The sequence below is a fragment of the Xenopus laevis genome, chromosome 6S, assembly GCF_017654675.1.
Source record: "Xenopus laevis strain J_2021 chromosome 6S, Xenopus_laevis_v10.1, whole genome shotgun sequence".
Lineage (NCBI taxonomy): Eukaryota > Metazoa > Chordata > Amphibia > Anura > Pipidae > Xenopus > Xenopus laevis.
The window spans coordinates 32146201-32218289 of NC_054382.1; the positions used below are offsets into that span (position 1 = coordinate 32146201).

The 72089-nt window shown below is 41.2% G+C and overlaps 1 protein-coding gene across 1 annotated transcript; it reads right to left on the reverse strand.

Annotated features, from left to right (window-relative positions):
* Positions 1-17011: 17011 nt before the first annotated feature.
* cdca7l.S (cell division cycle associated 7 like S homeolog) lies at positions 17012-53189 on the reverse strand (the record flags this gene model as incomplete). The annotated part of the gene is given in 8 exon segments (NM_001096963.1): positions 17012-18546; positions 18802-18938; positions 19943-20092; positions 20626-20760; positions 28015-28200; positions 28289-28363; positions 31475-31822; positions 53125-53189. Coding segments are annotated over 8 exon segments (1086 nt in total). The 3' UTR covers positions 17012-18515.
* Positions 53190-72089: the final 18900 nt, after the last annotated feature.

A 72089-nucleotide genomic window follows, 5' to 3' on the forward strand; every position in this document is an offset into this window, starting at 1 on the left:
CTACTTGTTTAGTGCCCCAAAAAAAGTTGTTTGCAGTGACGCTGGTTGGTTTAGGTTTCTGGCCCCCGATTTCATTCCAATAGCTGTTGGTTTTAGTGCTTTGGGTGATTTTATTCCAGACTGTTCCTTTGCCCTGTTTGCTTGTTTAGTGCCCCCAAAAGGTTCTTTTCGATTTTGGGCACGTGCAGTGTCTTGTCTGTAATCTATTCTGTAGATTTCTGGAAGGAGTTCAAGTTCTAGTTTTTTTTCTTATATTTTGTTGTTTTATTCTGCTTTGCCCTTTGCTGCTTGTTTAGTGCCCCCAAAAAAGTTTGCCTTTGCAGTGACGCTGGTTGGTCTAGGTTTCTGGCCCCTGATTTCATTCCAATAGCTGTTGGTTTTTATTGCTTTAGCTGATTTTTATTACATTTTGTTGTTTTATTCTGTTTTTCATTTGCATTGCCCTTTGCTACTTGTTTAGTGCCCCAAAAAAAGTTGTGTTTGCAGTGACGCTGGTTGATTTAGGTTTCTGGCCCCCGATTTCATTCCAATAGCTGTTGGTTTTAGTGCTTTGGGTGATTTTATTCCAGACTGTTCCTTTGCCCTGTTTGCTTGTTTAGTGCCCCCAAAAGGTTCTTTTCGATTTTGGGCACGTGCAGTGTCTTGTCTGTAATCTATTCTGTAGATTTCTGGAAGGAGTTCAAGTTCTAGTTTTTTTTTTCTTCTTCTGATTGTTTGTATTAGCAGGGGTTAACTGTTGGTCAAATCTTGCTGCCTTCTTTTTTTCTTCTTCTTGGTGTTTGTATTAGCAGGGGTTAACTGTTGGTCAGATCTTGCTGCCTTCTTTTTTTTTTTTATTCTTGTTGTTTATTTTAGCAGGGGTTAACTGTTGGTCAGATCTTGCTGCCTTCTTTTTTTTCTTTTTCTTCTGGTTGTTTGTTTTAGCAGTGGTTAACTGTTGGTCAGATCTTGCTGCCTTCTTTTTTTTCCTTTTTCTTCTGGTTTGTTTTAGCAGTGGTTAACTGTTGGTCAGATCTTGCTGCCTTCTTTTTTTCCTTTTTCTTCTGGTTTGTTTTAGCAGTGGTTAACTGTTGGTCAGATCTTGCTGCCTTCTTTTTTTTCCTTTTTCTTCTGGTTGTTTGTTTAGCAGTGGTTAACTGTTGGTCAGATCTTGCTGCCTTCTTTTTTTTCCTTTTTCTTCTGGTTGTTTGTTTAGCAGTGGTTAACTGTTGGTCAGATCTTGCTGCCTTCTTTTTTTTCCTTTTTCTTCTGGTTGTTTGTTTTAGCAGTGGTTAACTGTTGGTCAGATCTTGCTGCCTTCTTTTTTTTTCTTTTTCTTCTGGTTGTTTGTTTTAGCAGTGGTTAACTGTTGGTCAGATCTTGCTGCCTTTTTTTTTTCCCTCTGGTTGTTTGTATTAGCAGTTGGTCAAATCTTGCTGGATTGGATTTAGGAGCTTCTTGCTTTGCAGTTGTTACTAGTTTTGCAGTGGTCTGTATTTTTCTGGCACAATGGCCAAACGGTTTTATACCGCTGCAGAAGCAGCTAGGTATTGTGAGGACTCCAGCTCAGAGGAATTTAGCAATTCTGATTCGGAGTATGTCCCATCTGATGACTCTACTGATGAATCAGAGGTTGGTGATAGCAGCACTATTAGCGCAGAGGCTAGTAGTGGCGGCACACTTACTGCTGAAGAAGTAGAAGAAGAGGGAGAGGCTGGTGGCAGTGTGCCAGATGCACCCATGGAGGTAGAAGAGGGTGAGGGTAGTGGTGATGCAGCAGTTGGAGCGCCTATGTGGGGGCCTCCCTGTAATTATGCCCCTGAAATTCCCCCATTCACTGCAGTCACGGGCGTCAAGGTGGACACCACTAACTTTGAAATCCTAGATTTCTTCAATCTTTTTATCACAGAGGCCATCCTACAGGACATGGTCCATTACACAAATTTATACGCTGAGCAGTATCTTGCCAGCCACCCTATACCAGGGTATTCAAGAGCCCAGGCGTGGTATCCCACTACTGTAAATGAAATCAAAAGATTCCTGGCGCTCACATTGGCAATGGGACTCGTAGAACGCAACACCTTAGCTTCATACTGGGATACCACTACAGTCCTTTCCATCCCTCTTTTTTCAGCCGTTATGCCAAGAAACCGTTATCAAATTTTACTGCGGTTTCTTCATTTTAACGACAATGCAGCGGCTGTTCCCCCTAATGAGCCCGGTTACGACAGGCTTTACAAATTGAGGCCCCTTATAGATAGCCTGTCTCAGCGCTTCACAGAGGTCTACTCCCCCTCCCAAAATATATGTGTGGACGAGTCCCTTTTGCTCTTCAAAGGGCGCCTAAAATTTCGCCAATACATCCCTAGTAAGCGTGCTCGATATGGGATGAAATTTTACAAACTCTGTGAAAGCAGCTCGGGCTATACTAGTTTTTTCATGATCTACGAGGGAAAGGACACTAATTTGGACCCCCCCGGCTGTCCCCTTGACTTGACTGTCAGTGGTAAAATTGTCTGGGAGCTCATTACTCCACTGTTGGGCCAAGGTTACCACTTATACGTGGATAACTTTTACACAAGCATCCCCTTATTCAGAACCCTTTACTGGTTGGACACCCCAGCTTGTGGCACTGTTAGGCGTAACCGCAGAGGACTGCCCAAGGAACTGGTGGATAAGAAATTGAAACGTGGAGAAGTACATGCTCTAAGAAGCGATGAGCTCCTGGCATTAAAATTTGCAGACACCAAAAATGTTTTTATGCTTACTACTATCCACAATGAGAGTGTAGTTGTCCAACACAGAAGTGGTGATAGGCCCGCAAAATCAAAGCCACTCTGTTGTAAAGAATATAGTAAGCATATGGGTGGCGTCGATAAAACCGACCAAATCCAAACTTATTACGACGCCACCAGAAAAACCAGGGCCTGGTACAAAAAAGCCGCAATTTATATGATCCAAATGGCCCTTTATAATTCTTATGTCGTTTACAAAACGGCAGTACCAGGCCCAAAATTGAGTTTTTACAATTATCTGCTGCAGCTGCTCCCTGCCCTTTTGTTTGGTGATGTACAGGAGGTTCCAGAAATGCCTGGCAATGACAATGTTGCCCGAATGGTGGGTAAGCATTTCATTGCCCAAATTCCACCAACTCCTAATAAAAGATATGCCCAGAGAGCTTGTAAGGTTTGCCGTTCCAGGGGTGTTAGAAAAGATGTGCGGTATTTTTGTCCCAAGTGTCCTAGCAAGCCTGCTTTGTGTTTCCAACCCTGTTTTGAGGTGTACCACACTGTGGTACACTACGAGAGGGCTTGAATTCTGTGTTGTGTTGGTAGGTTAGGGCTCTCTGGGTTTGTTGGTGGTAAAAGGATTTAGTAAATCTGTATAGTAAACTTGGCATGCTCTAGGTTTTTATGCACATGCTAGCAGTAGCTGTTTAGGTGTGCTGGCAGAGTGATACTTTTCTTTTTTTTTTTTTTTTTTTGTGGAGTGGTTTTTCAGATTCAAGCCCCCCTATTGAGATCTAACATTTTGGCAGGTCCCTACTTCGCTTATAACTAGGTATAGATGTTGTTAATAAAAAAAAAAAGTTTGACAAGGCAAACAATGACAGTTTTTTTTCTGTATAGTAGTGATCTTTGATTTTTTTATATAGGATTTGGCACTGGGTGAGCAGTGCAATGTAGCAGTAAAAACTTGTATGTAGGTTTGTTCTTAGTCTAAATCAAAAAACCACACTAGCACACGAGACTTGTATCTGCAGGGCAAGCCCTTGCAAAGGTTTTTACTGCCGTGGTGCCACCGCAGTAAAAACCTTTGCTAGGGCTTGCCCTGCAGATACAAGACGTTACTAGGAGGCCACCGTATCCTCCATTCACTGTGCACCGAGCAAAGCTATATACCTGCACAACGGGTGTGCGAGTGTCTACTCCAATTGTTCTTAGTCTAGGCATTCAGCTTTTGTGTTGAGCAATGGTGTTTTAGACCAGTTGTGTTATGGATAGCACTTCTATTGCGCTGGTGGTAAATAGCAAAATGAGGTGCTGGTTGGCGAGAGGGCACACGATAGAACTTGTGGTGCGTGATGAATACGTGGGATGATGTGCATCTCTAATGCTGATGCTACAAGTCTTTTATTTTACTGGCACCTCAAAAGCTCGTCTATCAGCGCAGTTATCTATAGTTTTGTCTGTATTTCTGAGCAACATTTGCATTTGTTTTTGTAGATTTAGGTATCTCTGGATTTGTGAGTATTTCAGCTGCTAATGCCCCAATCCTCATTGTTGCCACCTAAATTCCTAAACTTCTTAGGACACTTGCATAATTTATGGGCCAAATTTACTATGGTTTCTGTTGGAAAATGTATTTGTAAATGTGGTACAGATTTTGTCATTGGCGAAATAGTGTAGGAAGAAGCAAAGGAATTCGTATCGTAACACCACAGGACAGATGGAACTCAAAGACACTCCACTACAATATATCCGAATAGGTGAGTGAAATATATTTTGGGGTAGTAGCACCCAGATGCAGATCCATAAAGTGGTCCCAAAATTCCCTGGGAGATAAATCTTAACTTTGTATACTATCTTTTCCTTTATTTCAGACCAAAGCAGAGTTCTACAATGCAGAATGTGGCCAAAATTCTCCAAGCAGTAAAGCATGAATGGCATCTCTGAATAGTTGAAGGTGTTTATTTTCAAGAAATCTTAGTTTTTGGGGGTTATTTCATCAGTAAGGGACAGTTTCAGATGATATATGGATACATGCACCTAAATTCACAGCACCAATATTACGCATTGTCCCTGTTTTGGGATGTTTGGTGGCTGTGTCTCTATGTTTATGCATACATATGGGGTATCATTTTATTCAGGGGGACTTGCAGATTGTTATTGAGCAGGTTTTTGTTAGTTACCATGGAAACTTAGGGGGAAATCTAAGTTTGTATATCTTTTTTTCCTTTATTTCAGACCAAGTCTCGGATTTCTACGAAGGACTGCGGCCACAATTCTCCGTGTAGAAAAGTAAGAATGGCATCTTTGAATATCTAATGAAGTGTACTTTTCAAAAATATATGGTTTGTGGGGGTTATTTAACAGAAAAGGTGCAGTTTAGGATTAGAAAAGTTGAGAACCTCGTATAAATTCGCAGCCCCAATATTATGCATTGTCCCTGTTTTGGAGTGTTTGGTGGCTGTGTCTCTATGTGTATCCATACATAGGGGGTATCATTTCATTCAGGGGGACTTGCAGATTGTTATTGAGCAGGTTTTTGGTAGTTACCATGGATACTTAGGGAGAAATCTAGCTTTGTATATCTTTTTTCCTTTATTTCAGACCAAGTCTCGGACTTCTACGAAGGACTGCGGCCACAATTCTCCGTGTAGAAAAGTAAGAATGGCATCTTTGAATATCTAATGAAGTGTACTTTTCAAAAATATATGGTTTGTGGGGGTTTAACAGAAAAGGTGCAGTTTAGGATGAGAAAAGTTGAGAACCTCATATAAATTCGCAGCCCCAATATTATGCATTGTCCCTGTTTTGGGGTGTTTGGTGGCTGTGTCTCTATGTGTATCCATACATAGGGGGTATCATTTCATTCAGGGGGACTTGTAGATTGTTATTGAGCAAGTTTTTGGTAGTTACCATGGATAGTTAGGGAGAAATCTAGCTTTGTATATCTTTTTTCCTTTATTTCAGACCAAGTCTCGGACTTCTGCGAAGGACTGCGGCCACAATTCTCCGTGTAGAAAAGCAAGAATGGCGTCTTTCAATAGCTGAAGAAGTGTACTTTACGGTAATATATGGTTTGTGGGGGTTATTTCAGAGTTTAGGGGTGTTTAGACTGAAAAACCACAAGTAGTACACATAGAGCGCAGCCCCCAGATTTTCAACTGCAATTGCCCTTCTGCATTGCTCCTGTTTTGGGGTGTTTGGTGGCTGCGTCTCTATGTGTATCCATACATAGGGGGTATCGTTTCATTCAGGGGGACTTGCAGATTGTTATTGAGCAGGTTTTAGGTAGTTACCATGGATAGTTAGGGAGAAATCTAGCTTTGTATATCTTTTTTCCTTTATTTCAGACCAAGTCTCGGACTTCTGCGAAGGACTGCGGCCACAATTCTCCGTGTAGAAAAGCAAGAATGGCGTCTTTGAATAGCTGAAGAAGTGTACTTTACGGTAATATATGGTTTGTGGGGGTTATTTCAGAGTTTAGGGGTGTTTAGACTGAAAAACCACAAGTAGTACACATAGAGCGCAGCCCCCAGATTTTCAACTGCAATTGCCCTTCTGCATTGCTCCTGTTTTGGGGTGTTTGGTGGCTGCGTCTCTATGTGTATCCATACATAGGGGGTATCGTTTCATTCAGGGGGACTTGCAGATTGTTATTGAGCAGGTTTTAGGTAGTTACCATGGATAGTTAGGGAGAAATCTAGCTTTGTATATCTTTTTTCCTTTATTTCAGACCAAGTCTCGGACTTCTGCGAAGGACTGCGGCCACAATTCTCCGTGTAGAAAAGCAAGAATGGCGTCTTTGAATAGCTGAAGAAGTGTACTTTACGGTAATATATGGTTTGTGGGGGTTATTTCAGAGTTTAGGGGTGTTTAGACTGAAAAACCACAAGTAGTAAACATAGAGCGCAGCCCCCAGATTTTCAACTGCAATTGCCCTTCTGCATTGCTCCTGTTTTGGGGTGTTTGGTGGCTGCGTCTCTATGTGTATCCATACATAGGGGGTATCGTTTCATTCAGGGGGACTTGCAGATTGTTATTGAGCAGGTTTTAGGTAGTTACCATGGATAGTTAGGGAGAAATCTAGCTTTGTATATCTTTTTTCCTTTATTTCAGACCAAGTCTCGGACTTCTACGAAGGACTGCGGCCACAATTCTCCGTGTAGAAAAGCAAGAATGGCGTCTTTGAATAGCTGAAGAAGTGTACTTTACGGTAATATATAGTTTGTCGGGGTTATTTCAGAGTTTGGGGGTGTTTAGACTGAAAAACCACAAGTAGTACACATAGAGCGCAGCCCCCAGATTTTCAACTGCAATTGCCCTTCTGCATTGCTCCTGTTTTGGGGTGTTTGGTGGCTGCGTCTCTATGTGTATCCATACATAGGGGGTATCATTTCATTCAGGGGGACTTGCAGATTGTTATTGAGCAGGTTTTTGGTAGTTACCATGGATAGTTAGGGAGAAATCTAGCTTTGTATATCTGTTTTCCTTTATTTCAGACCAAGTCTCGGACTTCTACGAAGGACTGCGGCCACAATTCTCCGTGTAAAAAAGCAAGAATGGCGTCTTTGAATAGCTGAAGAAGTGCACTTTACGGTAATATATAGTTTGTGGGGGTTATTTCAGAGTTTGGGGGTGTTTAGACTGAAAAACCACTAGTAGTACACATAGAGCGCAGCCCCCAGATTTTCAACTGCAATTGTCCTTCTGCATTGCTCCTGTTTTGGGGTGTTTGGTGGCTGCGTCTCTATGTGTATCCATACATAGGGGGTATCATTTCATTCAGGGGGACTTGCAGATTGTTATTGAGCAGGTTTTTGGTAGTTACCATGGATAGTTAGGGAGAAATCTAGCTTTGTATATCTTTTTTCCTTTATTTCAGACCAAGTCTCGGACTTCTACGAAGGACTGCGGCCACAATTCTCCGTGTAGAAAAGCAAGAATGGCGTCTTTGAATAGCTGAAGAAGTGTACTTTACGGTAATATATGGTTTGTGGGGGTTATTTCAGAGTTTAGGGGTGTTTAGACTGAAAAACCACAAGTAGTAAACATAGAGCGCAGCCCCCAGATTTTCAACTGCAATTGCCCTTCTGCATTGCTCCTGTTTTGGGGTGTTTGGTGGCTGCGTCTCTATGTGTATCCATACATAGGGGGTATCGTTTCATTCAGGGGGACTTGCAGATTGTTATTGAGCAGGTTTTAGGTAGTTACCATGGATAGTTAGGGAGAAATCTAGCTTTGTATATCTTTTTTCCTTTATTTCAGACCAAGTCTCGGACTTCTGCGAAGGACTGCGGCCACAATTCTCCATGTAGAAAAGCAAGAATGGCGTCTTTGAATAGCTGAAGAAGTGCACTTTACGGCAATATATAGTTTGTGGGGGTTATTTCAGAGTTTGGGGGTGTTTAGACTGAAAAACCACAAGTAGTACACATAGAGCGCAGCCCCCAGATTTTCAACTGCAATTGCCCTTCTGCATTGCTCCTGTTTTGGGGTGTTTGGTGGCTGCGTCTCTATGTGTATCCATACATAGGGGGTATCATTTCATTCAGGGGGACTTGCAGATTGTTATTGAGCAGGTTTTTGGTAGTTACCATGGATAGTTAGGGAGAAATCTAGCTTTGTATATCTGTTTTCCTTTATTTCAGACCAAGTCTCGGACTTCTACGAAGGACTGCGGCCACAATTCTCCGTGTAGAAAAGCAAGAATGGCGTCTTTGAATAGCTGAAGAAGTGCACTTTACGGTAATATATAGTTTGTGGGGGTTATTTCAGAGTTTGGGGGTGTTTAGACTGAAAAACCACAAGTAGTACACATAGAGCGCAGCCCCCAGATTTTCAACTGCAATTGTCCTTCTGCATTGCTCCTGTTTTGGGGTGTTTGGTGGCTGCGTCTCTATGTGTATCCATACATAGGGGGTATCATTTCATTCAGGGGGACTTGCAGATTGTTATTGAGCAGGTTTTTGGTAGTTACCATGGATAGTTAGGGAGAAATCTAGCTTTGTATATCTTTTTTCCTTTATTTCAGACCAAGTCTCGGACTTCTACGAAGGACTGCGGCCACAATTCTCCGTGTAGAAAAGCAAGAATGGCGTCTTTGAATAGCTGAAGAAGTGCACTTTACGATAATATATGGTTTGTGGGGGTTATTTCAGAGTTTGGGGGTGTTTAGACTGAAAAACCGCAAGTAGTACACATAGAGCGCAGCCCCCAGATTTTCAACTGCAATTGCCCTTCTGCATTGCTCCTGTTTTGGGGTGTTTGGTGGCTGCGTCTCTATGTGTATCCATACATAGGGGGTATCATTTCATTCAGGGGGACTTGCAGATTGTTATTGAGCAGGTTTTTGGTAGTTACCATGGATAGTTAGGGAGAAATCTAGCTTTGTATATCTTTTTTCCTTTATTTCAGGCCAAGTCTCGGACTTCTACGAAGGACTGCGGCCACAATTCTCCGTGTAGAAAAGCGAGAATGGCATCTTTGAATAGCTGAAGAAGTGTACTTTTCGGTAATGTATGGTTTGTGGGGGTTATTTCACATTTTGGGGGTGTTTAGATGGAAAAACTGCAAGTAGTACACATAGAGCGCAGTCCCCAGATTTTCAACTGCAATTGCCCTTATGCATTGCTCCTGTTTTGGGGTGTTTGGTGGCTGCGTCTCTATGTGTATCCATACATATGGGGTATTGTTTTATTCATGAGAAGTTTGTCTTTCAAATTGTCTGTGGTTTCAACATTTATAACCGTGTTGTTTTGTCAGATTTACATTTGATCCTGCGTCTAAGTTTACATTTTAGAAAAAAACTAAAAATGCAACAAAAAAGCTCTAAATTTCATGATGCGCTGGTAAAATGTATTTCAATTTTGAGTAAAAAATACAGCACCCCTACAAACCTGAAGGTCTGTTGTTTCTAAAAATACCAAACTTGAAGGGATAATTTAAATTTACATATAAGTTATGCTGCATCAACTGTTACATGTGCTTATCTACTTTGTTCTGGTGTAAAATTCTAGAAAATGCTGATTTAGTTTGGGGGTTACTCCTGGACAAAAAAAGTGGGTTACTGATACATATTTGGTATCGTTGGACTTGGCAGGATCACGGCTTTTACAAACACAAAAAAAATGCTCGTAAAATCAACTTTTCTGTGGAAAAAAAACTCAAGATATACTCAATTTTTTAATAATTTTATTTTTTTTTTACATATTTCACCCAAAATACACACTAAATCTCCAGAAAAGTTGCAAAATTACACTTGCATGTCAAAGTCCAATTTATAACGAAAAAAACAATATATAATTTTCCTAGTTTCATGGAGGTTTTCCTACAGAAAAACCTTGTTAAACTGAACAAGTACCAAATGCTTAAAAAACGTCTGGCATTTCGCGTACCAGAAATGTGAAATTCTGCTGGCACTTAAAGGGTTAAATATCTACCAGGGAGCTGTTATGTTGTATCAGGGAGCTGTTATTTGATTTCTAGCCAGATAATCTAGTATGGAAGGGGGCAGGGGGCCCGGCTGCACGTCCCGCGCCAGGGCCTGCCCCCTCCAGTTACGTTACTGGTTCTACTCGTAAAAAAATCCAGAATGGGGGATAAAAATTGTGGACACCCGGTTCCATACTACATTGAGCTGTATTTGATCCATTTTGCATTCCTTTGTATAAAGGCCTCAGTAATAGTATAGAGCATTATTAATTGCACACTACATGGATCAGATGATTAGAAATTGGGCACTATGGCAATACATGAAAAATGGATAATTAAAGGGAAAGTTGTACTCATCACTACAAATGTGATTTTTTTTCCCTTTACTCATCCATCCCAATATATGAAATAACATTAGTGAGACTAATGTAATAATGATTGATAAACTTGAGCTGTTTATGAGGGAAAAGAAGTATTCTGCAGCATTAGCACAAGCAGTGGTTTGTGTGTACATGTATTGCTTATTCATTAGGCAGGTAATGAAGCATTTGTACAAATGTAATTACGTACAGCAGATCTGACAGCGCTAAACATTGCATTAATAATCACCACAATTAGTTTTGATGATGGAAGCAATTTGTGGCACGTCACATACATAAATAATGCCCCGTTTCTGGCGCATGTCATTATTATGTATTATGGATGCCACCTTGTTGTGACATTCTCAGCCATATTCCACCTGATGTGAAATTAAGGGGACTTGATTTCTGTATGAAGGATGCAAAAAACTTTGTAAAATATGTTGAAATGAGCTTTACTGGATTGTCTTTGAAGAATAATATTTACACAGGCTTAGTAAAAAAGGGAATAAGAGCAGGGAACAGAGGGTCTATTTCCAGAGACTCTGCACATCCACCCTTTGTAGGAGGAATGCTTTGTGGTGTTACTTTTTTTGGTGTTACTGTTCTTTTATGGCTATGGCTACACTGGGCTGATTCTCATTCTGCGGAGGCCAAAAATCAGCCCCTGCACTTGAATTACTGCTCTTCTGTATCTGCACCTGGAGCCACTACATCGAGCTTCGTGCAGGCACATGGAGCAGCTTTCATCGCATACCCACATGCTTTAGTGCCAAAATCGCTCCATGTGTCTTCACCTGGGCCAATGCAGTGGTTCTCGATGAAGGCACAGGAGAGTGCTGATTCAGTTGTAGGGGCTGGTTCTTAGCCTGCGAAAATCCACTCGATTTGTCTACACCCAGGCCAACACAGTGGTTCCAGGTGCAGGCACTGAAGAGCAATGAAAATAGGAGCTATTTCGTCAGCCTGTGTTTATCTGCAGCTAGATTTTGGCACCAAAAATACACTGTGTACCTGCACCCTGGCCGATGCAGTGGCTCCAGGTGCAGACACAGAAGAGCTCTGAATCAAGTGTAGGGGCTGATTTTCAGTCTAAGAATCAGCCCAGTGTGGCTGTAGCCTAAAGGTACATTAAAAGGATAAAAAAGTGTAGTGAGGCCCAGCTGCAAGTCTGCAGCGATTATATACACTTTGTTGTATTTTTACTCTTCAGCATTTTAGCTACAGATAATGTGATATGTTTCCATCTTCAATGTACATTGTAATGGCAATAAAAATAAAGGTGACCTATTTTTCTATATTTTTCAGGATACTCAGGAAACAGGAGTTCAAATGCATCCTTTTGCAGGCTTATTAAATCCGATGTTTCAGTTCCGTACAGGTTTTTCCCTGAAGAAAGTTCCTGTACGGAACTGAAACGTCGGATTTAATAAACCTGCTTTATTTGACACCTTATCTTGTTGCAAAATCCTTGGAGTGCTGCCACCCTGCATTTGTATATAGATATATATATATATATATATATTTATTAACCATTTATAAATGGGTAATCTTCGATGGTAAAAGTAAATATTAAGTGGTAGCCCTTAGAGGTATGGTATAGAGTAGGGGTAATTGTAGGAGTTGACCTAAATATTTGGTTAATAAGGGAGATCAATTTATAACTGGAGTCGTTACCATATTCTCAGTAGTAAGGGGAAAAGGCATGGATGATTATTATTTTTATATATTTATTTAAATGACTTAGAATCAAGTTGCAGTATCCTGGAAGGGATTATGATTTGGTACATAATAGTGGCGCTATATACAGTAAATCTCTATAAAAAGACCCATTATGATAACATGTGGTGTAGTGAACTCTGGTGATAATAGATCCTTTTAAAATAATGGGGGTTTAAAATTATTAACGTGTGGATTTGAAGTATATACAGTATACATATCACATGGTTATGACTGAATATATTGCACATGTGTAATGAGTGAGTTAAAGTGGACCTGTCACCCAGACACAAAAATCTGTATAATAAAAGTCCTTTTCAAATTAAACATGAAATCCAATTTCTATTTTTTATTAAACCATTCATAGCTGCTGTAAGCTCATTTAAAAATCTCCGCTGTCAATCAAATATTGTCTGCCCCTCCTCTATGCCACTGGCATAGAGGCGGGGCAGACAATTACTTTCACTTTCTATTCAGCACCTCCTAGATGTCACTGCTCTCCACACATCCCCCCGTTCTCTTAACCATTTTATTGTGTATCCAGGGCATTGAAATGGACATTGGGTCCCGAATTCTGGTGCACAAACAAGATTCTGAGATGATGCAAGGCTTGCCTTAAAGGGATACTGTCATGGGAAAAAAAAAATTTTTCAAAATGAATCAGTTAATAGTGCTGCTCCAGCAGAATTCTGCACTGAAATCCATTTCTCAAAAGAGCAAACAGATTTTTTTATATTCAATTTTGAAATCTGACATGGGGCTAGACATATTGTCAATTTCCCAGCTGCCCCAAGTCATGTGACTTGTGCTCTGATAAACTTCAATCACTCTTTACTGCTGTACTGCAAGTTGGAGTGATATCACCCCCTCCCTTTTCCCCCCCAGCAGCCAAACAAAAGAACAATGGGAAGGTAACCAGATAGCAGCTCCCTAACACAAGATAACAGCTGCCTGGTAGATCTAAGAACAACACTCAATAGTAAAAACCCATGTCCCACTGAGACACATTCAGTTACATTGAGAAGGAAAAACAGCAGCCTGCCACAAAGCATTTCTCTCCTAACGTGCAGGCACAAGTCACATGACCAGGGGCAGCTGGGAAATTGACAAAATGTCTAGCCCCATGTCAGATTTCAAAATTGAATATAAAAAAATCAGTTTGCTCTTTTGAGAAATGGATTTCAGTGCAGAATTCTGCTGGAGCAACACTATTAACTGATTCATTTTGAAAAAAAATTTTTTTCCCATGACAGTATCCCTTTAATAACAGTGTGCACAAAATGGCTCCTGCCTGCTTGTTATAATTTTGAAATCCCAGACTGAAGGAAACAAGATTCAAATAATTTATATAGTGTAATTAAAGTTCATTTTGCTTGACTAATGTGATAAAATAGGATTTTGAATAATTTCTTTGGGTGACGGGTCCCCTTTAATGGTAACATCATCATTTGTGTAAGAATGGATGCATTGCAGGATTGGTGGTTAAGGGGATAAGCCACTAATTCGGATAACGGTCCCTTGTCGATCGAAACACGTAGATGTAGTTGAGGAATAGATTTTTGCCTTTTTTATGAACATTTGTGCCAAGAGTGCTTTCTGGTACTGGAATACTGTTTGTGTATATATATATATATATATTTAATTATCTGCCTCTCATACAAATAGAAAGATCTTATTGTGGTTTGTTCTGCTTGGCGGAGACATTTCAGTGCTGTTTCAGTCGTTCCACAGTTGTGATTAGGGGCTTTAAAAAGGCTCCATTAAAAAGGATTGCTGCTTGGGTCGGCTTATAGCACAATGCAGCTATTAGACCTGTAGGCAGCGGGAGCATTGGCTGCTAGAATCATGCAGTTCAATTTCCGGCAAATTTTGTACAAACAGAAATTTAGCAACAATCTGAATTTGTACCAGGGAGAATAAGAAAGCGGTTAAACACAGAGTGCCAAGCAGACATTCCAGCATGTGCAATTTCAAAACAAATGTGCCAATCAGCTGTTTCAGACTGCAATGTTCTTATCAAAAATAAGTGCCAAAATGCTGACAGACTAAAGCACCGTTGTGCCATAATAATACACGCAGTGGTATTCTATGTAACCTTTCTAAAGGCCATACTGCCCTTTCTATTCAACACTAAAAAATCTCACGCTTAGCCGGGCACTGACATCAATATTAATTTTAGTTATACTCTTGGAGTCATTTATAAACACGGGGCAAATTTGCCCCTAATGCCCTCGTGCCCAGTAGCATTGGTACAACAGCTCTTATTGGTGATTCAGCCGAACCGAATCCTAATTTGCATATGAAAATTAGGGGTGGGCAGTGAAATTGTGTGACTTTTTGTCAAAACAACAAGGAAGTAAAAAAATGTTTTCCTCTTCCCACCCCTCGGATTCAGTTCAGTATTCGGCCGAATCTTTCGCAAAGGATTTGGGGGTTCGGCTGAATCCAAAATAGTGGATTCGGTGCATCCCTACATATAATAGGTCTTATTGCTTATCCAATTATATAGCATTACTCCTTTTTAAAGTTTGTAAACATTTATGTTGTGAAGGGATAACATGAATTACACCCTCTACTAAATTCCTTGGGAGGACTTGCGCTACCTCTTTGGTGAGATTATGTCCGGAGGACACATAACAGATGACTGGCACTGCAAACTTTGTCGGACCTATTTAGAAGAGTTTATGAACCCAGCAGTGGTAAATATACATATTAAATGTGGTGAGTTTATGGTTCAAATGCACTTCATGAATAAAAATTAGTGTTTAAAGTAGGGATGCACCGAATCCAGGATTCAGTTCGGGGTTCGGCCAGAATTCGGGCTTTTCAGCAGGATTCGGCCGAATCCTTCTGCCCAGCCGAACCAAATCCCAATCCTAATTTGCATATGCAAATTAGGAGCGGGGAGGGAAATCACGTTACTTTTTGTCAGAAAACAAGGAAGTAAAAAATGGTTTTCCTTTCCCACCCCTAATTTGCATATGCAAATTAGGGTTCGGATTCGGTTTGGCTGAATCTTTAGCAAAGGATTCTGGGGTTCGGCCAAATAGTGGATTCGGTGCATCCCTAGTTTAAAAGTACCCTGGAGAGTGCTGTATTTGTGTGTTTGAGTTACATTTCTACTATGATACAATTTTGCATTGTTTATTTGGTCAAGAGACATACATATTTCTGTTGCTTTTTATAGGAAGTTAACACTGATGAGAATTCCATCCGTTTCCCCAAAATATTCTGCACTTGCTTTACTCTACATTTATTTTTAAAACCTGTAAATATGCAAATAAAAACTCAAAATAAGGGCTATGCATGTGGTGCACAATGTGGCTTTATGGAATGGAACTTACTACAGGTGGCAGCTGGGGGTCATGTCGGCAGGAAGGCTCCAGTGGCACAGGCTAAAACCCACTTGAAACAATCTACTGTAGTTTGCCATTTTCCGAATGACAGTCACCATGGAAACACTCAACTGCGGCACTTGCAAGTGAAAGAATGTCAGCAGCAAGAGTGGGCAAAGCATTTTTGCTGTCTCTGTTCTAAAATAATGAAAAGGGCCAATATACTAAAAAAATATACCTCTCCATAATGAAAGAATACATTTTTACTATAGTTATTTGTATTGAGCATTATTCCGAAAAAAGCCTGCACACCAGGGAAGATTTATTACAGCTCAGACTGGGGAATGCAGGAGAAAGTCTCTTTATAGGTCCTTGGTAAGGCCTCATCTGGAGTATGCAGTTCAGTTTTGGACTCCAGTCCTTAAGAGGGATATAAATGAGCTGGAGAGAGTGCAGAGACTAAGTGCAACTACCGGTAAATTGGTTAGAGGGACGGAAGACTTAAATTATGAGGGTAGACTGTCAAGGTTGGGGTTGTTTTCTTTTGAAAAAAAGATGCTTGAGAAGGGACATGATTACACTTTACAAGTACATTAGAGGACATTATAGACAAATAATATGGGACCTTTATACACAAAGTGGATCACCATCCCTTCAGACTCAAAGCAAAGAATTTTTATTTGAAGCAACGTAGGGGGTTCTTCACAGTCAGGACAGTGAGGTTGTGGAATGCACTGCCGGGTGATGTTGTGATGCTGATTCAGTTAATGCCTTTAAGAGTGGCTTGGATGATTTATTAGTCAAGCATAATATCCAAGGCTAGTAAAATACTATAATTTATAATTAATATAGCTAATGGTGTATAAAGTTTCAGTGGATGTGTGTAGGTATGTGTGCTGCGTTTCATTTGGAGGGGTTCAACCCAACTTAACTATGTGTAAATGACAACAGTCTGACTTATTTTACAATGTCTACAAGCTTCTGGGTTATGGGGAGTTTCTATCAAACCTAAGCAGATACCTGTGTCAACTTTTCAGAATGCATCTGACTGATTTAATTAATGGGCTGGTACAGGTGTGGGCGGTTATCCAAAATTTGGATCTTCATATCATAAGTCTACTAGAAAATCATGTAAAATTTAAATAAACCATATAAGCTGATTTTGCTTCCAATAAGGATTAATTATATCTTAGTTGGGATCAAGTACAAGGTACTGTACTACAGAAATATTTAAAAAAACAACCTTTGTTGATAGTGGGTTACCGGATAACTTATACCATACCTGTAGTTCTCCACACTGCTGTGAACACTACCAGCCTTCCAGAATTTGGGGAGAGATTACCGGTATGCAGTTTTTCTTGCAATGAAATAACTGTTGTAGCATGGAAAAATAATAATGTGGTGCGCCATTAAAAGATCCTGTTCAAAAGCATGTTTGACAAAAGATCAAAACACTGTATTTACTATGTTAGACATACAGCCAGATTTAATCATATGGAAAGTGAAACCATTTGCATTAGAAACTCTAGCAATGTACCAAAATTATACAGAAGCTTTTTACACATATTGCAAATACAGATTTAAACCCTATGGTATAAATGTCCACATTTCTATTCCTTTCTATTATAGTCAAACCAAGGCATGTGTCACCTTGATAATCATTCACATTGACAATAGCGATCTCCAAGTCATGCCTACATTTTAAAACAGGTCTTCTCTGCTCTGCCATCAAACGTCTTTACTAGATTCACACTTGCCTGTGTTATTCAGAGCATAAATACAACATGAAGCGTATTGCAGCTTTAGAATGTGGGGTGTATTTTTGCACTCACATAAAAACGGCGTGTGTTAAAGTCACTTAAAACAGTAATTTAAAAAAGAATCATCATTTAAACAGACAGTTTTTACTACTTTGCCCTTTTCTGTCAATTAAGCAGGTCTGAGAACTGTGAATAAGCAAAATAATAAGTACAGTATATATACGATTACACGATATGGTTCCCTCAAGAAACATTGAGATTGTAAATTGCAATGGACAATGATTTTCATCCCTACTGAGCATGAAGCATGTTGAGAGAAGTTTGATCTAACAGAGCATTAATGAGCCACAGAAAAGTATACTGTAAGCATTGCAGTGCAGCAGTTGATTTGCATAGGTCAGTTTAACAGTTATAACTGAAATTATATCATAGACATATGGCAGTTTTGCACTTGTGAATTACAGGGACTTTAATACCAGCAGCCATGCATATGATTCATCCAGCTAACAAAGAGATTCAGCTCCAAATAGAGAAATAATGCTTCCCTTATACTGCTTCATAAACAAAAACATAAGGATAAAAGTTATGCACTACAAATGCACCAGTGTTAAAATACAGCAGCAATCCCAGTCCATACTGTAAACAGGGGGACAGGGAATACAGTTATCAAAGCTTGTCATGTCACACATTAGAAGAATTAAAAAGGCTGCATGTTCTTAGTTTGGACAGAATAATGGGTAAGGGATTTTGTCAGTGATTCCCCTTGGTCCTCATAAAAGGTGACCAGCAGCCAAAAAAAAGCCTAAATTACCAGATCAGGTCAATTTAGCATCATTACACATAGTCAAATTGCAAATTAACTGTATGGATCAACATAATTAGCTCCTATGCGACTAGTTTTAAACCTTTCCATGATTACAGTATACAAGAAATCTTCAGCTTTTAACTGAAACTTTAAAAAATAATATATACACGAATATAAATTTCTGGATTCCTACTAAAAAAATATGTACAAAACCGTACATTTTGGAAATTACATTTCTTTTTAAAAGAAGCAAATGTGCCAATGAGGCGCTTTTTTGTGTTTCTTACTTAAAAGTATATTGCTAAAATGTTGGCCTGTGCATGTATGGATACATAGGGGTTATTAGCCATAAGTAGAAACGTCCATTGGGATTAGTTCTAGTATCAGTTTGCAGCTGGTCAGTCTTCATCCTCCATTTGTTTCTTCAGACTGAAATAGGAGAAAAGGTAAAGTGAACGATTGCAGAATAAGACTGCATCGTGGAGTGTCACTGCTTATTCATATGCTGCTTCCCAAAATAGGGACAAAAAAGGATCTGCTCAAGTTGTTCATTAAACTATTTCTATGTGCTAAACAAATAACATACCCATTGCTTCTGTTTTAAATCGTTAATTATTAGAATTATTCTTTGAAAACAATCCAAAGAGTAAAATAGCAAAGAATCATTAAGTTGGAAGTATTTACCTCTCCAGGTATTCTTTCACATTATCATAACCAGAGAACTTTGCCAAATGAATAAGCATGCCAGTTGCACAACGGCCATCACGTTTGCGACAATAACTGCAGTTACAAATGTCCCGGCAAGGTGGACATATCCATTCCTGGAATTAAGGAACGACAAATGCAGCTTTTATACAGTGAACCACACATCACATTACAGCAGGGGGGGGGGGAGTAAACTGAGCATGCTCAAGGCCCTAGCCCTGAGGTTTATGCTGAAAACAGGGAGTCTGATACAGAAGCCCATGTATACACAATAGAAGGAAAGAAATGCTGTGTTTCTTTTGACAGAGGACTCAGAACAGCATTACTTTGAGCGTTTACTGGTGTTATTTATATAGACCTTTCTGATAAGGCTACTTAGTTTTAGCCTTTCCTTCTCCTTTAAACTTTCCATTGAGAGCTTTCAAGGTTAAAGGAACTAGTCAGGGTGAAAAGGCAACAAAAACAATTTAAAGGAATTGTTCAGTGTAAAAATAAAAACTGGGTAAATAGATAGGCTATGCAAAATAAAAACATCTTTCTAATATAGTTGGTTAGCCAAACATGTAATGTATAAAGGCTGTAATGTCTGATGTATAACATGTCAGTCAGAACACTACTTCCTGCTTTTCAGCTCTCTTGGTTTACACTGACTGGTTACCCTGGTTACCAGGCAGTAACCAATCAGTGTCTTGAGGGGGGGCCACATGGGTCATATCTGTTGCTTTTGAATCTGAGCTGCACACTGAGGATCAATTGCAAATTCACTGAACAGATATTTGCCATGTGGCCCCCCTTCAAGTCGCTGACTGTTATAGAGCTGAAAAGCAGGAAGTTGTGTTCTGGCTATTATGTTAGACATCCAGTCACTCCAGCGTTTATACATTACATTTTTGGCTAAATAACTATATAAGAAACATTTTTTATTTTGCACAGCCTGTTTATCCAGTTTTAATTTTTCCACTGAACTGTTCCTTTAACAGTTCCCTTTCTGAAGCATAAGACACACTGTCAGAAAGAAATACAATTTGAAACAAGCAGCAAAAGTCATAGCTGGCATTGCTATTAAACTGCGGCCTATGGGAGTTTTTAAATGGCTTTGGACTAATGCTTGGTTACTCACAGGGTCTAGAAGTGTTTCTCTGACATCTTCTCCATATCGGTTTCGCAAGCAGGGCCCACAAAATTGCCCCCTGACACCACCACATCCAGGATTACGGCACAGTGTCTTAGTGTCAATTGTTTTCTGCCGACACTGATGACAAGTACTACCCTAAAGTCAAAAAAAAAAAAAAAGAATCAACATTATCAGTTTACTGTCTTAAATTAATAATCTTGCAAACAACAATTTTTTTGTGCCAGTTTAATAGATTTGCAGAATAAACAAAACTACACAAAAATATATAGCACCGCTGGGATCTTAGCTTCAATCCCAGCCAAGACATCTGCAAGGAGTTACTAGATTCTACACTAAGGGGCAGATTTACCACAGAAAAACTCACCCATGTCCTATTCATTCCTATGGGATTTTTATAATCGTATTTATCGAAGGCGTTCACCATAATAAATAATATCACAAGGAGGGGGACAGGGAAGAAGACTAACAAAAATAGCAAAAGGCTGTGCAACCAGGTTTATGCACTTCTCCACACAATACTCAAGGACTGCTCAGCCTAGAGGGCACACAAGAAACACTATTGTCCATTCTTACATCCTTTGTTTATATTGATCAAGATCATGAATGGCCATTTTTATGCCCCTATACAAATACATTGATATGAAAAGTTAAAGTAGCTGGATATTTACCAAAACTTTGTCATAAATTTTATCTTTAACTGAATCAGCAACATTTTGCAGCTCCTCCTCTGTAATATCTTCTACAGCACGGACAACAGTATTCTTGGAAGATCGCCTCCTCTTCTGATATTGTTCTCTCTCATCCTATATAAAAGATCAAATTTATTTTAGGGGAAAAGAGAGATTTTTGTACTTACCGTTAAATCTTTTTCTCTTGTCCTATATTGGGGGACACAGGCACCATGGGGATGAAGATCCTGCAGCTGGAGATGGACACTATGTTGCAAAAACTGACTCCTCCTCCTCCTGCTCTGGGCTTCATCCCCTGCCTCCTCCTATTACCCTCAGTTTCTACCGAAGAAGGAGCAGAATAGCCCAAAAAGACAGAAGCAAAATACAGCAACAACAACACCCGAGAATAATCGGAAAAAAGTTTGAACAAAACAATCAACAGTTAGCCAAAAAAAACCAATCACATAAACAAAATGTGAAAACAGTGTCAGTATCGGGAGGGAAGGCCTGTGTCCCCCAATATAGGACAAGAGAAAAAGATTTAACGGTAAGTACAAAAATCTCTCTCTCTTGCCTAAATTGGGGGACACAGGCACCATGGGGATGTCCCAAAGCACCCCTCAAGGGCGGGATACTGAAAAAGAGGTGTCTAGCTAACAACCGCGCTTAACACCTTCCTCCCAAAAACAGCGTCGGCCGAAGCTTGTGTGTGGAGCCTGTAGAAGCGAGTGAAGGTATGAAGAGAGGTCCACGTGGCCGCTTTACAGATTTGATCCGCAGAAGCATTGTGTCGGAAAGCCCATGAAGTGCTGACAGAACGTGTAGAGTGCGCTTTAACACGGAGTGGAGGCTCTTTCCCTTTGACAGTGTAAGCTCTGGAAATGATGGCTCGAATCCATTTGGACAAGGTGGATTTGGCAGCCTTGGTACCGCGTTTGGGGCCGGCAGGGATGATGAAAAGGGCATCCGATCTTCTGATGCCCTCAGTGGCTTTGAGATAACAGGAAATGGCCCTGACGACGTCCAGCGTGTGGAGTTTGGTTTCAATGGGACCCCTAGGGTTCGGACATAACGAAGGAACCACAATGTCCTGGTTGAGGTGGAAGTCCGAGACCACCTTGGGCAAAAAATCAGGGGTGGGTCTGAGAACGACTTTGTCCATGTGCAGTACAGTGAATGGCGATCTGCATGACAGTGCTGCGAGGTCGGAAACCCTCCTAGCCGAGGTGATGGCTAAAAGGAAGACAACCTTTTCCGTAAGTGTAGACAGAGGGACTTGTTCCAGAGGTTCAAAGGGGTCCTCCTGGAGGGCGGAAAGCACCAGATTGAGGTCCCAAGGAGGAATCGGGCAACGGTATGGTGGTATGATACGGGTTGCACCTTGCATAAAGGTTTGAATGTTAGGGTGCAAGGCTAGTTTTTTCCTAAGTAGAATGGAGAGTGCCGACACCTGCACCTTCAGGGAGCTCAGCGCCAAGCCCTTGGCAAGTCCATCTTGCAAAAAGGAAAGCGTTTCCCGGTCTCCCGCCTTCTGGGGGTTAAGATCTCTCTGCTCGCACCACGAGATGAATGTCTTCCATACCCTGTGGTATATTTTAGCCGAGACGGGCTTACGTGCGCGAAGCATGGTGGGAATCGCCTCCACCGGAGCCCCGGAGTTCCGTAGAATCAAGGCTTCAAGAGCCACGCCGTTAAAGCCCAAAGACGAGAATTCGGGTGGACAAGAGGACCCTGGGAGAGAAGGTCTGTCCGCTGCGGAAGATGGAAGGGTTCGTCTGCCGCCATGTTCACGATGTCCGCGAACCATGCCCTTCTGGGCCAGAATGGAGCCACCAGAATGGTCGGAGTCCCTTCCCGCTTTATTTTCTTGACTACCTTTGGTAGGAGAGCGAGAGGGGGGAAGATGTACACCCTGGGGAAGCGCCATGGAATCACGAGGGCGTCTACTGCGTGGGCCAGGGGATCCAGGCTTCTTGAGACGAACCGCTGGACCTGTCTGTTGGTTCTGGACGCCATGAGGTCGATCTCGGGCAGTCCCCACTTTTCCACTATTAGGCGGAACACATCGTGGTGGAGGCCCCATTCCCCGTGATCGATGGTTTCCCTGCTCAGATAGTCGGCTATCCAATTGTCCACTCCGGGAATGTGGACCGCGGATAACGCTGGAACATTGTTCTCTGCCCACTGAAGGATCACCTGAGCTTCCTTGAGAGCGTTGAGACTTCTGGTTCCGCCCTGATGGTTTATGTAGGCTACGGCTGTCACATTGTCGGACTGTATCCGCACAGGTAGGCCCCGTAGCAGCGGAGCCGTGTGTTCGAGGGAGTAGCGTATCGCTCTGAGCTCCAGGAGGTTGATGGGTAGTCTCTTTTCTTCCGGAGTCCAGAGGCCCTGTACAGTCGTTTGGCCTACGACTCCGCCCCACCCACGTAGACTGGCATCTGTGGTTAGGATCGTCCAGTGGTGGGGTGGGAATAGTTTTCCCTGAGACGTCCGGTGCGGGTGGAGCCACCAGCGAAGAGAGAGCTGCACTTGTCTCGGAATGGGAATCCGGCGATCGAGGTCGGTTCGATCTCTGCGTTGGTGTAGAAGGATGGTGTGTTGGAGAGATCTGGTGTGGGCTTGTGCATACGGAATCGCCGGGAAGGACGCAACCATCGTGCCCAGAGTCTGCATGGCCGCTCGAAGGGGAATGCATTTGGGCCCCATGAGAGAGCGAATGCGGTCCTGAAGGATTTTGGCCTTGTCTCGTGGTAGGAAGGCTTTCCCCTGTCTGGAGTCCAGGATGAGACCCAGGTACTCTATTGATTGAGTTGGGTGAAGTTTCGACTTGTTGAAGTTGATCGTCCAGCCTAGAGTGGTCAGGCTCTGCAGGACACGGGATGTGTGAAGAAGGGTTATAGGTGCGGATGGACCCTTGACCAGGAGATCGTCCAAATAGGGGATAACTGAGATTCCCATGAGTCTGAGTTCCTCCAACGCTGCCGCCATGACTTTCGTAAACGTGCGTGGAGCTGAAGACAGGCCGAATGGAAGAGCTACAAACTGCCAGTGCTGGCCATTGACGTAGAATCTGAGGAAGCCGTGATGGGCTGGGTGAATCGGTACATGAAGGTATGCGTCCTTGATGTCGATGACTGTCATGAACTCGTTCTCTTCCATGGATGCTAGCACCGTTTGGATTGATTCCATCTTGAAATGGCATTTCCTGACGAAGGGATTGAGATCCTTGAGGTCTAAGACGGGTCTGAGGGAACCGTCTTTTTTGGGAACCATGAAGAGGTTGGAATAGTATCCTCTTCTTCTGGCCTGTGGAGGAACAGGTTGTATGGTTCCCGCTAAGGCGAGATCTTGTATGACTGAGAGGAAGTTGTTTTTGTCGGAATCTTTGGCCGGTAGTCTGGATATAAAAAATCTGTGGGGTGGTGTCTGAGTGAAGTCGATTAGGAGTCCCTGTGACACCACCCGGAGGACCCACTGGTCTTGAATCTTGTTGTGCCATACCTCTCGAAAGGATTTGAGTCGGCCTCCTAAGGGTATCCCTTCGGGAGGGAGCGCACCTTCATGCAGTGTGAGATTTGTCTTGAGAGGGTTTGGAGGTAGACTTGGAAGTAGACCAAGGTTGTCTGTGCTTGCCCTGGAAGCGGGCGCGAAAGTTAGAGGTGGGTTTGTCAGGCTGTGTCTTGGACCTTTGTCCTTGCCTGAAGGGACGAAAAAATGGTCTCCTTTTGAACGGTGGTCTCTTGTGTCGAGTTTGGGGTAGAAGGGTGCTCTTACCCCCGGTCGCTTGAGAAATAATTTTATCAAGTTCAGCCCCGAAGAGCAGTTTACCTTGGAAGGGTATGCTGACTAGTGACCGTTTGGACGTTAGATCAGCGGACCAAGTCTTTAACCACAGGAACCTGCGAGCGGCTACGGACTGAGCGGAAGCTTGAGCAACCATCCGCGCAGCGTCAAGAGCTGCGTCTCCAATGTATGTAGTGGCGTCTGCTATTTGGGAAAGCAAATTGTCTGTTGTAGGTTCTTCCGATCCTATGAGTTGTGCCGCTTGTTCCACCCAGACCTCCATGGCCTTCGCCACCCAGGCGATGGCGAAAATAGGACGAAAAGCAGAGCCTGAAGCTGTGAAGGTGGATTTGCAGAAACCTTCGAGACGCTTGTCAATGGGGTCTTTAAATGCGGCCGCATCGGCAACCGGAATGGTGGTGTTTCTGGATAGTCTGGAAACCGGAGGATCCACTGCGGGAGGCGAGGACCAGAGGTCGACGCATTCACGTGGAAATGGATAAGTCTGTGTGAAGCGTTTAGAAAGTTGCACTCTGTGATCAGGAGTTTTCCATTGGGACTTGATAATTTCATCAAGTTGTTCGTATGCTGGGAACACACAAGCACTCTTCTTGTGTCTCTTAAAAATGTTTTTCGCTGGTTCGACTGTAGCAGTCGAATCTTCAATATTAAGTGTGTTTAATACGGCTTGAATGAGGCCCTCCACCTCCCCCTGGGTTCTGGGAGTGTCAACATCTATATCAGGGTGGTCCTGATCAGAGTCCTCCTCGGATATGACCTGACCTTCCTCATCGGAGGGGCTGAGGAGTTCCCCCGGAGAGTCTGGAGGGGAGAGAGCGTGACGCTTTGAGGCCCCTGGGCGGGCGACAGAATGGGAGGGTTGAGATAAACGCTCGAGAACTTTATCTAAGGTCTCGGGTATGCGGGCCAGGTGTTGGATGCCTGCAAGTGAGAGTGATAAAGCCCTAAGGAGTTCAGAGTCTGAATTTGATGCCTGTGTAAGAGGCAGTGAGTCAGGATTTCTGCAGGCCCCACACAAAGAATCAGCCGAGGCTGAGGTAAATCTTGCTTTACAATTAGAGCAGGCTAAAAAAGTGACCTGTGGGTGTGTCTGAGCTGAGGACTTGGTGGTCCTGGGCTCTTCTGCTTTATTAGCCATTTCGCTCCTTCTCGGTGAGAGAATGGGAGGGTTAGCTAGAATCCCTAATGGGATTTAAAAATTGAAGAATCCCTTTTTTTTTTTTTTTTTTTTTTTTGAGGCAGGGGATAGGCACAAGACAGAGAGTTGGTGCTGTAGAAATGGCCTGCAGAAAAAAGGAGAGATAAGAAGGGTGACCCCTCAGTCCCACGTTCCCTATGGCAACAGAATGTATACAGCCTTAATGTGCATAATAAAACACTGAGACAGGGAGAGCACATGGAGCGTATAACTTGCCTGATAAAAAAGCCGAACGGATCTGATGTGACACCAGAGTAGTAAGGACGGTAGAGGGTAGCGCAAGGGAGCTACATGCGGTCGCGCTCCAGGATCCCTGTGTAGAGGAGATAAGGGTATGAGAAGGGAGAGAGGCAGAGTTCCATCTGCCTATTAGCGACGCTCCGTAATAGAACTAACCTGCTCCGCAGAGGAAGCCGACAGGTTCCGCCGTGCAGTGGTGAGAGTGGAGGGCGGAAGAGAAGGGAGGCGCCGGATGCGAAAGGGCGTGTGCGCTGCAATGGAACGCATTGCGTGTCAGGGGAAGAAAAAAGGCGCGAATACAGGCGCCGGGAGAAAGCGCGCCATAAGGAGGGGGGCGGGGGGAAGGGATGGAACGCAGAATGTGCGTGTCACGAACGCAAGGCCTAGAATGGCGCCAAGGAGACGGAGCGAAAGCAAAAAGTGCAGGAGGTGAAGAAGTAAAGTAAGGAAAAGTGATAAAATAAAAAATAAATAAAGTACTCACCAGAGAAAAAATGCCAGCTGAAGAGTGCCCTGTGTAGAATGACCCCTGAGAAGAAAGGACACACAGATAAATATATAAATACACAGATGTGAAATATATATGTATATGTATGTTATTATACACTCAGGAGAGTGTATATCACTGTTGCAGACCTCCGTAGAGCGGGAAAACAGTGCAGGGGTGAGGAGCAAGCCTGCAGACCTCCGTAGAGCGGGAAGGCTGAAGGGCAGATAGTATGAAGCTGGAGAGGCTCTTGAATAAGTTCAGTGGCCCCTAATCGTGGCGAGATCTTAGACCTGAGGCCCTGATCCGTGCTCCAGCCACATAGAAATTCGTGTCTTCTCCTTCTGAGGACACTAAAAGAAACTGAGGGTAATAGGAGGAGGCAGGGGATGAAGCCCAGAGCAGGAGGAGGAGGAGTCAGTTTTTGCAACATAGTGTCCATCTCCAGCTGCAGGATCTTCATCCCCATGGTGCCTGTGTCCCCCAATTTAGGCAAGAGAAACAACAGATTAGAATAGTGTGTTTTTTCCTCTCTATATTTGGCAGTCTTCAGAGAATGCCTCAAGGAAGATGTGTAACATGCATTTGTTACATGGAGCAATTTATAGCGTCAAGAATGAGTTTGTCATTTCATCCATATACGTTTGTACAGTACACAGTGAAACGAAACATCATTCCTCTAGGACCATGGTGCTACACAAAACATAGATGATGGACAACAGACAAAAAGTGCAAAAATATGCAACTCCTGCAAGACAGGACAGCATAGTGCAGGGACAGGACAATACAGTGCACATCCATCCTGTTTTTTTTAAAGTTTGAGGAAACCATGCCAAATTGCCCTCAGCAACCTCTTGAAAGCACGTCTTGCACAAATGCATTCAGCCAATAGGGAATTTTTTACTTTACAAGCTCCGCAGCATCAGAAATCATCCCGTATGAGTACTGGCCTTAGCAATACTGAAAATCCTATTCACTGATAGGAACATGTCAGTAACAGATGTCAAAATTAAAGAGGGGGGTGGTGGAATTCAAGCAGTCCTTAAACAGTTAAATCCAGGAAATTGTTTGAATGCAAAACTTTAAGAGTTAATGAGATTACTTAAAATTTGATCATGTGCAAAATCATCAAACATATGGATCTCTGCCAGATTTGGCCACTGACATTCTCAAATGACAAAGTGGCTTATCTAATCATTTTGCCCCTGGGCCAATGATCAGACCATAATGGGTGTGTCAGGCCCATCAGGAGAGCATAAGTTACTACTGGTGCATGAAGACCCACAGGTCACCCATGGTGACTTGTGCCCCGTAGCCTGTGTGGTACAGGCCTTTAAAAAAATTAAATAAATGGAATGTTTGGTCTGGCCTAGTTAAAATGTTATCAAAACCCGAATAAGCGGAAAGGAAATCATACCTGCACTTGCTTGCACCTCCTACTGAATGTGGGAGCTGCAGGAGGCAGAAGGTGAGGTTCTCAAAGAATCCACACTGTTTGAGATTAGCATTCTCACTTACACAATCATAGCAAAAATGCATAGGGTCTTTGTAGGCACATATATAGTAAATCCAAAGTGATCCAGATAAATGGTAAATAAATCTTACCTATGTCATATGAGACACAGAGAGTGTATATAAATAAGCTGTTGTGTACCTCACTCAAAGTCCGCTTTAGGAAAGCTTTCTTGCCATATTTTTGAACGTGCTCAGCAAACTTAATAGCCGACAAGGTGAAATTTTCCAAACCGAAGTTCTCAGGTGGCCGAGCACTTCTGCTTGGGTTAGTACGACGTTCAATATGACCTTCAGAAAATGTCCTCCGAGGAGTCTTTTTCTGTTTCTAGGGAAAAAAAAACACTCGTTATTTTAGCATATATACTGCATAAAGTAATTCATGCAATTCTAATAACCTCTGACAGGGTACTCACTGTGGGTGTTGTGGAAGGTGTACTTATTGGGAAGAGTTCAGGCATGGAATTCAGTTCTGACAAAAGTTGAGCAAGCTGAAATGTATTTTAAAAAGAAAAAAAATTGAAAGCATATATTAAACACAAATCTGATTCAGAATAAAGAACATGAAAGAAATACATACATATTATATAAACCAAAAAAGAAAAAACTCAAAGACCTGTAAAAGCAGCACATGGAGCATAGGTTTAATGCCCTTTCCCTTTAACATACAAAATGTTGTAAAGGTTCACATGTTCCTCTTGCAGTAATTAACTCATCCCACTTCATTAAAAAACTAGTCAAAAAAACAAAGTTATATATATAGGATAGAAAACTGGGTGATGGCTTTGTGTGGGGACTTTAAAAAAAAATAAATCAAGAAGTATGAACAAATCCCTTTTTCTAAATGTATTGCTTGGCAGCACAGGTCCCGGAAGCAAATAAGGCGAGAAAAGAACATTGATAAACTAGCATGGAGAAAGATCAAGAAAAGAGAAATGAATGCAAATATGGAATCCCCAAGAATGCTATTACACTATCTACAAGACATTTTCTTCATTGAAAAAAGCAGCTTGTGAATTTACTTGTAAAGCGTTAAAGTTTTTCAAATGTGTGCAATGAAATAGAAGCATAACTTGCAGAGTTTCTTTCTATAGCTCCCATTAATTTCAATGAGAAACACACAGGGGGTCATTTATCAACATGGGCAAATTTGCCCATGGGCAATAACCCATGGCAACCTATCAGATTGTTGCATTCATTGTTCAACTTGCAGCTGGCTTTAAACAGCTAATCACTGATTGGTTGCTATGGGTAACTGCCCATGGGCAAATTTGTGTTGATAAATGAGCCCCCCAGTGTATATGTCTGCATGCTGCTGACTGAGCACCCAGCTTACGGTTGCAGTATACCACTACTGGATTGGATTCTGGTGGGCTTGGCGGAAAAAGATTTTCCAATAGAACAGAGCATGAGAATTGCCTGTGACTAGTGAATCAGTGAAAGTTATTCATAAATAATCCAAACTCCTGGACTATTTAGAACCCACCCTAATTCATTGTATTATATCTACAATTGATTGTAGTGAATACCTTTCACTGATCTAACAGAATATATGCTGTGCCTTTCTAGCTTTCATTTGTATTTTGCCTGACGAAGGGGCCTTAGTGCTCCAAAAACTTGCAATGTATTTTTATTGTTAGCCAATACAGGTATCACTTCTTGTTTTTTTTATTTGTTATTTTTGCTATTGGCTAACACGGTGATATATTAGGGGTATAAAGGGCAGGTACTTAAGTCCATAGGTACCGGCCCCTATAATAGAACCCACATGCAAACCAGTTCAGGCAATGTCTCCAAGTGTTATGTGGTATAACACAATAAAGGACTACATTAAAACTTCACCTTTAATATTAAATGTTAAATTCACTGCAAGTCACTGGGCCGAGCCCACACCAAAAACAACACGCTCACAAAACCAAACTCACTGTGGCGCACAGAGTGTGAACAGTGCAGGATATTAGCCTTAAAAACAATTAAAGATAAAAACGAATAGCAAAGTGGACGATGAGAATGGAAAATAGTCACTAAAAAAGTAAGTTATTTCCAATGGAGAAAGTCTCCTTCAATGGGTAGCGTAAGTGTGTAGCTATACCCCCCTCCCTTTCCAATTCCGTTCCCTTAGGCCCAATTCCGCCTGTCTATGTGGGGAGCGGATGGGAGCTAGATCTCCCACCGTCCACCTATGCTGCCCTACGCGTTTCGCCGTGAACACGGCTTCCTCAGGGGCATAGGTCACCTATGCCCCTGAGGGGGAGGGGGGTATAGCTACACCACCGAGATACATATTTAAACACTGGGTAAATGCAAAAAATGAATGTAGGTTGAAAAAAGGCACACGTCCATCAAGGTTGAACTTCTAACAAACTTACTACATTACATAGTATACTAGTAAAAACTACAGCCCTCAATAGTGCATGGTAGCAATGCGCAGCATTGTACAACTTATCCCCTTTCAGGCAAAACAGAGTACTTCAGAAATAAAGTTTTTAATTCCAGTGGATAAACCAAAATCTATGTACAGAGTGAAGTAAAAGGTAATCTATGTAAGAAACGGTGATGTGAAGTATGAATAGAAATATGGCTAGGTGTATAAAGTGTGAATAGCAGTTGTAGTTTTTTTTAAAAACTTCAGTAATACAGTATTCCATAATCTGACTGATACTTATTTTACCCAAATGGGGTATTAATGCACACCAACTTGAGATATTGTGCACTGATATCCCGCATTTCTGTACAATGTTACTACAAACCAGAGTATTAACATAGTAGCTTATAGAATGTTGTTAAATTAATTCTTGCTATATTCTTTACACAAGGCTGTAATGAACATAAAAAACACAGCAGCCTTCTCACAACAGATCCTGCTGGCCCTCATATATCGGTCATCTCTGAAGAAGGACCATTCATTCAGCTAGGTCTTCTTCATGAATGTCAATCATTTAGAAACATTTTATTTTAGCTTATCACTTTTTATTTTAAATGCATAAGACTTGCATCTTCATGCAACAATTTGAGACCAAATGCATTTCTGGAATCAGTTTTACTTATCTTTAGTTAATAAAGGCTCCTTGGGTATTAATAAAGTGCCTTTAAAATTGAGAGAGAAGATAGCAGATGCCAATGAAATGAGCTGTAATGTTAGTGTAAATCAACTTTGGCTCCCGCACACCCTCTGGTAAATAACAAACGATACCTGGTGCACAAGGGTAGAGGATTGGCCCCCTCACAAATAGTATAGCAGAAAGAATCCCAAGGCACACAGGGTCAATGCAAGCAAGCTGCCTTGCGTGTTTAGTGCGAAGTGCAACGTTTCGGGGTCACGCCCCTTTCTCAAGCATGAGAAAGGGGTGTGACCCCGAAACGTTGCACTTCGCAATAAACACGCAAGGCAGCTTGCTTGCATTGACCCTGTGTGCCTTGGGATTCTTTCTGCTGTAATGTTAGTGTGGTATAGCAGCATGAAAACTCCTAAGCTAATGCACAAAGGCCTTTGTGGGCTATCGGATGAAAAAAAGCATTATAAACAGGATTGTATAAACATACAATTAGACAATTAAAAATCTATGAACATGTGCAAAGTCAGAAGTTATGCTGCTACGTACCATTGCTTTGTTTTCCTTAATGTTCATTGCCCTTTTCAGCAAAGCACTTGAATTTTCCTGGTTAGAAGCAGGATTCTCATCTTCTGAATCAGATCCAGGAACAGTTACTTTCTTACTGGATCGTTGTTCATTCTTCACTCTAGCGGGTGGTTTCTTACTATCCTTTTTGCCTGGCTTTACAAGTGAGGACTCGAGGTTCTTTTCCTTAGTCTTGTTGGCACACTTTCTGTTAGTGAATGGGAGAGCAACGCGTAACCCCAAATTTCTCTTTTTAGGTAAGGGAGATTCATCCTCACTGTCCGACAGTAAAACGCCGACAGAATAACCTTCATCCATATCAGATCCTGCCTGAGGAAAGAACAAGATAAAGCGCATTATACGTTACTCAGTCACATATATGACCTCATATTGCAACTCTGAAGTCCCAGAGCAGCTTTCACATTGGTTGCACTTGTTCTGCTACACTGCTCTCCACTAGCCTGGATACAAAAAAAAAAAAGCTTAAAGGAGAAGGAAATTCCCTGGGCGCAAAAACCCTCCCCCCTTCCCTGTGTTGCCCCCCCTCCCTCCTGGCCTACCAGTCCCACCGGGCAAATGCCCCTAACTTGTTACTCCCCCCTCTGCACAGGTACAGTCCACGGAGTTCACAGACGCCATCTTCTCCCGTTTTTGGTGTATGCGCAGTAGGAGCGTTTTCCGACTTCGTGACTTTTGGCGCATGTGCAGTAGATCCGTACCGGTAAAATGCTCCTACTGCAAATGTGCCAAAAACGCCGGTCAAAGCAGGAAGAAGACGGCTTGGGAGAAGATTGCGCCTGTGAACTCTGTGGACTGGACCTGCGCAGAGGGGTGAGTAACAAGTTAGGAGCATTTGCCCGGTTGGACAGGTAGGCCAGGGTGGAGGAGGGAGGGCAACACAGGGGAGGGATTTTTGCGCCCAGGGGGTTTCCTTCTCCTTTAATGCAGAGAAATTTTACTACATCTCCATGAGGTTAAATTGAAGGCACTAGAAAATGTACCATTTTAATGACAACGGACGAATATTTGTTAGGTACTGTGAGCCGTTATTACTAAGAATGAAAAATGACTTTCAAGAGCTACGGTATTAGCTCCCTTGCCTTTGTGCTGCACAGCCCTGCTGAGATTGCTATGTGTAAACCCATTTCTTCTGTCTTCCAGATCTACACCCAAGGAACCAGCTTTAGGAAGAGCAATTACAGATTAGGAACTAAGAAATCACATGCTTCCTCTGGTGTATAACTGGGAACTGATGACCTTTAATTAAAGAATCTCTTGAAAAAGGGGAAAAAGAAGCACATCTTACTTCGGCTTCTGCCTTCAAACCATTTTATTGCAGCAGAGATGTGGCACAAGCTTTTGGGGACAACCCCTTCCGCAGGTGTGTATCCCCCCCCCCACCCCGCCAGAGGTGGGGGTTAACAGAGCCCTACGTCGTTGCTTTACTATGTTTACCAAGCTGAATACACATTAATACTTATGAATACTCTCAGGTTTTAAATCCAGCTTAGACACAAAATTCCCATCGTCCAAATGTAAATCTTATTTCTTAACTATGTTCCTACATGGTTTGGTGCTCCGTTCAACAGTCCAAGCGAAATGCAGAAGGTTGGCAGATAAGAGTTAATAGAGTTAATGTTTCTCTTATATGGTTCCCTTATCCAGAAAGCTCCGTATTACAGGAAGGCCATGTCCCATTTTAAGAAAATATTTCTAATCGGCAAAAATGCTTTCATTTTTTCCTGTTATAACGCAAGAAAGAAGCTTGTATTTGATGGTGACCAAGCTACAAGAAGCCATATTGGTGGCAAAACAATCCTATCGGGTTTCGTTTTTCAATGATGTTTTAGCAGACTTAAGGGGTGGTAGTTTAAATAACATAGTGTGGCACTTACACCAGGCTCAAGCACATTATTGTACTGGAGTCAAGCTATCAGACTGTTTCTGAACAGCAGTCAAGCTATCAGACCATTTATTTCAATGCACACAGTCAAGCTATCAGACTATGCTTTTAGCAACAGCAAATCACATTTTCCGTGCATTCCACCACTAATGCCATGAAATACAACACCACCTTACCCAGCCCACTTAGTTTGGTGAAATTTCACTGTCGAAATTTATCGCAATGCTTCGCCAAATATTGCAATTCGCACTAATTTCTAATCCTCATATGCAAAGTTCTGTTACCCATAGCAACAGCAAATCACATTTTCCGTGCATTCCACCACTAGTGCCATGAAGTACAACACCACCTTACTCAGTCCACTTAGTTTGGTGAAATTTCACTGTCGAAATTTATCGCAATGCTTCACCAAATATTGCAATTCGCACTAATTTCTAATCCTCATTTGCAAAGTTCTGTTATCCATAGAAACAGCAAATCACATTTTCCGTGCATTCCAGCACTACTGCCACAAAGTACAACACCACCTTACTCAGTCCACTTAGTTTCGTGAAATTTTACTGTCGGAATTTACCGCAACGCTTCGCCAAATATTGAAAATCGCACTAATTTCTAATCCTCATATGCAATGTTCTGTTATCCATAGCAACAGCAAATCACATTTTTCGTGCATTCCGCCACTAGTGCCACAAAGTACAACAACACCTTACTCAGTCCACTTAGTTTGGTGAAATTTCACTGTCAAAATTTATCGCAATGCTTCGCCAAATATTGCATTTCGCACTAATTTCTAATCCTCATATGCAATGTTCTGTTATCCATAGCAACAGCAAATCACATTTTCCGTGCATTCCACCACTAGTGCCATGAAATACAACACCACCTTACTCAGTCCACTTAGTTTGGTGAAATTTCACTGTCGAAATTTATCGCAATGCTTCACCAATTATTGCATTTCGCACTAATTTCTAATCCTCATATGCAAAGTTCTGTTATCCATAGCAACAGCAAATCACATTTTCCGTGCATTCCACCACTACTGCCGCAAAGTACAACACCACCTTACTCAGTCCACTTAGTTTTGTGAAATTTTACTGTCGGAATTTACCGCAACGCTTCGCCAAATATTGAAAATCGCACTAATTTCTAATCCTCATATGCAATGTTCTGTTATCCATAGCAACAGCAAATCACATTTTTCGTGCATTCCACCACTAGTGCCACAAAGTACAACAATACCTTACTCAGTCCACTTAGTTTGGTGAAATTTCACTGTCGAAATTTATCGCAATGTTTCGCCAAATATTGCATTTCGCACTAATTTCTAATCCTCATATGCAAAGTTCTGTTATCCATAGCAACAGCAAATCACATTTTCCGTGCATTCCACCACTAGTGCCATGAAGTACAACACCACCTTACTCAGTCCACTTAGTTTGGTGAAATTTCACTGTCGAAATTTTTCGCAACACCGCCAAATATTGCAATTCACACTAAATTCTAGTCCTCATGTGCCGATTTCTGTTACCCATAGCAACAGCAAATCACATTTTCCGTGCATTCCACCACTAGTGCCACAAAGTACAACACCAGCTTACTCAGTCCACTTAGTTTGGAGAAATTTCTCTGTCGAAATTTATCGCAATGCTTCGCCAAATATTGCAATTCGCACTAATTTCTAATCCTCATATGCAAAGTTCTGTTATCCATAGCAACAGCAAATCACATTTTCTGTGCATTCCACCACTACTGCCGCAAAGTACAACACCACCTTACTCAGTCCACTTAGTTTTGTGAAGTTTTACTGTCGGAATTTACCGCAACGCTTCGCCAAATATTGAAAATCGCACTAATTTCTAATCCTCATATGCAATGTTCTGTTATCCATAGCAACAGCAAATCACATTTTTCGTGCATTCCACCACTAGTGCCACAAAGTACAACAATACCTTACTCAGTCCACTTAGTTTGGTGAAATTTCACTGTCGAAATTTATCGCAATGCTTCGCCAAATATTGCATTTCGCACTAATTTCTAATCCTCATATGCAAAGTTCTGTTATCCATAGCAACAGCAAATCACATTTTCCGTGCATTCCGCCACTAGTGCCATGAAGTACAACACCACCTTACTCAGTCCACTTAGTTTGGAGAAATTTCACTGTCGAAATTTTTCGCAATGCTTCGCCAAATATTGCAATTCGCACTAATTTCTAATCCTCATATGCAAAGTTCTGTTATCCATAGCAACAGCAAATCACATTTTCTGTGCATTCCACCACTACTGCCGCAAAGTACAACACCACCTTACTCAGTCCACTTAGTTTTGTGAAGTTTTACTGTCGGAATTTACCGCAACGCTTCGCCAAATATTGAAAATCGCACTAATTTCTAATCCTCATATGCAATGTTCTGTTATCCATAGCAACAGCAAATCACATTTTTCGTGCATTCCACCACTAGTGCCACAAAGTACAACAATACCTTACTCAGTCCACTTAGTTTGGTGAAATTTCACTGTCGAAATTTATCGCAATGCTTCGCCAAATATTGCATTTCGCACTAATTTCTAATCCTCATATGCAAAGTTCTGTTATCCATAGCAACAGCAAATCACATTTTCCGTGCATTCCGCCACTAGTGCCATGAAGTACAACACCACCTTACTCAGTCCACTTAGTTTGGAGAAATTTCACTGTCGAAATTTTTCGCAATGCTTCGCCAAATATTGCAATTCGCACTAATTTCTAATCCTCATATGCAAAGTTCTGTTATCCATAGCAACAGCAAATCACATTTTCTGTGCATTCCACCACTACTGCCGCAAAGTACAACACCACCTTACTCAGTCCACTTAGTTTTGTGAAGTTTTACTGTCGGAATTTACCGCAACGCTTCGCCAAATATTGAAAATCGCACTAATTTCTAATCCTCATATGCAATGTTCTGTTATCCATAGCAACAGCAAATCACGCTTTTCGTGCATTCCACCACTAGTGCCATGAAATACAACAACACCTTACTCAGTCCACTTAGTTTGGTGAAATTTCACTGTCGAAATTTTCCGCAATGATGCGCCAAATATTGCAAGTGACACTAATTTCTCCTCAAATGCAAGGTTTTGTTACCCATAGCAACAGCAAAACATATTTCCCATGCATTCCACCACTTGTGCTATGAAGTACATCATCACCTTACTCACTCCACTTAGATCGGTGAAAATTCTGGCATCTGTGCAAGAGATCAATGTGGGACATTTTAATAAGAATCTGGGACTGTGGGCTTAGCTGTCAAAATCCGGACTGACCCACAAAAAATGGGACAGTTGAGAGGCATGACATATGGTATGGCCAGCTTCTTATTGTTCTGCTCAATGATGCAAAATGCATCAGAATAACAAGGTGAAAAGAGAAGTTTAGACTCCATAGTGCATGGAAATCAGTCAGAAACTGCGGCCCACCATTCTTGCACAGATGAGCCTATGGAGCCTAAACATGATTACATAATATAAAGGACGGACCCCTTTCTCTCCAGTGGAGAGAAGTGGGACATCCAGTATGCAAGATGGTGTGCCCTTGTCCTAAACACAGTAAGCTCAAAATACCCATACGTTGCTGAACAAGTTATGTAGTAAACAATAACTACAAAGACTACTTGGTAAAATTCAAAAATGTCTTGTCAGTTGGTCGACAAAAGTAGATAATAAAGGAGGCAAATGGGGGCAACACCAAGTTAACTTTAATAAATTAAATATTTTAACTATAATCCTTTATTTTATAATAGTACATTTTAATAAAATGCTTCATAGAAAGTGTAGATAAATATTTTGTAACTTAGAAATACAAAAAAATATCATTTACTGTAAATGCAAATCTAGAAATAGTTTAATAAAGTATTCAGTATTTCTCTAGCGGCCCACCTGTCAGTGAAGATGTCAGGGGTTTGTCTTCATTCACCTTTGGATTGATTATCTCAGCTGGCTCCACCTTTTCCTCTCAGTTCTTTGTCCTGCCTCTGAGGTGAATGAAGGACAGATAGCAATTCTTCTTTTTGTTTATTTATAATTTTCTTTTATTTCTTACATACTCTAATCCAACTCTACAGGCATATGCTAAAACACAGCGGCACAAAAGGGACACACAGAGCTGTCCTTAGGTGCAATTGCACCACAAGGGAATCCTTGACTACGTCTCCTGAAAGACACACCGAGCTGTACGTCATATTTCCCAGACAACACACAGAGCTGTTGCTTTAGGGTCAGAAATGATGGGGCTCTAACTGAACACAGAGCTGTTCTGAGCTTAAGTGAGCATGGGGCATGCAGAGCTGCTTCACACTTAGCTAGCCACTGACTTATATCACAACCTTAGCCAGCCATTCTGTTTTCAAGCAGAGGAGTCACAGTCTGGGGTAACTATTGACTGTGGACTATGGTAATTGGTAACCATCAGGTGCAGCTATAGCTTACAAAGACTGAACTTCCACTTTGCACCCAAAAGAACCATCCGTTTGCTAGGTGACGATTCGCGCCGTATCTCCACGCCTATTCCTAACTCTTGGTGTGCCAAAGTCATTAGCGGTCGCCTCCACAGTCCGCTCTTGAGCTGACAAGGCTGTAACTGCGCACTTTGCCGGAGCTTCAAGACGGGACACACTTTCCCAGGCATGACTGCGCAGTTACTGGGACCAGTGTCAGTATAGGTGACATCACTACAGTCCGTGAGTGTGTCATTGTTACCACAATACACGCATTTGACTCAAGGGCGCTTTGAATGCAATCCTGTTAACCTATGTATACCACACTAATTGCATACCCTATACCCTACTAGGTTTTACCATACCTAACTTCACCATGAAAAAAACTGACTCCCTTGAGGAACTCAGAGATGATTTACAATCAACTAAAAAGAGAAAAAGAATTGAAAAATTACCTAAATGTAAAAAATTTAAACATTTTCTCTGGAAATCAGAGAGAAACTACTGTTCCGATTGCAAACACCACACAAACATTGAGAAGATGCTGGAGGCACCTGTACTATTACCACAACCCACCCAGCCTCAGATATCAGAGGGACCTGGCTCAATTTCCACTACACCCCCAATAGCCATTCCAAATACTCCTATTTCGCATACTCCTCCACAGAGCATAGTAGATAACCCCATTCCCTTACCTTGGGGTCAGAACTCAGCTGTAGCCTCAGGTTCTGCACCAGTACCTAACCAAGTGAGGGAATGTTTTTAATGTATAATGAATACGGTTCAACTCAAACAAACACGCAATACAACAAAAAGTGAAAAGCACCAATTCCACAGCCTGCCTTCTCTGAGTCAGAAGAAGGATTAGCTTCAGACTCTAATTGTCGGATACTGACTCAGAGAATGATAACTCTTCCTCAGCAAATCCTGAGGTAGCCAAAAAAATACTCAGAGAAATGCTAAAACTCTAGAGATAAGATATGAAACAGTAGCTTTATCAAAAGCGGATATTACCCAAACAATTGAAACTGAATGGTCTCAGCCTGATTTCAGGCTTCATTGCCCTCACTTTTTCAAAACCTACCCGGTGCCAGAGGACCATCAAAAAAAATGGGATAAAGCACTCAGGGCGGACTCTGTAGTTGCCCGGCTATCCAGACAGACTGCATTGCCTGCAGAGGAAGCAGTATTCAAAGACCCATTGGACTGACACATGGAGTCAACTTTGAAGAGGTCTTATATTCAAGCAGCAGCAATACTTTGCCCAGCAGCGGCATCAGCAGGTTTAGCCGGAACGGCAAAAACCTGGGCACAAGAACTGGCATGCCAGCCGCCATCATCTCGACAACAATTCCACACAGAAGTACAAAGGCTAACCACCACATTAATTTTCTTAGCTGACGCAGCTATCGAAGTGTTCAAACTAGCAGCTAAAACAGCAGCCAACACCGCGGTAGCGAGGTGCTCCCTTTGCCTCCAACACTGGTCGGGTGATGCAGTCTCAAAGTTGAGACTGCTTTTAATTTACCGGGGATTCCTTATTCGGACACAGAGCCGAATGCAGATAATTGTAAGAAACAAACTGCAGTGCTCGCACCTCAAAACAATGCTGGCACAGCTTAGAGTGGATATAACGGACTCCAAAACTACCGTACGTGAGTTAAAGGCAAACATACAGGCCTTAGCAACATGCACTGACCACATAGAGAACAATAGACCAAGTAGATGCACAAGACTCCCTTATCTCAGCATTGCAATTCAAAATAGGGGATCTGGAGGATTGCTCCAGAAGGAATAATATCAGTCTGAGAGGAGTACCAGAGGACATTACACAGCTACTGCTCTGCCAATACGCACAAAACTTCATACTGTCAGCACTGCTAGAAAGACTTGCAGATCACCTCCTTATTGACAGGATCCATAGACTCCCTAAGCCAAAAACCGCACCAAATATGTCATACTGAGAATTCACTTCTACCACACTAAAGAAGAATTGCTGCAATTCATGAGGAAACAGAAATCTCTCCCCCAACCTTATGAGAAAATACAAATCTTTGCAGACCTCTCTCCAACCACGCTTGCAAAGCAGCGTGAACTCAATAACACAAGCCCTGCAAGCCCATGGAGTACCATATAAATGGGGCTACCCAATGAATCTAATAATACAATGGCAAGAAACACAAAATCATCACAACACATCACAAGGACCAGATACTGTAACTGTGAAAAATAAACATGATTGCAGCAGCTATAGCCTCTAACAAGAATAGAGGTATAACAATACTGGCAAAACCTAACTTGAATATACAAAGTACAATGCAACTGGCATATCCCAAAGATAGATGCCTTGCAATAATATGTACCATAAACCAACAACAATATACGCTGGTAAACCTCTATGCTCCCAACAACAGCCAAACCTAATTCTTTAGACAATTACTAGAAAAACTATCACCCATACAGCAAGGTACACTAGTAATTGGAGGAGATTTCAACACTATACTAGACCCTGAAATGGACAGGACCCCCCAGGCTTCCAACCTACCCAAAGTGTACAGATGCAAAGTTATCAAAGAGGCTAGGAACAAGATTACTGACTCAGCACAATCTATATGATGTCTGGAGAGTCCAAAACCATATTATAAAGGACTATACTTATTACTCTCCACACCATAAATAACACACAAGAATAGACTTATCCTTAGTACAACCTCAGACATTAAACCAAATAACACACAGCTCCATCAAATCTGCAACCTGGACACATCACTCAGCAGTAAATTTCACTCTAGAAGAAAAACATCAATTTTCCAACAGGACAACTTGCAGATTAAACAACTCACTCCTAAATGACCCCACACTAACTGACCAAATCCCCAAAGAAATTGACCACTACTTGATAAAAAAACACACCCAAGGAATAAGCAATTTCTCCCTGAGTTGTGCATATAAGGTGACTGTCAAAGGGCAACTCATAAGCATAGCTACAACTAAGCTAAGGCCAAGCAGAAACAACTACTACTCCACATCAATGAACTAGAACAAGAAACCTACAGTTCTCCTTCTCCCACCACGCAACAAAATTATCTAAACTTAAAGAGGAATTCAACATCCTAGTCCTCCAGAGATGTCAGAACCAGCTACTCAAATTTCAAAGCCATACCTAAGCTATGGACAATACAGCACATGCAGCCCTAAAGAAGCAACTGATCAGGCAGGCCGCCCAAAATAATATAGCCAAAATACAAGCAACAAAGCAACAAATCAGGAAATTAAAATAGTTAATACCTTTGCCCAATTTTATTCTCACCTATACAACCTGAAAGACCTAGCACTACCCTTTACCAGAGATATTCGGTCATTCCTAGATACATTGCAACTCCCTGCTATCCGACAGGAAGCAACAGCTTTAATCCTACAAACGGAAATCCTAGCCACCATCTTTCAGGACTTACCTGTTCTCAAACCCTGGTCTGATTGATGAACCGTATCTGCATTAACCTACTCAGTCACTGGGGGTTTTCAGTGTGGATGTGGGTTAACTATCCTGTTGGTCATGGGTCTCTCTCTGCCTGCTGGTCTCTCCCTCCGCCCAACTCATTTTCATCATGTGTTACCAATTATTCAATTAAGGGACTTTATAAGCCCATTGGAAGCAACCCTGGTTGCTTGATTATTGAAGCCCTTTCGCCAGTTCTAGCGGTGGTCTGTTCCTGTGTTCCTTTATTCCTGATTCCTGCTGGAGTTTCCTGATTCCTGCCATAGTTACTGAGTCCCTCCTGGTTCCCTGTTCCTGCGCCATGCCTGTGGTTCCTCTACTCCTTTTACCATTCCTTAATTGGATCTCCTAGTATTGACCTCGGCCTGCCCATCGGACTCTCCTTGTCAGCCGCCTGCCTTCGACCTTTGGCCTGGTAAAGGACTTATTACTTGAGCCTACATTCCTTGCTGCTGTACTCTTTCTTTAATAAATCTCCATGCTTACAACATGTCAGCTGCCTTTTAAGTACCAGTTTTATATTACACACGTAACACAGCAAATAGGCTCCAACCTGCCAGCCACTCACCTGTGGCTCAGCATAACAGAAGCCAGATCGGAGGAGTCACCAGGGTCAGGAGCCAGATCAGAGGAGTCACCAGGGTCAGGAGCCAGATCAGAGGAGTCGCCAGGGTCAGGAGCAAGATGGGAGGTGTCGCCAGGGTCAGGAGCCAGATCGGAAGAGTCACCAGGGTCAGGAGCCAGAATGGAGGAGTAGCCAGGGTCAGGAGCCAAGACAGGAACATTGCTAGCGTCGAGAGCCAGGACAGGAACATTTCCAGAATCGGGAGCCAGGACAGGCCCCTTCACACCCATTACAGTTGGCAAGGAGCCAGAATGGAGGAGTAGCCAGGGTCAGGAGCCAAGACAGGAACATTGCTAGCGTCGAGAGCCAGGACAGGAACATTTCCAGAATCGGGAGGCAGGACAGGCCCCTTCACACCCATTACAGGTGGCAGACTGAGGCAGGCACCCATTACAGGTGGCGGATTTCCCAGGACAACAGGAAGACCATCATGAATAGCAACAAAACTGGTAGAATCTGTAGCTCCAGAACTATCTTATCATCAAAGGCCTACCCATGAACAAAGCACCGGGACCCAATGGGTTTACTAACAGATATTCCCAATTTGTCCCAAACCTCACCAGAATGCCAAACCAGGCATTCCAACTAAGCACATTCCTCAAAGAAATGCTACTCTCCCACATATCAGCAATACCAAAGCCAGGGAAAGATACAACACAGTATGCTAATTACAGGCCATTCCCCCTCCTCAACGAAGATCTGAAAATATATGCTACCATCTTAGCACAAAGACTTCAACCCCTACTACCAGGCCTAATAAAATCAGTTTGGCTATGTCAAGACGGCAGCTATATGATAACACTAGACGATTACTCACACTGACCCAACACCTGCTTAGAAGTAAAACACCCTCCATACTGTTAGCACACGATGCCGAAAAGGCGTACGATAGGGTGAACTGGCTATACAGTACACATGTACTACACAAATTTGCTATACCTGCTCCCTTGGTGATGGCTATCATGGCACTCTACTCCATCCCAACAGCGCAAGTTAACATCCAAGGTTTCATGTCTGATAACTTCTCCTTAACAAATGGGACTAGACAAGGCTGCCCCCTATCCACCCTCATCTACATCCTAAGCATTGATCCCCTAGGCCAACAAACACGGCAAGCCCAACATATACAAGGCCTCAAAATTGGACCTTCTAAATACAACATTCAGCTATTTTCCGATGATGTGGCCCTAATCCTTACAAACCCATGTACGGCACTACATACTATTCAACTTCAAAAGACTATCCCACTATAAGCTCATTATGTCCAAAACCCAGGCACTCCCCATCCACATGGCGCATACTGAACTGCAGAGATTGAAAGGAGACTACAACATGGACTGGCAAGATACCTCTATTAAGTACAGGGCCACTCCAGCCATGAGGCAAGGTGAGAATTTTGCCTCAGGCGGCACAGAGCGGCCAGTTACCAGGGGCAGCAAAAAACCACCTCTGGTAACTTTAAGAGCCGAATTTCCATTTTTTAAAACGGAAATTCAGCTCTTCTAGTGCAGCAAGCGCAATAGCGCTCTCTGCAATAGCTATGCGCCCCCTCCTCCACCCGCTCCAACAATAGAAGTTAGAAGCACCGAGTGGGGAGGGGGCGGCATCGGGGCTGCTGTCTCAGGTGGCAGCAGCCCCTGAAACATGCCTGATTAAGTATCTAGGAATCAACATCACAGCTAACCCCAATGCTCTATACCAGTGATCCCCAGCCAGTAGCTTGTGAGCAATATGTTGCTCCCCAACCCCTTGGATGTTGCTCCTAGTGGCTTCAAAGCAGGTGCTTATTTTTTAATTCCAGGCTTGGAGGAAACTTTTGGTTGCATAAAAAACTGTAGTTTTGCCAAATAGAGCTTTCTGTAAACTGCCAGATCACATAGTTCACAGCCCTTCATTGGCATCTTCGGGAACTATTTTCATGCTTATGTTGCTCCCCAACCCTTCTTACATTTGAATGAAATGTTGAAAAAGGTTGGGGATCCCTGCTCCATACCAACAGAATTTTGCATCAATATTGCAAGACTGAATGAACTGCAAGCCTGGAAAACTACCTTTGTGTCCTGGCTAGAAAGGATAAATGCAATAAAAATGCTGATGCTCCCCAAGATATTATATAAGCTCCAAGCACTCCCAATACCATTAGGAAATGCCTTCTTCCAACCACTGCTGAGACTCCTCATGTCATTCATCTGGGGCCCAATTAAGCCAAGGATCGCTAAAGACATTATGTATACAAACAAGAAAAAAGTGGGCCTGGCGTGCCCAAACCTACAAAACTACTACAGAGCAACACTGTTGAGCCAACTAGCAGACTGGCAACTTCTCCCAAACACAAAAAGCTAGGTGGACCTAGAACACTGGATTTACAAAAATCAAACTAAACAAGCCATAACAACACATTTATGGTCACAAGACAAAAGACCACAGTCAAGCAAGGACCCACTGCCACTACCAATGAAAGCAACACTACAAGTATCGCAAACCACAAAATCAACAGCAACTCTGGTCCAGTTCCCAGAGGTCTTAGCCCCATTAATAACATTAGAAGGGGCTATACAGGACTTAACCCTGACCACGTGGACTCAAGCAGGATTAAAAACAATGGGGGACCTATACAACCAAGAAGGCATTAAAACCTTCACAACAATCCAAAGCAATTATGGGCTCCCCAACAACCAACTATATACAGTACATACCTACGAATGAGACACTACCTCCAAGCTAATAAATTACTAGCAACTTCACCCCCTACACCAGCGGTGCCCAGGATGTCAATCACGGTCTACCAGTAGATCCCATTAATGTTCCTGGTAGACCGCGACATGTCCTTGTGATTGGACTGACCGCCGCATAACAACTGCCTCTGTCGCTGTTACAAGCCTGGACTGCTCTCTCCCCACGGCTCCTCGGTGGACTCGCCAGCAATGCACACACAAATATCCGGGTATGGAAAGTTCAGTCGCCATGAATACTTTGCCAGCTTTGGAGGACTTTCACCAAAGCTTCCTGGCAGTGCCTTTTAGGAAACTGGAAAAACAGTAGTGTTTGTTATTTTGCTTCCTTTTTCAATGTGGTGGTCATGGGTATGTCACAGTAGCTTTGCCTGCAAATGCATCCGGGACTTTGCTGAGAGCCACTGACGTTTCATCCCACCCCCCGCCAAAAACCGCATATGTGTCCGGGGCCTTATTAAACCATCAAGGTAGATCTCCTGATGGGGGCCAGGTGTCGAGAGTAGATCCCATAAAAAAAGTCCCAGACACTCAAAGCTTAAACGGTTTTTACTTAAACCTCTTCCTGGTGCGAAAAAAGAGGGAAGATTCAGGCCAGTACTCAACCTGAAACCGCTCAACCCAATAGCAGCCAACCAATAATTCAAAATGCAATTAGTCCAGACAGTAATCGCAGTAAACCACACACTACAGGGAATATGGTCCCCAGAGGAGAGCATATTACTTGGGATGCACCAAATCCAGGATTCGGTTTGCGATTCGGCCTTTTTCAGCAGGATTCGGATTCAACCGAATCCTTCTGCGCAGCTGAACCAAATCCGTATTTACATAATTAGGGGCGGGGAGGGAAATCGCGTGACTTTTTGTCACAAAACAAAGTAAAAAAAATGTTCCCCTTCCCACCCCAAATTTGCATATGCAAATTAGGATTCGGTTTGGTATTCGGCCGAATCTTTTGCGAAGGATTCGGAGGTTCGGCCGAATCCAAAATAGTGGATTCGGTGCATCCCTACATATTACCCATTAATATCTAAGAACTCAGGGCAATCGCCCTGGCGCTGGAGGGATGGTCCACGTTGTTGAGAACCCATAAAATCAGAGTGCAATCGGACAATACCACAGCCGTGGCATATATCAACAACAGGGAGGGACACATAGTAAATTGGCCATGAAGGAACTGTCCCGAATCCTCAGGTGGGTGGAGCAGATGGTACCGGCAATATCTGCAATATCCATCGCTGGAGTACAGAACTGGCAAGCGGACAACTTAAGCAGATTGACTAAGAAGAATGGTCGTTAAACAACAAAGTGTTCCTACAAGTAAGGCGCAAGTGGGGAATGCCAGAGGTGGAAATGCTAGCGTCCAAACTCAATTGCAAGGTCCCACGCTATTGCGCAAAGATGAAGGACCTCAAGGCAGTGTTCATAGATATGCTTGTCCCGCCTTGGAACTTAAAGATGGTATATGCATTCCCAGGGCCGCCATTAGAAATCACGGGGCCCCGTACAACAAAATTTTTGGGGCCCCCTGGGCCCCGCCCACACTGACGACCAAGCTCCGCCCCATATCCCGCCCACATCGCAGTTAAAAGACCACACAGACATCAGCGCTAACACAAGTTGTAAAAAGCTATTGATGGTCAGGGCCCCCTTATAAAAAAAATTGGGGCCCCAAAAAAAAAAAAATTTACATTTTTTTTTTTTTTTAAAAACATTGGTGGCAGGGGCCCCCTTATAAGTTAAAAAAAACTTGGGGCCCCAACAAAAAAAAATGTAAAAAAAACTAAAAAATAAACAAACATTGGTGGCAGGGGCCCCCTTATAAGTTAAAAACAAATTGGGGCCCCAAAAAATAATAAAAAAATAATAATTTTTTTTGAAAAAAAACATTGGCGGCAGGGGCCCCCTTACAAGTTAAAAACAAATTGGGGCCCCAAAAAAAAATTTAAAAAAAAAATTTTTTTTGAAAAAAAAACAACTGGTGGCAGGGGCCCCCTTACAAGTTAAAAACAAATTGGGGCCCCAAAAAAAAATTTAAAAAAAAATAATTTTTTTTTGAAAAAAAAAAAAAAACTGGTGGCAGGGGCCCCCTTACAAGTTAAAAAAATTTGGGGCCACCAAAAAGAAAATTAATTTTTTTTTTAAAAAAAACCCAAAAAAAACAATGGTGGCAAGGGGCCCCTTACGAGTTAAAAAAAAATTGGGGCCCCAAAAAAAAAGTTTAAAAAAAAAGATTGGTGGCAGGGGCCTATAGAATATTAAAATAATACATTGGTGGCCAGGGGATTAAAAAAAAAACAAAAACACAAACTGGTGTTCAGTAGAATTGAACTCATGGCTTCAGTACTTCAACTTCGCCTCCTTTCGTGACTTCGGGTCTTTTCACCGCTTCAGGACTTCAATTTCGGCTGTTTTCGTGACTTCGGGTCTTTGCGCTGCTTCAGGACTTCGGCTTCGGCTGTTTTCGTGACTTCGGGTCTTTTCGGCGCTTCGTGACTTCGGGACTTCGGCTTTTTCCGTGACTTCGGGTCTTTTCGGCGCATCGGCTTCGGCTTTTCGGCACTTCCGCATTCGGCACTCAAGAGGAATGACGTACGGCTCGGGCGCTCGTAAGGGGGGCCCGGATCTTCAAAAAAATGCAGCGCTGCCGGGCCCCCCTTCATGCCCGGGCCCGGTACGCTTGTCCCCCCTGTCCCCCCCTGATGGCGGCCCTGTGCATTCCCTCCACTCCCCAAACTACCCAGAATAATCAGAAAGATGAAATTCAGCAGCACCAGCACGATCCTAATAGCACCAGACTGGCCCAACAGAGTATCGTAAACAGACTTCATTCAGTTATCAGTAGCAAGACCCTGGTGACTACCTCAGAGACCCAACCTTCTCAGGGCCCCCTCAATCATCCAAATCTACCCATGCTCCATTTGACAGCCTGGCTCTCGAGGCCAGCTGGTGGACCCAACACAGGTTTTTCGCAGAACGCAACAGATATATTACTTCAGGCACGTAAGTCGCCCATGGGTAAAGCATACTACAGAGTGGCGCACCTTTCTTACCTGGTGTGACCTACACCACATACATTTGCAGACTGCATCCAACCATTCTGTAATAAAATTTCTCACTGAAGGTTTCCAAAAATGACTTAGTCTACACATGCGGAAGACCCAGGTCTCCGCCTTTCAACTCTCACACTCACTGGGCAGACGACACTGCAATCCAACAATTCTTCAAGGGGTTGGCCTGTAAGCAGGGCCGCCATCAGGGGGGGACAGGGGGGACAAGCGTACCGGGCCCGGGCATGAAGGGGGGCCCGGCAGCGCTGCATTTTTTGAAGATCCGGGCCCCCCTTACGAGCGCCCGAGCCGTACGTCTTGCCTCTTCAGTGCCGAATGCGGAAGTGCCGAAAAGCCGAAGCCGATGCGACGAAAAGACCCGAAGTCACGGAAAAAGCCGAAGTCCCGAAGTCACGAAGCGCCGAAAAGACCCGAAGTCACGAAAACAGCCGAAGCCGAAGTCCTGAAGCAGCGCAAAGACCCGAAGTCACGAAAACAGCCGAAGCCGAAGTCCTGAAGCGGTGAAAAGACCCGAAGTCACGAAAGGAGGCGAAGTTGAAGTACTGAAGCCATGAGTTCAATTCTACTGAACACCAGTTTGTGTTTTTTTTTTTTTAATCCCCTGGCCACCAATGTATTATTTTAATATTCTATAGGCCCCTGCCACCAATCTTTTTTTTAAAACTTTTGTTTTTGGGGCCCCAATTTTTTTTTTAACTCGTAAGGGGCCCCTTGCCACCATTGTTTTTTTTTGGGTTTTTTTTTTAAAAAAAAATTAATTTTCTTTTTGGTGGCCCCAAATTTTTTTAACTTGTAAGGGGGCCCCTGCCACCAGTTTTTTTTTTTTTCAAAAAAAAATTTTTTTTTAAAATTTTTTTTTGGGGCCCCAATTTGTTTTTAACTTATAAGGGGGCCCCTGCTGCCAATGTTTTTTTTTTTTTCAAAAAAAAATTAATTTTTTTTCAAATTTTTTTTTGGGGCCCCAATTTGTTTTTAACTTAGAAGGGGGCCCCTGCCACCAATGTTTGTTTATTTTTTAGTTTTTTTTACATTTTTTTTGTTGGGGCCCCAAGTTTTTTTTAACAGGGGGCCCCTGCCACCAATGTTTTTAAAAAAAAAAAATTTTAATTATTTTTTTTTTGGGGCCCCAATTTTTTTTATAACGGGGCCCTGACCATCAATAGCTTTTTACAACTTGTGTGGGGGGGGGGTTACTTTTTTAGCGCTGATGTCTGTGTGGTCTTTTAACTGCGATGTGGGCGGGATATGGGGCGGAGCTTGGTCGTCAGTGTGGGCGGGGCCCAGGGGGCCCCAAAAATTTTGTTGTACGGGGCCCCGTGATTTCTAATGGCGGCCCTGCCTGTAAGAGACCACCCCTGAGAGAGAACCATTACCAACCTGGGACTTGCCACTAGTGTTAGCTGCCTTGCAACAGCCCCCATTTGATCCACTCCCGACATGCAACCTCAAATGGCAATCTCTCAAGGTAACTTTCCTCATAGCTATAACAAGCAAATGAGTGTTAGAGATTGCCACCCTCTCCTTTAAGCAACCATGGCTCACCATCCACCAGGAAAAGGCTGTACTCAGAACCATTTCTGGGTTCCTCCCTAAAGTGGTGTCAGAACTTCATATGAACCAAGACATTATTTTACCATCATTTTGCCCAACACCGACAAACAGGGCCGCCATCAGGGGGGCACAGCGGGTACAGCTGTACCGGGCCCGGCAGTCTTGAAAGTGTGAAGGGGGGCCCGGCCGCTCTACACTACCTGGATTGCAGGGCCCTTCAAAAGAAGCAGCCGGAAAAGAGTTAACAGGCACGACTCCGCTGCCATCTCTGCAGCACAGGTCTCACAGCATTTCTGCCTGCCTGTGTGAGACCGCACACTGACCAATAGCAGCGGAGGTGTGTCACAAACCTGCCTCTTCCCACTTGCTTACTCAACCAGGCGCTTATTGGATAGTTTCTCCGTTTGATCCCGTGCCTCCTCGTCAATGACAGGTCGAATGCTAGTGAGGGAACGTCACTGCTAGCAGTCATCTTAAAACAGGTCTTTTTTTTTTTTAACCCCTAACCACCAATGTTTTTTGTGTTACTTTTATGAGGCACCATGGACACCAATGTTTTTTTTAAACTTAAGGGGGGCCCTGGCCAGCAATGTTTTTTTTTAACTTATAGGGGGCACTGGCCACTTTTTTTCTTTACTTGTGGAAGGGGGGCTAGCCACCAATTTTTTTTTTAACTTGTAGGGACATGCTAACCACAAATGGCTTTTTATAACTTGTTTTTTATAACTTGTTTAGGGGGGGTATTTTAGCTATGATGAATGTGTGGCTTTTTTTAATGTGATGTGTGTGGGATCTGGGGTGGGGCTTTGGGTCATGCTGGGGCGGGGACAAGGGGGCCCAGAATATTTTGTTGTACGGGGCCCCGTGTTTTCTGATGGCAGCCCTGCCGACAAATGCAAAAGAAAAACTAATACACAAATTGGATGTAGTTAGAGCTTTTTACCTAAAGCGATAAGTGGCCTACCGCCGCTCTGACAATCTTTTTTTCTCCTACTCCTTTACACACAAGGGTAGAGTTATTTCTAAGAGAACTATTGCATGTTGGTTGGTAGAGACCATTAATATGGCCTACGACCATAAAAAAAAAGGTCCAGACCATTCGTAGTGAAGGCTCATTCCACTAGAGCACAAAGTACTTCCTGGGCGCTGCAAAACATGGCAACAGCAGAGCAAATCTACAGAGCAGCAAACTGGGCCTCACCAAATACTTTCATTAAGTTTTACAAGTTAAATGTTTTTGCTTCACAGTCTGCCATGTTTGGCGAAAAGTTTTACAGGCTGCCGTAGCATAATTATGTAAATTACGCTTCGCACCGTTCAGGTATACCCACCCTTACAGAGGGACAGCTTTTGTACGTCCCCTGGCGTCTGCACTGACAGGAGGGCCTTTAGAGAAAAGCGGATTTTGGACTCCCTGGAAAATCATTTTTTAGTTGTCAGTGCAGTTAGTCCCACCCAGGCTGATTTTAGTATGGGCATTGGGACCTCTTCTCGCTATATACTCTACCTATTGTCTCTTGGCCTTCCAGCTTCCCAATAGAACTGAGAGGAGAAGGTGGAACCAGCTGATATAACCAGAGGGAGAGACATGGAGAAATCAATTTTCTGTCCTGCCTCTAGATGTGAATAAAGACAAAACACTGATGTCTGCACTGACAGTTTGGGCATACAAGAAAAGGATTTTCCGAACGTTATTTAAGAAAAAATATACGCAAAAAAAACCTATAATTAAAAAAAAAAAATACTAACATTATAATACCACAGTACAAATAAAATACAAGCATTTTGCTCAAATTTCATGAGAAAATTTCTTGAATTGTGCTTTATTCCACAGGCAAACCATATATAAGGTTAATAATCATCAATTGTGTTAAATCGATTTCAAAGCATATACCTGTTACAGATAAATGTATATGTCATTAAATCTTCATCAGAAAATAATATTTTCACTGTTAACAAGCCATGTTAATATTTTTAGTATTTTAATATAGTGAGTAAGTTTGTGTTGTACTTCATGGCACTAGTGGTGGAATGCACTGGAAATATGTTTTGCTGTTGCTACGGGTAACAGAACTTTGCATATCAGGACTAGAAATTAGTGCGACTTGCAATATTTGGTGAAGCGTTGCGGTAAATTTCAACAGTGAAATTTCACGAAACTAAGTGGACTGAGTAAGGTGGTGTTGTACTTCGTGGCACTAGTGACGGAATGCACGGAAAATGTGATTTGCTGTTGCTATGGGTAACAGAACTTTGCATTTGAGAATTAGAAATTAGTGCGATTTGCAATATTTGGTGTTGCGGTAAATTTCGACAGAGAAATTTCTCCAAACTAAGTCGACTGAGTAAGCTGGTGTTGTACTTCGTGGCACTAGTGGTGGAATGCACGGAAAATGTGATTTGCTGCTGCTATGGATAACAGAACTTTGCATTTGAGAATTAGAAATTAGTGCGATTTGCAATATTTGGCGAAGCGTTGCGGTAAATTTCGACAGTGAAATTTCACGAAACTAAGTGGACTGAGTAAGGTGGTGTTGTACTTCGTGGCACTAGTGGTGGAATGCACGGAAAATTTGATTTGCTGTTGCTATCGGTAACAGAAATTGGCACATGAGGACTAGAATTTAGTGTGAATTGCAATATTTGGCGAAGCGCTGCGATAAATTTCGACAGTGAAATTTCACCAAACTAAGTGAATTGAGTAAGGTGGTGTTGTACTTCGTGGCACTAGTGGCGGAATGCACGGAAAATGTGATTTGCTGTTGCTATGGATAACAGAACTTTGAATTTGAGGATTAGAAATTAGTGCGATTTGCAATATTTGGCGAAGCGTTGCGGTAAATTTCGACAGTGAAATTTCACGAAACTAAGTGGACTGAGTAAGGTGGTGTTGTACTTCGTGGCAGTAGTGGTGGAATGCACGGAAAATGTGATTTGCTGCTGCTATGGATAACAGAACTTTGCATTTGAGAATTAGAAATTAGTGCGATTTGCAATATTTGGCGAAGCGTTGCGGTAAATTTCGACAATGAAATTCCACGAAACTAAGTGGACTGAGTAAGGTGGTGTTGTACTTCGTGGCATTAGTGGTGGAATGCATGGAAAATGTGATTTGCTGTTGCTAAAAGCATAGTCTGATAGCTTGACTGTGTGCATTGAAATAAATGGTCTGATAGCTTGACTGCTGTTCAGAAACAGTCTGATAGCTTGACTCCAGTATTATTGTCATGGTGACAGGCCTGAACACCTTCCTAATGTACAGCTTTTACGACACTGCCAGACATCAAACATGCACCTTTCCTCAGAGTGTCCCAGGCCGGCAGTAATGTACAAGCAGAGGAGAGTGGGAAGGGCATGACTAGTGTGGCGGCGGCGGCAGTCAGCAACATACCGTCTTCCTGTGTGTTTTTGCCTCCAAAATGTTAAGTAACACTATATTTACAAAAAAAAGGGGACTAACATAATTTAATTTCCAGGTATTTGCTAAAATACAATTCACGAGCCACTAACAGCTAGTGCAATTGCATGTGGCAAACTCATAGCGCTTATTCGGCTGCCCTCGGTACAGCTACAGCGCACGGATTAAAAGAGAAGCTAGCGCGCTCTGATCCGCTCCCGAAATGCACCGCGAACTTCTAATCAAATCAATGGACCGCGCGCTCCTTGAAGTGGCGCGAAACCTAGAGATCCGTCCGCAGTGATTACAACATGGGGCCATCCCGCACAGGGCAGCTGAACTACACAGACTGGGGAGCGGGTGAACGCAGCCACCTCACCTTAACGCCAGCGGCCGGCTCCATGCTTACTCTGCTTCCCAAGGAACAACGAGAGCCTAGTTTTAACCTCACACACTGCTCGGTATCCCAAGTGTACAGGAAGGGGCGCAGCGTCCAATAGCACAGCACTCCCAAAGCCGGCAGCCTATAGTAACAGGGAGCGCAATGTAGCCCCGCCCCCACCCTTGTGAACTTTTGGCACTTAGTAGATGGAGCATAATAATTATAATAATAAATCAGTGACTGTTGATCAGTATAATGGAATGCATTTGATATAAGGTGCTATAGGTTAATAGCTTTTAGTCACTGAAGAGCAGAGCTGTCTCCTCTCTCTCGTTTCCAGGTATAATCCCTGCTTTGTACACTTCTTGAAAACTTTATCTTAGAGTTGTTCTTTGCTCTTAATTGAGAGGGAAACTTCAAATACAGGGAGCTGTCGAATTTTTGGTCAGTGACCCTAATACTGCAACTCCTACTGCTGAGCCTGAGCTCCTGTTCTTTAGAATACAACTATACGGGCAATTTCCCCCGCGATTGTGCCGGATCCGACGCTCTGCGCCAAAACCAGGCGTCAAGTCGGATGGACAGAAAACAAGGTAAAGCTGGCCATAGATGCAAAGATCCGATCGTACGAATCATCGTACGATCGGACTTTCCCATCTCCCGACCCGCCACTAACCATTCAGATCAAAGTCTTACCAGTCAGATTAGTTAAAGAACAGATCAGCAATGTTCTGCCCCTGACAGCAATCGTACGATATCTATGTCCAACCAAAGCTAGTGACAGTCTCCCACTGAAAATCGTACTATCGGCAATACACGCAGAGATATTATCAGTAGCCGACAGAAATTTTCTAACCTGTCCGATCGACCAAACGACCGATCTCTGCCGGACGAAAAAATGTCGGGACTCTCCACACACGGTCCGAAAATCGTACGAATCCTCGATTCTTACGATCAGATCTTTGCGTCTATGGCCAGCTTAAGAATTACAAATGTCGGATGGTGTCACAGAGTTCATCCGACTCGACACGACTGTCGGATGCAGACGCAGCATGCAGCGTCTGCTTCCGACAGTCGTGCTGCGTCGGACGAACACTGCAACAATATCCAACGTTGCTGTGGCTTACATTGTTTTCCTTTGCATCCAACTTGATGACTGCGTTTTGGTGCAGAGCGCCGGATCCGGCACAATCGCGGAGAAAGCGTCCATGTAGTTGTACCCTTAAAAAAGAGAAGTGCCAGTCTTGGGGTAGGAGACAAGCTTCCCTCCTTTTTTGTGCATTAAGGCTAACAAGCGTTGGCATCCATTTACTAAAGTGTGATAAACAGCAATAATGACTTGCGCCAGTAGAAACTAAACAAGCACTTTGGTCATTTGAATATTCTGGCCAATAGATATATTAGCGCCTATTGCATTCATGCTGCGTAAATTATACTGCAAGGTTTACTAAAGATTGTCGCCAAATATAGGCCAAATCATCATTATTTTTTTTATCACCACCCGGAGAATGGCGTTCTGTAAAAAGAAGACAAAAATTGTATAGTCAGTGTTTTAAATGTAAGCATTGAAAATTAGTGATTGCCCTGAGGAAGAATGATACTACTAATAAGGTATTATTAGTGAATTCATTAAGAATAATTAATATCCTGGAAAAATAAATATATTTAATCATAAATGCATACATTTATTAAAGGAGTTCACCTTTGAGTTAAGTTTTAGTATGATCTAGAGAGTGATATTCTGAGACAAATTGCCATTGGTTTTTATTATTTATCGGTTTTGAGTTATTTAGCTTTTTATTCAGCAGCTCTCCAGTTTGCAGTTTCTGGTTGCTAGGATCCAAATTACCCTAGCAACCATCCATTGTTTTGAATAAGAGACTGGAATAGGAGAGGACTGCATAGAAAGAAGAGTAACAAAAAGTAGCAATAACAATAAATGTGTAGGCTTACAGAGCATTTGTTTCTTAGATGGGATCAGTGACCCTTCTTTGAAAGCTGGAAAGAGTCAGAAGAAGAAAAAAAATTTAAAAATTATATAAAAAAAATAATGATGACCAAGTGAAGGGTTGATTCATTGGTGGGGCCATTCACAGTGATGCCAAAAAAATCCACAAGATTTATAGCGGATTATGTATTTAAAGGAGAAACAAACCCTTTACCAACCCCCCTCCTCAGATTATTAATGCTGAAATAAACCCCTTGCACAAAGTTTCTTCCAATCTATAATCCAGAGGCAAATACAAGAAAGGGGGAGCTCATCTCTCTTTAGCTGGACTAGCTAATTGTACGGGTGGTTTTAAGGATAATGGCAAACAAATTAATGGAAAAAAATTGAAAGTGTGGGAAATATTTTTATTAAAAATTTGACAGAAAAATATTTTAGCGCTGTTTATTTTGCTCATGCTGATAAAGGTGTATAATCCCCCTTTATGGGACAGTTTTTTTGCATGTGTGGTAGAGTCCTGTGCGGGTACATTTTTTTGGACCCGTACCCGACTCGTACCCACAACCTGCAATCTCCCCAACCCTCATTCTTACCCACTTGGACCCGCAACCCGACCCAACCCGCACGTAACTTATCCACAACCCGGACTCGCGACCCGCTGTCATTGTAAACCGGAAGTGACATCATCGGAAGTAGTCGTGATCAGAAAAAAAGGAGTAAATATCGCTATTGAGAAGACCCGCAAACCCGCAGAACCGCCTGACCCGCGTCTATACCCGCACCCGGAACTTCTATCCGCAACCCGCAGGTTTTTGCGGGTAAGCCGTGGGCACCCAATCCGCTGCAGGACTATAATGTGTGGGGGACTGCCATAGGCTTGAAATTTGTCCTGTTTTATGCATTTCCATTTTCTAATTTGCTAGTAACAAATGATTATTTGGCATGCTGGAGGTAGATACTGTAGATGATTTGTTTGTTGTCTGTTAGGTTGGCATTATTTCCAGTGGGGTCTTCTACATGCTAAGTGAGGCATACCATGAGAATAAATTCTCAGCTTTTCCATTGAGCCCCCATTATGTGACAGCCTTTGTGCTCCCTCAGAGATCACCAGACCAGAAATACTGAAACTCTGACTGTGACAAGAAAATGTATGAGAGTAAAAGACAGAATTTTGTCCTTTAATTGGCTCATGTGATCTAACATGTATGTGTGCCCTTGGTTTGTGTGCATCGTGAATCGTATGGTCCCAGTGGGCGTACCTCAATACTGGAAATGGCCATTTTCTTATAGGATTACCCAATGGCACATACTACTAAAAAAGTATATTTTTATGACAATTGTTTATTTAGCTGAATCAGGGTTTTACATATGAGCTGTTTTATGTAATATATTTTTAAAGAGACCTACATTGTTAGGAGGTATAGCTTTCCTTTAAGGTTGCAGGATGTGGCTACTTTTGTAAGGATACTTTAATGTTCGTATCCTTCTGAAGTGCTTGTGCCTTGAATATTATGTGACCCTGGCTTTGTCACTTTCTGTACAGTGATAGTATGATCCAGATGGGGATGGTGTAATTTTCATTTTGCTTTACACAGGTGCTACTTGAAAGGCAGCAATGCCTACAACAATGATAGAATAACATATAGAGATCAAATGTAACAATACACTACACAGTCATATCAGAGCATCTGTTTATATGGTTTTTATCTTGATGGGTTTCATGACTTCATTGTCCACATCATTTTCTTCTTCCCAAACTTTGTTAAAATGAATTGGATTTTGGCAAAACATTAATCCAAAAGAATTACTTTCTCAATAGGAAACACAGCTCTGTGTTAATGATAAATTGTTTAATCACTTGATAAATAGTTTAATCACTAAACCTATAATTACCAAGTAGCATTGATCACGATAATCAAGCTTCTAAATACTACACCATTCTATATTACAATTTTTGCATAAAGATGGAAAATGTGAATGAATAGATTGCTGATAACGAGTGGGATCTCTCTTATAACATATGTATATACAGTATAGGTAGCCTAGATGTGCACACTAATTAAAGGTTGTTCACCTTTAAGTTAACTGTTAGGGGCCGATTTATCAAGGGTCGAATTTCGAGGGTTAATAAACCCTCGAATTCGACCCTCGAAGTAAAATGCTTCGAATTTAAATATCGAATTCGAAGGATTTTAGCGCAAATACTTTGATCGATCGAATAAAAATCGTTCAATCGATTCGAAGGATTTTAATCGATCGAACAAACGATTTTTATTCGATCAAAAAAAACGTAGAAAAGTGCTGGGGAAGGTCCCCATAGGCTAACATTGAACATCGGTAGGTTTAAACTACCGAAGTATGTAGTCGAAGTAATCAAAGGATTTTTAGTTTGGATCGAAGTCGAAGGTCGTAGTAGCCTATTCGATGGTCGAAGTACCCAAAAAAATACTTCGAAATTCGAAGTTTTTTTCATTCAAATCCTTCACTCGAGCTTAGTAAATGTACCCCTTAGTATTTTATATAATGGCCTATTCTAAACAACCTTTCATTTGGTCTTTATTTTTTAGTTTTAAAATTTTACGGGGCAAATATATCAAGGGTCAAATGGGAGGTTTTTTTTTCACTCCCATAACTTCGAAATTAGAAGAAAAAAAAGACCAACCAAAATTTTTTTAAAAATCAAAGATTTTTTATGCTGGTGAATAGACTGTATTTTAATCGAAGTAACATTGTATTCGATCAAATTCAATTCAAAGTATTTTCTAAAAAGAAATTTTGATTTCTCAAAGTCCACCAATTGACTCCAAATAGATTCTAGGAGGTCCTCCGTAGGCTAAAACAATTAAACTAATAAAGCAATTTGGCAGGTTTTAGATGGTGAATGGTCGAAGTTTTAAAGAGACAGTACATGATAAATTTCAATATTCGAATAGTCAAATTATTTTCAAATTCAAATTGAATTTTGGCCTATTCGATAGTTGAAGTACACAAAAATAGCTTGCAATTCGAATTTTTTTACTTCAAATTTTTTTACTTCAAATTTTTACTTAGACCCTTGATAAATGTTGAAATTCCAAAATGGAGGTCTGCTGAACAGAAAGCCAAATATTTTTTTTAAATCACACACAAGAAGACTAATTGCAAATGTTACACAGTACACTAGGCTCAAGTATTTTTTTTGAGGAGTGCCTTTGTTTTAGATGGGTTGTGTATGCTGTCATATTTATGGTTAAAACCAATGCATTTCGGTTAGCCTGTTTGCAGGCATAGGAATAAATCAGGGATTTTCTGTGGGAATTAAACAACAGTATCTCAGTACTGTGCAACACCACTGCCACCTACTGAACCCAGTGGATCATGAAAGCAGAGGCTTTTTGGTTCTTTTTAACATTTTTAATTAATTGTGTTGTCGTTTTCTGTTTAAGGGCCAGGGCATACAGGCAGATTCGGGGAGATTAGTCTGTCATAAACTATGCAGTAAAGATTCTCTTGGCAAATGGTGCTCATGCTTGCTCTTATAAAGGGGTTGATCACCTTCAAAAACTTTTTTTCAGCTCAGTTGTTTTCAGATTGTTCTCCATAAACAAAGACTTTTTTTCAATTGCTTTTCACCTTGTATTTTTTACCATTTACCCAAAATGTAAGGTTATGTTCCTGTCTCTGATGTGAGACTGTCAGCTCAGTGATCCAGGAGCTGTTACAATTTGCTACATTTTGAGGCACATTTATCAAATCTTGAATTTCGAATTTTAAAAACTCCCCTAAACTCCTATAAATTCGACCAATCAAAACGTATTAAAAAATATATAATTTTTTTAAGCTCGGATGAATGGACCGGAAAACTTGAATCAAATTCAATACGAATTTTAAAAACTCGATTTGAGTTTTTTCTCTGAAAAACTCGAATGTCAGGAAGGCTGCAAAGAACTCAAAATTGATACCTGGACCTCTCCCGTCGACTTAAACAGAAATTTGGCAGGTTTTAGGGTAGGACTACATGGACGCTTTTGGCGTGATCCGACGCGCTGCGACAAAATGCCGGCGACAAATCGCATGCGACGGAGAAAAGGTAAGCGATAGAAATGTCGGATGAAGTCGCAGCGTCCGGCGGACACGACTGTTGGATACAGACGCAGCTGCAACTTCATCTGACAATGCATTCACCTACCTTATTTCCGTCGCATGCGATTTGTCACCGGCGTTTTGTTGCAGCTCGTCGGATCGTGCCGAAAAACGTCCGTGTAGTCCTACCCTTAGGTGGCGTAACTTGCTTCACTCTCCAGGTGTTTTCTGTTGGCTTTTTGAGTTCCTAGCTCTGGGAAATGCAAAAGGAAACTACATTGCTATGGGCCATCTGGCATCATGAGAGGGCTCCAGAATGCAAGGAACCTGGCTTTTCCAGAAAAGGGATTACCACACTTTATGCTAAAATAACAATAAATAAACCCAATAGAATTGTGTTCAGGGGTGCTGCACCAATGAGGTACGTAGAGTAAATCACCCCAGGCCAAACCTCCAAATGAGTTACCGGGATGTCAAAACGTCACTCCAGATAACTTTATCAAAATCCGAATTTCTCAGAATTTTTTAATAAAAAAGGTCAGAACCAACTAGAATCCACGATTTGCCCTTATTATCAATAAGAAAACCTAGAAAAAATCGAATCAAGAAAAAATGTGACTTTTGTTGCAATAAAAACCCAAATTTTTCAAGTTTGACACCTGAAAACTGAGACAAGTTTTCACAGAAAAACCAGCATCAAACCCCGAAAGCTCAGAACATTTAGTGAGGGTGAAAGCATCAAATGGTTTAGGGGACATCTGCCATTGACTTTTTTTACCTCAACTTTTCTGGTTTTTAACGGTAAGCCCGGGGGGTGGCACAATTTTCAGGATCACCCCTGATTGTGTTACCTTCAATAAGGATTAACTATATCTTAATCAGAGTAGGATACTGTTTTATGAAAAATAATTTTAATTGTGGATTAATTGATTAAAATGGAATCTATGGTAGATGTATGTAATTCTGAGCTTTCATGAAAACTGGTTTCTGGATAACTGATCCTGTACCTATATTCAGTACACTCTATTCTCACATAGTATATGTTATATCCAATACACTGTAGTCTTTATTATATCCAATATACTGCACTGTATCTATACACTATTCTCATTGTTTTCCTTTAATCTATCTCTTTTAAAATGCAAAATGTTTTTATTCCAACCCCGCTGAGTGTTCCCTCACTGAGATCAAATATTCTTGTTCTCTAATCCTCTCACTCCTTGAGCATAATCTTTTGCTAGTTTTTTAATGTTTTCTAGCTGTATAGGCACTTATTTCTGCATGGTGACTAGAGACTGAGTTTATTGTGCGTGGGTGGTATTAATCCTTGGTAATGGTAATGGTAATGAACACCTTTCTTCTCGGGACGTGTTTTCATCTGCTTTGTGATTTGATGAATTTGGCGGTTTTGTTTTCATGTATTGTTATATATTTCTCAATGAGTGGGTTCACTCAGTCTCAGTTTTCCTCTGTGTCTATTATGGCTTCTACTCTTTTCTCTGAATCACTTTGAAACCAGAATATTGAGCTGCAAAGTGATTTTAAGCTTTCTGACAGAGTTGATCCATATACTTTTCTGTAATTTACACCGTTTTACATTTTCTTGATGAATCTAGATATTCATATCCCAAGGTGAGCCTGCTATTGTTCAGATGGTCCCTCCTACCCCACTCTTACACCGTCACAATAAGTCTAATTTAGATAAATGCACATTGTCCTAATGCAAATGGCTGGTTGCCAAAATTCTCTTTTTATGCTAACCGTTCTTACAGTTCTGTGTATATTTAGCTCAGAAATTGTATGTGGCTTCAAAGTCAAAGGATATGATGGATTTATATGCCTTGATTTTTATAAAACTGTGCATAATTGCAGCAAAATCGTTCACCACAAATAAGTGGAAACTTGGGGAGAATGCTCCACAGCAGGGTCTTCTCAATCTGTCTCGGCTTTGGAACCTATTTAGCGTTTTCAAATTTTTAAAGAAATTTTCTAAATATTAAAGCAAATCTTAATTTAGTCTAAATTGACTGCATATTTCCAATACATTTAAAACTGGGGTGCAAATGGCATGTATGAGGAAGTTAAACACTTCATAAAAATGCATAAATAAGAAAATCAAATAAAATCAGATACAATTCTTGGCTGACTGAATAGTTTTGAGACTGTAGGACCCTAATCTGTCAAATGGTAAAAGCAATGCAAGTCATGTAATACAGCTATTGGACCTGTTATCCGGAAAGCTCGGGAGCTGGTTCAGATTTTGGATGTCCATATTTTAAATGGACTAAAAACATCATTTAAACATTAAAGGGATTCTATCATGGTAAACATACTCTTTTCAAAACGCATCCGTTACTAATGCTGCTCCAGTAGACTACTGCATTGAAATCTGTTTTTAAAATGAGGCTAGGCATGTTGTCAGTTTCCCAGGTGCCCTCAGTCATGTGACTTGTACTCTGATAAACTTCAGTCACTTTTTACTGCAGCACTGCAAGTTAGAGTGATGTCACCAGGGCCAGGCCAAGGTATTTTGGCACCCTAGGCAAGGGCTTAAATCGGTGCCCGCCTTCCCAACCGGTTCTGCATTACCATTTCCCACCTTACCATTTATATTGCTCCCTGTACCTGTGCCAGCACCTATCCTATTGCCCCCTTTTATTAGTTGGCCAACCTTAGATGTTCTGACATCAACCCTTATCCAGTTTGCCAAAAACCATCATGCCAAAGTTTTTGACCTGTGTTAAACTAGCTTTTTTCTACACTACTGCTCTAGGCATCTTGTTCACCTATGTGACTATGGCCTAAATCTGTCCCTACAAGAGATGTTTGCGATTGTAAAATCAAGTTGCAAGTTTGATATTGGCCTGGACATAATCTGCAAGGACCTAGTTTTACTTGTACTATTCTAGTATACAGAATTTGTTACTAAAAATGCAAAATTAATATTTTTCCCATGTGTCTACAAATGTGGTGCTTCAGTATAATTTACTAAGCATTATAGGCACTGAGGTGACCCTAAACTGCTTCTCCAATAGGAAATATCACCTTTATACCTTTGGGAACCATATGATGCAAAGATCTGGATACGTTTTGCCTACTCCTCTAGGCTGTTATCCCCATATGGAAAGTTTGGATTCTCGTTACCTTTTTCTCTAAATGGAACCAACACTTGCTTAGGAAGACAACATCATATCCACATGTCAGATGGTTGCGTGTTCCAAATAAAGCAACAGCTTTAGAGGAGCAATGCAGAACAGCAGTAATTGCTTGTGCGATGCTCAGTTCAGCAGCAATGAAAACATTTGCTAACTCTAATTCTAACTCCACTCTTTGCTGAATAAGTAATTGAAAGAAAATAATCCATTGTGAAGCAATGGACATCTATATGTTTCGAAATGTTTGACTCTTTAGCTGTTCAATGTTTACTTGAAAATAATCAGGTTCCATATTATTTCATTTGAAAATGAGAAATGTGGAGCAATATATGAATATGTGTATGTATTGTGCATATAAAAGGGTTTTTTTTGCCTTGGTGAGATGCGCTAACAGCTGTAATAGTGACTTTAAAGGCTCTGACAAGTTACAATTATCTTTGTAATTAAACATTCGCTTCATCTCCCCTATTAGGCTCAATGAAATAGTCTTACACGTTTACTATAAACAGCATTTTACTTCAGAATCTAGCTCTAGGCAATAAACTGGTAAACAGATTGCTTGTTATTTCTGACAAACTGCCTATGATAAAAAAAAGGCTGGGATTTTGTTATAACAGAATTATATAAAGAGGCAATTGTAAGATGCCCATTTATCAAAGGTAAAGTTTTGAATTCATGTAAATTCTTTTTTACTCTAATAAATTAGAATATATTTACAATTCGACTTGGGTTATTCAAGAGAAAATTTGTCTAATATTCAATCAAATAGTTCCGACCCGAAAATTTGAATCGTATTTGAATCGTACTAGTCAGGTTTTTCTCTGAAAAAAACCTTGAATGTCAGGAAGGCTATTAACATCTCCATATGGCTCAACGGACCTCTGCCATTGAGTTGTACATATCACTCATCTTTATATTCAGGTCATCTCCTATTCATATTTCAGTTTCTCCTTCAAACCACTGCCTTGTTGCTGAGGGAAACAAAAGCCTAGCAACCAGATAGTTGCTGCATATGGACATATTACATATAGATGTTATATGTAATAGAAACTGTTGCATTGCTTAAAGGAAAACTATACCCCCCAAACAATGTAGGTCTCTATAAAAAGATATTGCATAAAACAGCTCATATGTAAAACCCTGCTTCATGTAAATAAACCATTTTCATAATAATATACTTTTCTAGTAGTATGTGCCATTGGGTAATCATAAATAGAAAATTGCCATTTTAAAAAATAAGGGCCGCCCCCTGGGATCGTAGGATTCACTGTACTCACAAACATACCAACAAACCATACATGTTAGGTCACATGAGCCAATTAACAGACAGAGTTGTGTCTTTTGCTTCCACACTTCTTCCTGTTACAGTTTAAGTTTAAGTATTTCTAGTCAGGTGATCTCTGAGGCAGCACACAGACCATCATGAAATGGTGGCTCAAGGCAAGAGATATAAAAGGGCAATATTTACTTAAATATATATTCCAGTTTGGTAAGATTCTTTAATGTGCCACTTAATATGATATGAACTATCTGTTGCTTAAGTTTTCATTTTGGGGGTATAGTTTTCCTTTAAGGCACACATAGAACTTTGGCAGTGGCAAATCATGTCCTGTGCACGTTTTGTCATATATATTTCAAAAGAGCCTATGATGCACAAAATTAAACTTGCTCTGTGGATATTGTACATTTATCTTCTTTTTCCCTTTCTATCAAAGAATATATACAGAAAAATGGATGATAGGATTGAGCATCAAGGCATTGTTCTCAGCACAAGTTGTAGCTGAAATGCAAAGAACCTCTCAATGAGTTGTATATAGGAAAATAAAAATTGGTGAGTTTAGAAAATTATTTCCTACACTACGGGGGTCATTTACTAAACTCCGAATGCAAAAATCATGAAAAATTCATGATTTTTTTTATAAAATATGACTTTTAAAAAATCACGAATTATTCGAAATGTATTAAACCCTGAGGATGGAAATGTCCAAATCTGAAAATCCGGCATCTCAGACCTGTTGAGGTTACATATAAATCAATGGGAGAAGTCCCAATGATTTTTTGATGTGCGCTGCGTTTCGGGCCGTACCCCAAAGTTTTCAGATTTTTTGGGTGAAAATTCCAAAAAAATTGTGAAAATCAGACGAAAAAGTCTGAAAAATTCGTGAAAATCTGTTGTTTTTTTTCCGCAAAGCAAATTTTTGGGGAAATGTAATAATAAATAAGCGTAAAAACCCCGACCAGATTTGATTGGAGTTTGTAGCAGAAAATATTGAGATAAATTCGGACTTTGATAAATAACCCCCTATATTGTAGTTTTTAATCTTTGTGTCCCTTTTTTCTATATGTTCTCAACATACATCTCCATTGAGACCTTCTTTGGAAGTCTGAAACAGTAACGGCACTCTGAAATACATATCAGGGGTTATTTATCAAAATCCGAATATTTCTAATAATTTTATTTCAAAAAGTCTGAGCAAACCAGAATCTATGATTTGACCTTATTTATTATTAAAAAGCACCATTAAACTCGATTAAATCAAGTGAATATCCGAATCATGCAATTTTTTCCCTAATCGCTCCATTTTTTCAGTCTTTTTGACAAAAGTTGGGATTTGTGCCCAAAGAACCCGAAATAGTCAGATTTTCAAGCTAATTCCAGAGCAGACCACAACAACTACCAAATAGGATAGGGACCTCTCCCATAGACTTATATACAACCTCGGCAGGTCTGAGATGGTGGATTTTAAGATTCTGACTTTTTGCATACTAGGGGTATAATAAATCACGAGAAATTCAAGGGTTTTTTTTTCACTAAAAATTTAGATTTGCATTTGGACTTTAATAAATAACCCCCTGTGTCTTGACTTGACTTCTTTTTCTTAAAAAAAAGGCCATAATTCTAGTTCTGGACTTTAGACTGAAATCACACCTTAAATATGTGGTATGTATTCAATTTTATATTGTGTTAGATTGTGACTGCGATTATATTGTAGCTAACGGAAAGCATATTCACATTTTGTTTAATAATGGACCAACAAAATAATACTTTAGGGATGGAATAAAAAACTTCTAAAATCTCATTGCTTTAATTCTCACTTTTTACATGTGACAGCTTATGAATTCTGCTATGTGAAAGCTTATGAATCCTACTAGGATTAAAGGAATTGTTCAGTGTAAAAATAAAAACTGGGTAAATAGATAGGCTGTGCAAAATAAAACATGTTTCTAATATAGTTAGTTAGCCAAAAATGTAATGTATAAAGGCTGGAGTGATTTGATGTATAACAAGTCAGTCTGATCACTACTTCCTGCTTTTCAGCTCTCTTGGTTTACACTGACTGGTTACCCTGGTTACCAGGCAGTAACCAATCAGAGACTTGAGGGGGGGGCCACATGGGTCATATCTGTTGCGTTTGAATCTGAGCAGAATGCTGAGGATCAATTACAAACTCACTGAACAGAAATGTACCATGTGGCCCCCCTTCAAGTCGCTGACTAACTCAGAGTTATAGAGCTGAAAAGCAGGAAGTTGGGTTCTGGCTGTTTTATTAGACATCTGTTCACTCCAGCCTTTATATATTACATTTTTGGCTAACTAACTATATTAGAAACATTTTTTATTTTGCACAGCCTATCTATTTACACAGTTTTTATTTTAACACTGAACTGTTCCTTTAAGTCAAATACACTTTTTCTCTTAATTTATTTACAAATAATGGAGACCTTAAATTAAATGTGAGGAAGATCGCAAAGTGCGGATTGGATGATTAAAAAGATATTATTGCTTCAGCAGTTGCTCTGGCTAATATTATAAGAAATCTAGCCAGGAGTCCTAAACTCACATGGATGCTTTTCAGTTAAAGCACAAATGTGCACACATTTGGAACCCTGCATATGAACTTTGGTAATGAGCGCTTTGTTGAACTGTATACCAAAAGCTAAAAGAATCACAGAATGAATGCATCTGAACCAATTTAATAGGGATCATAAATGTGCCCATAAGTTAAATACCAATGACTTGAGCTTTATGAAACAGGAACAGTGTAATGCCAACCTCATAGAGAATCATCCTTTACTGATCAACCAGAAGAGAAGTTTAATGAAGCAAATACATATAGCTATCTAGAGGATTGGAAACAAATAGGACAAAATAAAGATATGATGCACAAAATTGGCAGAACAAGAGATAGCGACCATTAAAGAAAATGCATTACGAATTGTAGCTCAGTGCTCGCTCAGACCAGCTGGTGACTGAAAGAGAAAGACTTTACTGGCTGAGAATAAAACATCAGAACAACAAGAAGCTATTTCCTTTTTAATATAAATGCACAGACACTAATGCGACATGCATCTGCTATTTATATTCCAGAGTGTGATTGAAAAAGTACCTTCACAGGAATCATACATGTACATTATAAAAATGCTTTGTACTTTGCACAATAGCATAGTTAATAATTGTATTCAAATTACAAATGAAATCTTTATAATGATACATAGATATGTACAGTATCTGTAGATATGTCAGAGAGAAACAGGCCAGAACAGCACCAATACAATGAAATACACTGTATTAATACATTTGTAGCCATTAAACCTTTTCAACCCTTTTAAGCTAATTTGGTAATTTTAGGCATTTCAGGAATGCATACACACAAGTTATAATGAAGGGCAACTTTAATAAAAAGGTCTTATTGGATTAATTCTGTTCCTCAGTGTCAGTGTTCCCCAACCAGTGGCTCATTAGCAACATGTTGCTCCCAGTGGCCTCAAAGCAGGAGCTTATTTTTGAATTCCAGACTTTGAGGCAAGTTTTGGTTGCTTAAAACCCACGTGTACTGCCAAACAGAGCCTCTGTAGGCTGCCAGTCCACATAGGAGCTACCAAATAGCCAATAAAAGCCCTTATTTGTCAACCCAAAGAACTTTGTTCATGCTTATGTGTCTCCCCAACTCTTTTTATACCTGTGGCTTACAAGTAAAAAAAAAGGTTGGGGGTCCCTGCTCTAATTTTCCTTTATGTGTGAAAGTAGGAAATTCAAGTTTGATATTTAAACCATTGATAAATTGTGCAATACTGGCAATAGATATTGGGCAAATGTGGTGCAAGTTGCATACATAAATTTTCAATAGTTCACATGTGAAAAGCTGCACGTTCTTAAAGGAAAAATAATGTACTGCAAACATGCATCAATTCTGTGTCAATAGAATAAAGGATAAAAGAGACAACAAAAAAAGAGCAGAAGAAAAGAAAATGAGAGTGGAGAAAATGTAAAAATAGTGAGAAGATGCAAGAAAGAGCACATATTGAGAAAAGACAGGGAAAAAAAAACGATTTCAGGTGATAGAAGGGTAGTGAAGAGAGGGTTCAAAGAGACACGTGGATGGGTTTGGAAAAAGTGGGAAAGGTAAGGTGAGAGAAGTGGAAGGTTAAACAGAAAAGAAGAAATGACTAATAAAATGCATTGAATAGTAATTTTTGAGAAGTGCGGGAGGAGAGTTTATATGGGACTGCAGATGCCTGACAATATCCAGCAAAAGCACAGCAGTAGAAAATGGTGCAGCCTTAGGTTAAGGCCACACATGGCCAAAATCAGCATGCTGAAACCCATGGGCCAATTTCAGCCACTCACCACTTCATATCTCATTGTTTCATGAACATATAAATTCTAGATACCTCCTACAACATCCTTTTTTAAGGGGATATAATCATAACCAGTCTGGATAAAATAAATTCCCAATGAGTTGAGGCTGCTTCAGGCATTACAAGGACATGGGTATAGTGCTTCCCATGTGTCAGCATTGTTTCCAAGCCAAAAGATTTTGATTTTGTTTCTCTGTAACGCTCCATTACATTACACTGATCAATCTGAAAAGCCCCATATTGTTAAACAAAATGATTTCTTGTATAAATCCATTTTGGAAAGATCTGTCAATGTACCTCCTCCTTATTCATGTTCTTGGAAAAACCCAATAAACACATTGACAAGGGAAAAAGACAAGGCAAATGGAATAGGGCACTGGACTCCTGATGGGCACACAACAGTCTGACTGAATATGACAATTACACAGATTTGAACCCTGGGTTTTATATAGCTTTATTATATGCATTGCAGAAAGAGTTATGTCGTTTTAACTTTCCATCTCTTTTTTTTTGTCTAATCAAAAAAGCTGCTAATTTATATTGTATGGGTAAATAAAAACGTAAAAAGTTATTCGTTGCTAACCAATTTCCCCTGTTTGGAAGGTATCTGTGGTGAGCAAATAAAACGTGAAGTAGAATTGCATCCATTATGTTGTATCATACAACTGAGCTAACAATAAATGAGATGGAATCCAAATTTTCCAGCGTAAATGACTTTACATTCAGGCGAGTAAATTAACCATAAAAATAAGGGGAGGGAGGGACTTTAGGGATAAAAACAAAATATCCCAAGAAAGAATAAACTGTAGATAATAAGCACCAATCTGGTGTTGAATGCAGCCCAAAATACCAATTGTTTTAAGTCACGACAAAGACAGCTGAATGCTCATCTTGTGGATATAGAGCATGGATGACTGCCTACGATGAGTATCTTCTCTCACAAATAACAGTTTTTTCGTTCTTAATTTTCTGCTAAATTGGAAGCTAACTGCTTCCCACATTGTCATCGGAACACCTGCAGCTGTGCTGGATCTCCGCACACCATTTCTTTTAGGTAAAACAGCACCCGCTTCCTTCATCGCTTCATTATGCCTGTGTCTTCTTTTCAATGCACTGCAGCACTAATGATTCAGGCAGGCTGGACAGTCATTAAGTGACAAGCAAATGATACTGTATGCAACGTGTGACTAATCGGTCTGAACAAATGAAATCACAGACTTGCCTTTCCCATCATTCATTTCAAAAACAATAGCAATGTGGCGCACAGCAGGTAGTTCAGTTAAAACCAGCCTTGTAAAACAAATTTCCTGCAGCTGTTTAAGTGTGCTGCCATGGGTATGATGTTTCAGCTAGTACATTGCGCCCGGAAGAATTTTAAATAAAAAAGATTTTGGTGGGAGCTAGGCAGAGCAATCTTCTATACATACATTAGCATAATGAAGGGTTTAGTATCTTCGAGGTATGTTTTTCATCTTTATAGATCTGGTGGATGACTGCTGGATTAGCAAAACACGCATAATCGTCCCGGTAATAAAAACAAATGGGTGTTGCGGTTCTCAGCAAGCTCTTGAGGAGGTCTTGGTGGTCTCTGATAACTATTCGTTACTTCCCTCTGTGCTTTCTCTTCTACTAATTTAAAAAAAATGGAATAGTACTTAATTTTTTGAATGGAAAAACAAAACCTGGTCTAATGAGCAACTGCAGATAAAACATGAAGTTGGGCTGCTAATTTTCAGCCAGGGCCTTTATAATTTATCACTGTAGCATCACAAAGCTTAGAGGATATATAATTGTGAATAATGTGTTAAATGTGCTTGTGGCATTTTGAGTTACACAGGAAAAATAACAAATAATCTGGATCTGTAAAGCTTTAAAGGCATACTGTCATGATAAAACATGGTTTTTAATAGTGCTGCTCTAGCAGACTTCTGGACTGGAATCCATTTTTCAACAGAAAAACTGATTTTTATGTATATTTTTGAAATCTAACATGGGGCTAGACTTAGGGGCAAATTTACCTAGGGTCGAATATCGAGGGATTTAGCGCAATTCCTTCGATCGAATGATTCAAAGGATTTTAATCCATCGATCGAAGGATTATCCTTTGATCAAAAAATTGATAGGAAGCCTATGGGGACCTTCCCCATAGGCTGACATTGGCCTCGGTAGGTTTTAGGCGGCGAACTAGGGGGTCGAAGAAATTTTTAAAGAGACAGTACTTCGACTATCAAATGGTCGAATAGTAGAACGATTTTTAGTTCGAAACGCTCGATTCGAAGGTCGTAGTCGAAGGCCGAAGTAGCCCATTCGATGGTCGAAGTAGCCATATTTGACCATTCGAATTTCAAACTTTTTTCCTCTATTCCTTCACTCGAACTAAGTAAATGAGCCCCTAATTGTCAGTTTCCAGGTGCCCCCAGTCATAGGACTTGTGCTCTGATAAACTTCAGTCACTCTTTACTTCTGCACTGTTAGAGTGGTATCAACCCTTCCTTCCTCCCCCCCCAGCAGCCCTTCAGCAGAACAATGGTAGGTAACTAGATAACAGGTCCCTGTTAGATCTAAGAACAGCACTCAATAGTAAAAATCCATGTCCCACTGCGACACCTCCAGTTACATCGAGTAGGAGAAACAATAGCCTGCCTGAAAGCTCAATAACATACGGTATTGCAATGTACTAATGAGCAGATGCCAATGTCAAATTTTAATTTTCCAGCCTGATATTTATTGCCACATCCAGTGGTGTCACTATAGGCTACTAAACAGCATTGCTCTCCTGGCTCCCATTCAGCCCAGGCTTCTAGTGGCGAGAAGAGAAATCGATTGTAAAACAAAGTGGCATATCTCTGCTAATGGATAAATCATAAATGCTAGGGCTGAATCAAATACTACAACAAGGAGGTCTGAAAGGTAAAATTGGCGCAAATGCAGTTTTAACACAATTTAACACAACTTGGGAGGATTTGGTAGGTTTCTTAGAAATGCACATTTTTGAACAGAAAGCCGTGCCTGGTTCCATTTTTCAAAGGCCATTGTAAAACAGAGCAGACATTTACTCTCAGGGATCAAAAAGTTACCAGATAAAAGTAATAGGGAACAGTGGAAGTATTTGCCAACTTACTTTAGGCTTCTATGGTTTCATTCGGACCGACACAGACTGACTCCATTGAAATTGAGCTGTGAGCAATACAGCCACATCATGTGACTATATACAATCCAACTGTGAGGGTTTAAGTAGGAGTCTTAGCTGGATTCAACTTGACCGGAAAAACTGACAGTTGCATCCTATCAATATCCATATAATCCCATGAAAATTTCATAAACTTTACATTCTATTAGGGAAATCTAATAAAAGTTAAAGGCTTAGTATCCGATAGCAACCAGTTACATGCTTAACCAGCAGATGTTACTTGCTAATTGGTTGCTATAGTTTACAAAATCTGGTGCATACTTTACAACTTTTATTGCATTGTACCGCATGCAACTGGTCAGGTAGCATCTTCTGGACACCCATTTGAAAGGGAAAAGAACAGAGTGGTTGCTATGGGTTACTAGACCTGGTTGAGCCTTTGCAATTTTTATTACACTTAATTAAATGAAGCTATAAATGTATATGTATTGTAACTAAAATAGTATTCAGTGTAAGAAAAGTATTGATTGATATTTCTCCTTGGAGCCATTGTGCTTTATCTCATTGACTTCCAATATGTATGTGACACAAGGAATTAGCAAATGCACAGCTGGTGATAAGAGGGTTTTTAAAAATGTAGGTCCCATATGCCCTTAATGTCATCTGTATTTGCTGTCACTCACAAAAAGAGAATTCTGCCTGTTTATAAGATATGCGGCTAGTGCTTTTTGACTGAATTCTAAATTATAACCATGTCATTTGTGAATCAAAACAAAATAAAAAAAATGGTGTTTGTATGAAATGAAATGCACAACCCATAATCATAGCAGCGACAATACAATAAACTTGTTGAAAGGGACAAGCGCGGTATTGATGAGTAAATGGTTTTCCTGTGGGTTATTTGTTTTGCTCTGCAGGGTGCCTAATAGCGCTATTATGTGTGGGGATGTACATGATTTAAGGTCTCATCATCAAGGAGTCCTTAATTAGAGGATGTCAGGAGAAATGGCAAAAGAGCCAAGGAGAA